The sequence below is a fragment of the Scyliorhinus canicula genome, chromosome 1, assembly GCF_902713615.1.
Source record: "Scyliorhinus canicula chromosome 1, sScyCan1.1, whole genome shotgun sequence".
NCBI classification, from domain to species: domain Eukaryota; kingdom Metazoa; phylum Chordata; class Chondrichthyes; order Carcharhiniformes; family Scyliorhinidae; genus Scyliorhinus; species Scyliorhinus canicula.
This window is the reverse complement of record NC_052146.1, coordinates 306,903,390-306,975,478: the sequence shown is the minus strand read 5'-3', so window position 1 is coordinate 306,975,478 and position 72,089 is coordinate 306,903,390. Positions and strand designations below refer to the sequence as shown.

Genomic DNA, 72,089 nt, shown 5'->3' with positions numbered 1-72,089 from the left:
ATTGATATGGCAAATGGTTTCTGGTCAGTATCACTAGCTCAGCAAGTGCAACCATGGTTTGCTTTTACAGTTAATCAACAACAGTACACATGGACTAGACTACTGCAAGGTTCTCACAATAGCCCAACTGTTTACCACATGGCTCTACAGAATCATCTCAGGCAACTGTCTGTTCTGCCTTCCACCATTATCCAGTATGTAGATGATGTTCTGAGAGCCTCCATCAATAAAGATGATCGTGAAAAGGATTTACGGGTTGTCTTGAACCACCTCAGTACTAATGGTCACAAAGCTAGCTTTACCAAAGCGCAAATTGCCCAGGAAGAAGTTGTTTACTTGGGTCAGAAAATGTCCAAAGGCAAAAGGGAACTTACTCAGGACAAAACGGGCAGACTCTGTAATTTTAACAGAAATTGGATTGATTCTTATACTCAGTTATGCCAGCCATTGAATGATTTTTTAAAGGAAACCGAAAATCAAGGGATTCAGTTAATCTCAATTTAGAACAGAAGCAATCATTTCTAAATTTGTAAATGACCTGTGTTCAGCACCGGCCTTAGGTATTCCAAACAACGGAAAACCTTTTACCATGTTTGTTCATGAAAAAGATGGTTACATGACTGCAGTATTAGCTCAGGATCATGGTGATCTGTTCAGACCGGTTGGATACTATTCCCTTAAACTTGACAATGTGGCACTAGCATTTGGCAGCTGTTTACGAGCCATGGAAGCCACATGTCGAGCTGTAATGGCAACATCACGACTTGCCCTCGACTATTAAATGTCCACATTCAGTCCATTATCTCCCATCCATGAACCCAACATCTTTGCTCCCGATTCCCGAGGAACAAAAGGGAGGGGAGGGAGAAGGGCATGACTGTGTGAAAATAATAGAGGAAATGGAAGAAGTACACTTGGTAGAAGAACATAAGAACATAAGAACATAAGAACTAGGAGCAGGAGTAGGCTATCTGGCCCATCGAGCCTGCTCCGCCATTCAATGAGATCATGGCTGATCTTTTGTGGACTCAGCTCCACTTTCCGGCCCGAACACCATAACCCTTAATCCCTTTATTCTTCAAAAAACTATCTATTTTTACCTTAAAAACATGTAATGAAGGAGCCTCAACTGCTTCACTGGGCAAGGAATTCCATAGATTCACAACCCTTTGGGTGAAGAAGTTCCTCCTAAACTCAGTCCTAAATCTACTTCCCCTTATTTTGAGGCTATGTCCCCTAGTTCTGCTTTCACCCGCCAGTGGAAACAACCTGCCCGCATCTATCCTATCTATTCCCTTCATAATTTTAAATGTTTCTATAAGATCCCCCCTCATCCTTCTAAATTCCAACGAGTACAGTCCCAGTATACTCAACCTCTCCTCATAATCCAACCCCTTCAGCTCTGGGATTAACCTAGTGAATCTCCTCTGCACACCCTCCAGCGCCAGTACGTCCTTTCTCAAGTAAGGAGACCAAAACTGAACACAATACTCCAGGTGTGGCCGCACTAACACCTTATACAATTGCAACATAACCTCCCTAGTCTTAAACTCCATCCCTCTAGCAATGAAGGACAAAATTCCATTTGCCTTCTTAATCACCTGTTGCACTTGTAAACCAACCTTCTGTGACTCATGCACTAGCACACCCAAGTCTCTCTGAACAGCGGCATGCTTTAATATTTTATCGTTTAAATAATAATCCCGTTTGCTGTTATTCCTACCAAAATGGATAACCTCACATTTGTCAACATTGTATTCCATCTGCCAGACCCTAGCCCATTCACTTAACCTATCCAAATCCCTCTGCAGACTTCCAGTATCCTCTGCACTTTTCGCTTTACCACTCATCTTAGTGTCATCTGCAAACTTGGACACATTGCCCTTGGTCCCCAACTCCAAATCATCTATGTAAATTGTGAACAATTGTGGGCCCAACACAGATCCCTGAGGGACACCACTAGCTACTGATTGCCAACCAGAGAAACACCCATTTATCCCAACTCTTTGCTTTCTATTAATTAACCAATCCTCTATCCATGCTACTACTTTACCCTTAATGCCATGCATCTTTATCATATGCAGCAACCTTTTGTGTGGCACCTTGTCAAAGGCTTTCTGGAAATCCAGATATACCACATCCATCGGCTCCCCGTTATCTACTGCACTGGTAATGTCCTCAAAAAATTCCACTAAATTAGTTAGGCATGACCTGCCCTTTGCGAACCCATGCTGCGTCTGCCCAATGGGACAATTTCTATCCAGATGCCTCGCAATTTCTTCCTTGATGATAGATTCCAGCATCTTCCCTACTACCGAAGTTAAGCTCACTGGCCTATAATTTCCTGCTTTCTGCCTACCTCCTTTTTTAAACAGTGGTGTCACGTTTGCTAATTTCCAATCCACCGGGACCACCCCAGAGTCTAGTGAATTTCGGTAAATTATCACTAGTGCATCTGCAATTTCCCTGGCCACCTCTTTTAGCACTCTGGGATGCATTCCATCAGGGCCAGGAGACTTTTCTACCTTTAGCCCCATTAGCTTGCCCATCTCTCCCTCCTTAGTGATAACAATCCTCTCAAGGTCCTCACCTGTCATAGCCTCATTTCTATCAGTCGCTGGCATGTTATTTGTGTCTTCCACTGTGAAGACCGACCCAAAAAACCTGTTCAGTTCCTCAGCCATTTCCTCATTTCCCATTATTAAAACTCCCTTCTCATCCTCTAAAGGACCAATATTTACCTTAGCCACTCTTTTTTGTCTTATATATTTGTAACAACGTTTACTGTCTGTTTTTATATTCTGAGCAAGTTTACTCTCATACTCTATCTTACTCTTCTTTATAGCTTTTTCAGTAGCTTTCTGTTGCCCCCTAAAGATTTCCCAGTCCTCTAATCTCCCAGCAATCTTTGCCACTTTATATGCTTTTTCCTTCAATTTGATACTCTCCCTTATTTCCTTAGATATCCACGGTCGATTTTCCCTCTTTCTTCCGTCCTTCCTTTTTGTTGGTATAAACTTTTGCTGAGCACTGTGAAAAATCGCTTGGAAAGTTCTCCACTGTTCCTCAACTGTTCCACCATAAAGTCTTAGCTCCCAGTCTACCTTAGCTAGTTCTTCTCTCATCCCATAATCTCCTTTGTTTAAACACAAAACACTAGTATTTGATTTTACTTTCTCACCCTCCATCTGTATTTTAAATTCCACCATATTGTGATCGCTCCTTCCAAGAGGATCCCTAACTATGAGATCATGAATTAATCCTGTCTCATTACACAGGACAAGATCTAGGGCCGCTTGTTCCCTCGTAGGTTCCATTACATACTGTTCTAGGAAACTATCGCGGATACATTCTATAAACTCCTCCTCGAGGTTGCCTTGACCGACCTGGTTAAACCAATCGACATGTAGATTAAAATCCCCCATGATAACTGCTGTACCATTTCTACATGCATCAGTTATTTCTTTGTTTATTGCCTGCCCCACCATATCGTTACTATTTGGTGGCCGATAGACTACTCCTATCAGTGACTTTTTCGCCTTACTATTCCTGATTTCCACCCAAATGGATTCAACCTTATCCTCCATAGCACCGATGTCATCCGTTACTATTGCCCGGATGTCATCCTTAAATAACAGAGCAACACCACCTCCCTTACCATCCACTCTGTCCTTCCGAATAGTTTGATACCCTCGGATATTTAACTCCCAGTCGTGACCATCCTTTAACCATGTTTCAGTAATGGCCACTAAATCATAGTCATTTCCGATGATATGTGCCATCAACTCATTTACTTTATTCCGAATACTACGAGCATTCAGGTAAAGTACACTTATGTTGGTTTTTTTTACCTCTGTTTTGAATCTTAACATCTCCAGTTTTATTCCTTTTGTTATTACTGGGCCTATTCACTGAGCTCCCCTCAGTCACTGTACCTTGTACTGTCGCCCTTTTAGATTTTTGACTATGTCTTCTCTGCCTTGCACTTTTCCCCTTACTTCCTTTTGCTTCTGTCCCTGTTTTACTACCTTCCAACTTCCTGCATCGGTTCCCATCCCCCTGCCACAGGCAGAAGAGCCACTAGAGAACCCAGAGTTAGTCCTATTCACTGATGGTTCCTCTTTTATTGACAAGGGTATCAGGAAAGCTGGGTGGGCAGTCACAAGCCCATACGAAGTATTAGCTGAAGGAAGTTTGCCCCCAGGTACATCAGCTCAGCAGGCCGAATTAAAGGCACTAACAGAATAGATAGATTATCATAGAATTTACAGTGCAGAAGGAGGCCATTCGGCCCATCGAGTCTGCACCGGCTCTTGGAAAGAGTACCCTACCCAAGGTCAACACCTCCACCCTATCCCCATAACCCAGTAACCCCACCCAACACTAAGGGAAATTTTGGACACGAAGGGTGATTTATCATGGCCAATCCACCTAACCTGCATCTTTGGACTGTGGGAGGAAACCGGAGCACCCAGAGGAAACCCACGCACACACGGGGAGGATGTGCAGACTCCGCACAGACAGTGACCCAAGCCAGAATCGAACCTGGGACCCTGGAGCTGTGAAGCAATTGTGCTATCCACAATGCTACCGTGCTGCATGGCATATGGCAAGAGATAAAACTGCTAACATTTATACTGACTCCAGATATGGTTTTGGAGTTGCACATGACTTTGGCCATCTGCGGAGAAAAAGAGGATTTTTCACAACAGCAGGTACACCAATCCGAAATGGAACGGAAGTGCGAGATCTTTCAGAAGCTATGGCCTGACCAAAAGAAGTATCAGTTCTAAAATGTAAAGCCCTTACTCATGAGGAACTATGGAAGCAAGAGGAAATGCTCTTGCGGACCAAGCAGCAAGGGAAGCTGCCTCCCTTTGTGCCTCTCAATGGCATCAGGAATCCAGTCACATTTACAAATGGGGAGTAACCACCTTATTACATGATTTACGTGAAATGCAGAATTATTGTACAATGGAAGAAAAATGGACATGGTTAGAATCAGGTATTCAACCGTATGATGATGAAATTTGGAGAGAAGTTCAAACTTGTAAACCAGTCGCATCACAATCACTAATGCCCTTCTGAGCTCAACAAATTCATTCATGGGGACACATATCACCTCAATAAATGATGGATCGATTCCATAATAGCTGGTGCGGTAAAGGATTCAAAAAACATGCACAATTGGTAGCAAACCGTTGTGTAACCTGCCTCAATTAAGAGCTCCTACTCCTGCAGGTCCATTCCAGGATGTACAGGTAGAATACATCACCCTTCCTAAATGTCAACAATACAATGACGTCCTTATAATACTGGATAAATTCTCCAGATGGGTGGAAGCTGCTCCAGCTAGAAGAGGGACAGCTGCCCATACAGCCAAAGTGCTATGCAAAGACTTTATTCCCAGATGGGGAGTACCAGCTAGCATTGACTCAGACAATGGAACCCACTTTACAGGAGCTGTTTGTAAGGAAGTCTGTAAACTACTAAACATTGACTGGAATTTACGCAGTCCTTATCATGCACAATCATCAGGACAAGTGGAATGTATGAATCGAACTTTGAAAGAAAGACTGTCTAAATACAGCCAGGAAGTCATGAATTGGGTCCAAGCTTTGCCAATAGTATTATGCAGTATAAGAGCTACACCAAACAGAACAACAGGACTGTGTCCTTTTGAAATCATCACAGGCAGACCAATGTCTCTGCCAGGAACTATTGATTTGCGGAATGCAGACTGTCATTTACTGAGTGATGCTTTGATAACTTATTGTCAAAATCTAACAAATGCTGTTAGCTCTGCTTCTCAACAGGTGTTAGCTGCATGGGGAGATCCTCCAGAGGGTGGGCACGATCTGGTGCCCGGTAAAGAACTGTACGTCAAAAAGCTGCAAAAGGAACCCTTTTAAATGAAGTTACTGTGAAAAAACCCTAGTCATCACATTCCAGCGCCTGTTCAGGGAGGCTGATACGGGAATTGAACCGAGCTGCTGGCCTGCCTTGGTCTGCTTTCAAAGCCAGCGATTTAGCCCAGTGTGCTAAACCAGCCCCAGAAATCTAAATAATAACATCTAAATAAATCACGTCCCCTAGTTCTCCTTTGTCTAACTTCCTTGTTATCTCCTCAAAGAACTCTAACAGATTTGTCAGGCATGGCCTCTCTTTGACAAAGCCGTGCTGACTCAGTCCTATTTTACCATGCACTTCCAAGTACTCCGCTATCTCATCTTTGATGATGGACTGTAAAATCTTCTCAATGACCGAAGTCAGGCTAACCGCCTATAATTTCCCATCTTCTGCCTCCCTCCCTTCTTAAACAGCGGTGTTACATTAGCCACTTTCCAGTCCTCTGGGGCCCTTCCTGCCTCCAGTGATTCCTGAAAGACCATCACCAATGCCTCCAGAATCTCCTCAGCTATATCTTTTAGGACCCTGGGGCGTAGTCCGTCCGGTACCGGTGACTTATCCACCTTCAGACCTTTCAGTTTCTCCAGAACCTCCTCCTTAGTGATGGCCACTGCACTTACCTCTGTTCCAATCAGGTGTTTTTCTGGGAAACTGAATATTCACCAAAAGAAATATTAAACCAGTGAGAAGGATACGTTGAGTTTGCTGTTGGCGTTACAATATTTTAACACTTATGTTAGTGACATTTTATCAGAGAAAGTTGTGTGTACAGACCATAATCCATTTTCACAGTAACTTCATTGCAGTCTTAATGTAAGCCTACTTGTGACAATAAAAAAAGATTATTATAAGATTATTATTAAAATTTGTGGACAAATTTTAAATTCAAATACAAGACTGTTTCGATAGAGTTTATTGTTACAACCATTTAATTTACGACTTTGACATGTGGCAGAAAGAGAAAATGTGATTGTTGATACTTTATCTCGACTGTGACATGGGAGAAGACGAAAGTGGACTATTCTCATGTTTATGTCTGTCTGTTTCAAAATGTAAAATTATATATCTCATCGAGTGTAAATTGGATGTAATCTAAAGAAATGTTCACATTTAAAATGTTATAGAAAAATGAAGCCATCTGTTTATATTGCAGGTTCATTTGTTAAGGGGGAGGTGTTACCGATGAAGGATTTTAGGAATATTGGATTCTAAATTTAATGATTAAAAGCTTGGGGTTACAGTGTGTTCGACTGCAGTGGTCATGGTTTTAAGGGTTTTGTTTGCAGGGTAGGGGGCTTTCAGGGGCCATAAGTTGAAATTGACCAGAGGAATGTGGTTTCTGCCTGGGCTTGACTAGGGAAAGTCCCTGGGGAGTTAATGTGCTTTTAGCCTGGAAAGTTAATTTGCGTTTCAGCTTGGGGAGATGATGTCATTGCTGGGTGGAGCTCAGACTCAGAGAGACATTTTGCAGAAGCTTTAGAGAGACATTTTTTTGAACACATTTTGGAGTGGAATTGAATTCTGAACTGGCAACCTTTGTTTTAACCACAAGTAAAGGCATTTTTCTCTCACAGCAGGATAGATATAAAGGAGTAATAATATTTAAAGCAGGACAGTCTTGGCTGAGGACAAGGAAGAAGCTGAAACACACCAGGTGAACCAACTTTTTGAAGACATTGAACCAGAGTCTGAAGGGTTTCGAACAGGATTTAAATTTGTTCTGTGGAGCAAATATGACTCTATGCCATGCTGATTTTAAGATGGATTTAGAGCTGTTTCTTTTCTTGCTGTTTAATAGGGAATTGAGTAGTAGTGTTTCAGAGATAATTGTGAGCTGTTATTTCCAGGTGTGAAGTAAAAAGTTTAATATTGTGTTCATAATAAAGTTTTGTTTTTTAAAATACCAAATCCCTATTTTTTCATGCAATCACTCCTGGAGTGAATCATTCTTTCCACACAGTCTTACAATAAACTAAAATATTGGGGTTTGTGTCCAGTATCCTCACCACTGTTAGGGTCTGGCCTTTTACAGCGACAGGATTCCAATTTACTTTTGGCTCCCGCTAAATTCTCTGCTTCCATGGCCACGGAACTCAATTTGGACAGGATGAAAAAATTCTCCCCTTTGTCTGTCTCTGCTGTTCTTCATATTTTGCCAAGTCTTCTGACCTATCACTCACGCACAATAATGTGGTTTTGCTTTAACTTTGATACTATCTTGAGCTTTTTACGTTAACCACGGATGGTTACTACATCCCTTGGCGTTTTTCTTTCTCTTTGTCATGGATATATTCCTTTACATGTCTGTGATTATGTCCCTGTTGACCTATCCCTGAACCTAAATTACTCTTTCACTTTCACTAGATCTGCTCATATGCTTTCATAATGACCCTTAATTCAGTTTAAAACAATGGCATGTGGCGCAGTGGTTAGCACTGCTGCGCTGAGGACCCGGGTTCGAATCCCGGCTTGGGTCACTGTCCATGTGGAGCTCGTACATTCTCCCCGTGTCTGCGTGGGTTTCACCCCCACAACCCAAAGATTTGCAGGTTAGTGGAATGGCCATGCTAAATTGCCCCTTAAATAGAATCATAGAATTTACAGTGCAGAAGGAGGCTATTCGGCCCATCGAGTCTGCACTGGCTCTTAGAAAGAGCACCCTACCCAAGCCCACACCTCCACCCTATCCCCGTAACCCCACCTAACCTTTTTTAGACACTAAGGGCAATGTAGAATGGCCAATCCACCGAACCCGCACATCTTTGAACTGTGAGAAGAAACCCACGCAGACACGGGGAGAGCGTGCAGACTCCACACAGACAGTGACCTGAGCCAGGAATCGAACCTGGGACCCTGGAGCTGTGAAGGAACTGTCCTAACCACTATGCTACCGTGCTGCCCTCATATTGGAGGTAGCATAGGTTGCACCTCAAATGGAGAAACTCTAATTGGGTACTCTAAATTTATAAAAAAGAATTTTTTTTTTTTTTTTAATTCAGTTTAAAACACTAATCTTGAACCCACTCTATTGTCCCTCAAACTGAATGGCAAATATTATGATTGTTGCTACCGAGGACACCTTCATTATGAGATCATTAATTAATCCTGTCTTGTTGCACAAGTCGACTGTAGCCCATTCTCTGGCTGGCTCCATGTAATGTTGTTCTAAGAAACTGTCCCTAACACACTCCATGAACAAAAACATAAAATACTGGCCGACCACAGCAAGTTTGTGGAGGGAGAAGGGAGCTGACGTTTCAAGTCTGGAAATAGAGGCCATAGGTTTAAGATGAAATCTTTGTCAAAGCTGGTGAGAGCTGGAAATGGGGTCAGATTTATACTGTTGTGGTGGGGGTGGAGCGGTGGGGCTGGATAGAGGGCCAGTGATAGGTGGAGATTGACAAGATTGACAAGATGTCATGGATAGAAAGACAAAAGGAATGTAAACGGGGGTGATTAAGGCTAAGAAGGGGGCTGATAGTGGCACATAAAGAGATTAGTATGTGTGAGTGGCAGAACAAAGGTCAGCAGTGTGTCAAAGGGCAACTAGGGTCAGATGGAGTGGAGTGGGGGGAGGGGGACAATAGTGAGGGGAAACGGATCAATGGAAGAAATTAAGATAAATTAATTGAAACAAAAAATGGGGTGAAGGTAGAGGAGAGAGTTTACAATCTGGAGTTGTTGAACTCAATATTAATCCTGGACGGCTGTAATGTGCCTAATCAGAAGATGAGGTGCTGTTCCTCCAGGTTGCGCTGGGCTTCACTACAACATTACAGGAAGCCAAGGATGAACATGTGGACTTGAAAGCAGGACGGTGAGTTGCAATGGCAGCGACAGGAAGGTCTGGGTCCTGCTTGCGGACCGACTGAGGGTGTTCTGCAAAGCGGTCACCCAGTCTGCATTAAGTCTCCCCAATGTAGAGTAGACAACACTGGAAACAGAAAATTCCACAGAGTGAAAGAGTCCATAGATGTTTACAGCAAGGAAACAGGCCGTTCAGCCCAGCTTGTCCATGCCGGCCAGTTTCTATCACTAAGCTACTTGCCTGAATTTGGCCCATATCCCTCTATACCCACCCTGCCCATGTAACTGTCCAACTGTATTTTAAAGGAAAATATTGTACCTGTCTCTACCATTGCCTCTGGCAGCTCATTCCAGATGCTCACCACCCTGTGTGTGAAGAAATTTCCCCTCTGGTCTCTTTTATATCTCTCTCCTCTCATCTTAAACCTATGCCCTCTATTTCTAGGCTCCTCTACCTTTGAGAAAAGATGTTGACTATCTACCTTATCTATGCCCCTCATTATTTTATAGACCTCTACAAGTTCACCCCTAAACCTCCTAAGCTCCAGGGAAAAAAGTCTCAGTCTATCCAGCCTCTCCTTATAGCTCAGACTATCAAGTCCCGGTAGCATCCTTGTAAATCTTTTCTGCACTCTTTCTAGTTTAACAATATCCTTCCTATAATAGGGTGACCAGAACTGAACTCAGAATTTCATGTGTGGTCTTACTAATGTCTTGTACAACTTCAACAAAACTTCCCAACTCCTATATCCAATATTCTGACCTTTAAAACCTAGCATGCTGAATGCCTTCTTCTAAGTAGGTACTGCCCTGATTCGATCGACCAAAATGCATCACCTCACATTTATCCAAATTAAATTCCATCTGCCATTCATCGGCCCACTGGCCCAATTGGTCAAGATCCTGTTGCAATCTTATATAACCTTCTTCACTGTCCACTATGCCACCAATCTTGGTGTCATCTGCAAACTTACCAACCATGCCTCCTACATTCTCATCCAAATCATTAATATAGTGTAGCCACCGAAGTTGGCCATTCCCTCAATACAAAATGGAGGAACGCAAAGCTTGCAGGTTAAAATGGACAATGTTTGCAGCACCAGCAGGCTGCACCAAGCCAATGTGTATTCTGTCTACTAAGAGAGCAGACAGCACCGAAATGAACATTCCGCATACTAATGAGGCAATCTCTGGGATAGTTAACATAGTAATGGAATGATCCCAGGGACAATGGACACAAATAGGGAAGTGATTGCAACAGTGTATGGGAAACCAGACACCCCGGCACCAGCGGGGTTTGGAAACAAAGCACCTGAAGGCCCGCCCAGTAGCCTAGGGACAGCCTCAGTATTGGGGGGATTCAAACAAATCGATTGGGAAGAGACCCAATCGATTCCGAGCAGGTAGAGGGTCCGCCCAAAAGGGGGTGAAGCCCTAGGACCTATAAAAGACAGGTCCCAAACTCAGTTTGTTCTTCTTAACCAGCCCTCCTCTCTGGACCAGCATCTCGACCAGCCTTTTACCGAAGAAGACCTTGACCGAGAGAGAGGAGAGGTTTGGGACAGCAGCCGCCAGCAAGTAAGTGTCTCACAATGATCACTACCAGAGATAGACACTCCTGACCCCTTTTTAACCCGTACCAACCTGAAGTCTGCGGACCAGTGCAGAGCAAGAGGCCTTGTCCCCTGATCCGGCAGTTCCCTTTAAGATAAGTATTGGTTTGTTTAGTGGTAGGAATAGTTTAATCATCTTAGCGTGTGCATGGGTAGTTTTATAATTGTATTATAATAAACTCATTTGTTTGAACTTACTAATTGGTGTATGGTTTTATTGCTTTGAACTTAACCTTGAAAATTGTGGCGGTATCTTAACGATACCTGGCGACTCCAGAGCTAAGTAACGAAACAGAGCCAAATCGAGTGTTAAGCACACTCACCCAGAACGAGCAACAATATATAACAAATAACAGTGGATCCAGCACCGATCCCTGAGGCACACCGCTCCAGTTTGGTCACAGGCCTCCAGTTTGAAAAACAACCCTCCACAACCACCCTTTGGCTTCGGTCGCCAAGCCAACTTTATATCCAATTGGCTTCCTCACCCTGGATCCCGGGAGATTTAACCTTTTGCAACAACCTATCATGCGGTACCTTGTCAAAGGCCTTGCTAAAGTCCATGCAGACAACGTCGACTGCACTGCCCTCATCTACCTTCTTGGTTACGCCTTCAAAAACCTCAATCAAATTGGTGAGACATGACTTTCCCCTTACAAAGCCAGGCTGACTTTCCCAATAGACTAGATTGAAGGAGGTGCACATGAAGCGCTACCTCACTTGAAAACAGTATTTAGCGCCTGGGATGGAGAGCGGAGAGGAGGTAAAAGGGCAGGTGTTACACCTTCTGCGATTGAATGGGAAGGTGCCATGGAAAGAGGATGAGGTGTTGGGGATGATAGAGGAGTCGACCAGGCTATCATGGAGGGAATGGTTCCTGCAAAATGCTGACAGGGGAGTGAGGGGAAGATGTGTTTGGTGGTGGCATCATGCTGGAGTTGGTGGAACTGGCGGATGGTGATTCTTTGAATGTGGAGGCTGGCGGGGTGAAAAATGAGAACAAGGGAGACACTATCCTGGTTCAGGGAGGGAGGGAAGGGGTGAGCACAGAGGTGCGGCAGATGGGTTAGAGATGGTTGAGAGTCCTATCGATCACAGTGGGTAAGAAACCACGATTGAGGAAGAATGAAGACATGTGAAATGAAATGAAATGAAATGAAAATGGCTTATTGTCACAAGTAGGCTTCAAATGAAGTTACTGTAAAAAGCCCCTAGTCGCCACATTCCGGCGCCTGTTCGGGGAGGCTGGTACGGGAATTGAACCGTGCTGCTGGCTTGCCTTGGTCTGCTTTCAAAGCCAGTGATTTAGCCCAGTGTGCTAAACCAGCCTAAATGTCAGCAGCATTTTGGAAAGTGGGATCATCAGAACAGAAGTGAAGGAGGCAAAGAACTGGGAGAATGGGATGGAGACCTTACAGGATATAGGGTGTGAAGAGCTGTAGTCAGTAGGTTTGTAATGGATAGAGTTGTGGGATGATTCCTGAGTAGGACTGGAACAGGGAATATTCTACATACCCCATTGAGAGACAGGCAAAACTGGGGCCCATGCGGGTACCCATAGCCACACCTTTGGTCAATATGGCCAACTCATGTTGTTCTAGACCAATCACAGAATTGATAGGATAGAATGGGGCATCACCTTTGTGAATCTAGGCCTGTCCATACACACCTGGACATAGTGAGCCCTGGGAAGGAATCCCAACATACAGGTCACAAGGCAGCTCATTACTCTGACAAACACTAACAAGCATTTTTGTAATGTGTTCCCGTGCAGGTATGTGAAGTCAATGTTGGTGCATGAATTATACTAACAACCAATTTAAGATTATTAGTCAGGTTCACATTTACATTTGCCAGATGCCACATAATTCATACATGGTGACCTATCCTCTACAAGAACAACAAACTTAGTCAGGCATAGCACCCTTTTTGTATTAAACTAAAGTATGGGGACAAGAGCATCCTGTCGCATTTCCACAATAGCATCTCAACTGGTCAGAGCTAACCTGCCAACTGAAAAACCATTTTCTCATGCAGCAGAAGTTGTTGCTTCCTTTGAAATTTGGCTTTCTTCGGTCTGTCCTCAGGAGTGTCAGATCAAAATCTTCAGCAGCAAGCCCATTTTTTCAGAAATGTACCCTGTCTCTGATCTTGTACTGTACCTGTCCTGGGAGTGTTTGATGGGGACAGTGTAGAGGGAGCTTTACTCTGTACCTAACACCGTGCTGTACCTGTCCTGGGAGTGTTTGATGGGGACAGTGTAGAGGGAGCTTTACTCTGTCTCTAACCCCGTGCTGTACCTGTTCTGGGAGTGTTTGATGGGGACAGTGTAGAGGGAGCTTTACTCTGTCTCTAACCCCGTGCTGTACCTGTCCTGGGAGTGTTTGATGGGGACAGTGTAGAGGGAGCATTACTCTGTCTCTAACCCCGTGCTGTACCTGTCCTGGGAGTGTTTGATGGGGACAGTGTAGAGGGAGCTTTACTCTGTCTCTAACCTTGTACTATACCTGTTCTGGGAGTGTTTGATGGGGACAATGTAGAGGGAGCATTACTCTGTATCTAACCCCGTGCTGTACCTGTCCTGGGAGTATTTGATGGGACAGTGTAGAGGGAGCTTTACTCTGTCTCTAACCCCGTGCTGTACCTGTCCTGGGAGTATTTGATGGGACAGTGTAGAGGGAGCTTTACTCTGTCTCTAACCTTGTACTATACCTGTTCTGGGAGTGTTTGATGGGGACAGTGTAGAGGGAGCTTTACTCTGTATCTAACCCCGTGCTGTACCTGTCCTGGGAGTGTTTGATGGGGACCGTGTAGAAGGAGCTTTACTCTGTATCTAACCCCGTGCTGTACCTGTCCTGGGAGTGTTTGATGGGGACAGTGTAGAGGGAGTTTTACTCTGTATCTAACACCGTGCTGTACCTGTCCTTGGAGTGTTTGATGGGGACCGTGTAGAAGGAGCTTTACTCTGTATCTAACCCCGTGCTGTACCTGTCCTGGGAGTGTTAGATGGGGACTGTATCAAGGGAGTTTTACTCTATATCTAACCCCGTGCTGCACCTGTCCTGGGAGTGTTTGATGGGGACAGTGTAGAGGGAGCTTTACTCTGTATCTACCCTGTGCTGTCCCTGGCCTGGGAGTGTTTGATGGGGACAGTGTAGAGGGAGCTTTACTCTGTATCTAACCTCGTGCTGTACCTGTCCTGGGAGTGTTTGATGGGGACAGTGTAGAGGGAGCTTTACTCTGTATCTAACCAATACTGTAAGATGTCTTACAACACGAGGTTAAAGTCCAACAGGTTTGTTTTGAATCACCACAAATGGTAACCCACCTCTTCATTCACCTGAGGAAGGAGCAGTGCTCCGAAAGCTAGTGATTCGAAACAAACTTGTTGCACTTTAACCTGGTGTTGGAAGGCTTCTTACTGTGCTCACCCCAGCCCAACGCCGGCATCTCCACATCATGGCTCCCATTGACTCCGCAAACTGCCGGCTCAAAATGGAGAGGACCTCCAAGAACATTGCGCATATCGACACTGATATTAAGTTTCTATAAAGATGCAAGAAAGCAGATAAGATCCCGAAAGGGCTATAGATCACAAACCCACTCAATTCGACCCACAACACAGACTACGCTGAGAGAGACTGCCGTCGCGCCTCTCTCACACTCCTCAACCACCTCATACACCAGCTCGCCAGCAGATACCGCGACCTGGAAACCAAGATAGAGGCCATATTCTCAACTTGCGCTCAGGACTCAGCAGACCAGCTGTGGAACACCGCCAAACAGATGAGACAACGATACTGCGCCACCTGCACCTCCTATATGCACACCAAGAACAGGAAGCTTGAGAAACTCGGCATCACCACCAGCAGCAACAAAGCTTCCCCCGGTACCACAGTAGAAAACAATACAGGGAAATCTATTGTCAACTTGTCGCACTACACCCTTCAACCAGACGAAATCAAAGTCCTCAGCAGAGGGCTCAATTTCTGCACCACCACCAAAATGGAACCCATCAGTCTTGCGGCAGACACGGAGGAATTCATCAGGTGAATGAGGCTCCGGGAGTTCTTCCACAGACCCCAAGAGGCCGACAGCGAACCCAATGAGTCAACCAATGAACCGGAACAGCAGACCGAGAGATCTGCGGTGCGGCAACCGAAGAGGAAAGAGTTGATTTGACCCCTCCGGAAGGTCATTGCCCGAGACTCGACATGTATGCTCAAACTGTCAGGAGCGGCGTCACTGCCAGATTCATCAGTCGCATTCACAAGACAGCCCCAAACGTCACCCAATCACTAGGCAACGCTATCCACGCTCTCAAGACCAACTGCAACATCGTCATCAAACCAGCAGACAAAGGAGGGGCCACCGTCATACTGAACAGAACGGACTACTGCAAAGAAGTGTACCGACAACTCAACAACCAGGAACACTACAGACAGTTACCCACAGATCCAACCAAGGAACACATCCGCCAACTCAACAGACTGATCAAGACCTTGGATCTAGACCTTCCCACTTACTCCCCGCATTGGAGATCTCTACTGCATCCCGAAAATACACAAGGCCAACACACCAGACCGTCCTATTGTATCAGGAAATGGGACCCTGTGTGAGAACTTCTCTGGCTACTTAGAGGTCATCTTGAAACCCATCATACAAGGAACGCCCAGCTTCTGGCGCGACACGACGGACTTCCTACAGAAACTCAGCACCCATGGACCAGTTGAAGCAGGAACATTCCTCGTCACAATGGATGTCTCGGCACTCTACCCCAGCATCCCCCATGATGACGGTATTGCTCCAACAGCCTCAATACTCAACATCAACAACTGCCAATCTCCAGACGCAATTCTGCAACTCATCCGCTTCATTCTGGATCACAACGTCTTCACCTTCAACAACAAGTTCTTCATCCAGACGCTCGGAACAGCCATGGGAACCAAATTCGCACCTCAATATGCCAACATCTTCATGCTCAAGTTTGAACAAGACCTCCTCACAGCAGAGGACCTTCAACCAACGTTACACACCAGATACATCAATGACATTTTTTTTTGGACCCACGGTGAAGAATCACTGATATAATTGCACGATGACATCAATAAGTTCCATCCCACCATCAGACTCACCATGGACTATTCTCCAAATTCTGTTGCATTCTTGGACACACTCATCTCCATCAAGGACGATCACCTCAGCACTTCGCTTTACCGCAAGTCCACGGATAACCTCACGATGCTCCATTTCTCCAGCTTCCACCCTAAAAAGAAGCCATCCCCTATGGACAAGCCCTCTGTATATACAGGATCTGTTCAGACAAGGAGGAGCGTAACCTACAGACGCTGAAAGATGTCCTCGTTTGAATGGGATATGGCGCTCGACTCATCAATCGACAGTTCCAACGCGCCACAGCAAAAAACCGCACCGACCTCCTCAGGAGACAAACACGGGACACAACTGACAGAGTACCCTTCGTCGTCCAGTACTTTCCCGGAGTGGAGAAACTGCGATATCTTCTTTGCAGCCTTCAACACGTCATCAATGAAGATGAACATCTTGCCAAGGTCATCCCCACACCCCCACTACTTGCCTTCAAACAACCGCGCAACCTCAAACAAACCATTGTTTGCAGCAAATTACCCAGCCTTCAGAACAGCGACCACGACACCACACAACCCTGCCAGGGCAATCTCTGCAAGATGTGCCAGATCATCGACATGGGTTCCACCATTACACGTGAGAACACCACCCACCAGGTACGCGGTACATACTTGTGCGACTCGGCCAACGCTGTCGACCTCATACGCTGCAGGAAAGGATGTCCCAGGGCGTGGTACATTGGCGAGACCATGCAGACTCTGCGACAATGAATGAACGGGCATCGTGCGACAATCACCAGGCAGGAATGTTCCCTTCCAGTCGGGGAACACTTCAGCAGTCAAGGGCATTCAGCCTCTGATCTCCGGGTAAGCGTTCTCCAAGGCGGCCTTCAGGACGCGCGACAACGCAGAATCGCTGAGCAGAAACTTCTAGCCAAGTTCCGCACACATGAGTGCGGCCTCAACCGGGACCTGGGATTCATGTCGCATTACATTCACCCCCCACCATCTGGCCTGGACTTGCAAAATCCTACCAACTGTCCTGGCTTGAGACAATTCACACCACCTTAACCTGTGATTATCCCTCTCTCCAGTTGCCCCGTCTAGACGTGTAGACTTAATTACCTGCAAAGACTCGCATTCAAAGTATCGTACTGCATCATTGACTTTATCTATATATATATGTTTCTGAAACCCACCTCTTCATTCACCTGAGGAAGGAGCAGTGGACCAGATTGCTTTTTACAACAATGGTTTCTCGTTCATCATTAGACTTTTAATTCTAGATTTGTATTGAATTCAAATTTCCGGGTCCCCAGAACATTGCCCTGGGTCTCGGGATTACTAATCCAGTGGCAATATCACTGCATCACTTCCTCCCCTAATTCTATATAGTGTAGTCCAGTTTACTAAAGCAATTTGCATAAAGATGTCAGCTAAAAGCACCATCTACAGCGGTAAGTATAAGGGTCAAGCATGTTCCAGTGACCTTAGCAGCTTGTTCCAAAACGCAATCGACAACAGTCAGCATAGAAAGTGGGCCTCAACGTGGTGAAGTGCGAGGTCATGCACTTCGGTAGGAGGAATCAGAAGGCAGATTATTATTGAAATCGAGAGAGACTGAAGGTGAGTGAAGTACAGAGGCATCTATCTCGGTGTTCTCGTGCCTCAATCACAAAATGCTAGCAGGCAGGTCCAACAAGTCGTTAAGAAGGCCTTTTGCCATTTATTGCAAAGGGGTTGGGAGGTTTTGTTGCAATTTAAAAATAGGGAGGTTTTGTTGCAATTGTACAGGGCATTGGTGAGGCCTCACTTGGAATACTGCATGCAGGTTTGGTTCTCTGACCTAAAACAGGATATAGTAACATTGGAGGCAGTCCCGAGGAGATTCACCAGGCTAATTCCTGAGATGAGAGCCTGTGCTATCACGAGAGACTAAATAATCTGGGCCTGTATTGATCATAGAATTTACAGTGCAGAAGGAGGCCATTCGGCCCATCAAGTCTGCACCGGCTCCTGAAAAGAGCACCCTACCCAAGGTTAACACCTCCACCCTATCCCCATAACCCAGTAACCCCACCCAACTCTAAGGGCAATTTTTATCAAGTCCAATCCACCTAACTTGCACATCTTTGGACTGTGGGAGGAAACCGGAGCACCCGGAGGAAACCCACACACACACGGGGAGGACGTGCAGACTCCACACAGACAGTGACCCAAGCCGGAATCGAACCTGGGACCCTGGAGCTGTGGAGCGATTGTGCTATCCACAATGCTACCGTATTGCTTGGAGTTTAGAAGAGTGAGGGGTGACCTTATTCAAACATATAAGATCCTGAGGGGGATTGACAGGGTAGATGATGAGATGTTTTCACGAGTGGGAAAGTCTCGAACAAGGGGACTTGGCTCCAAGATAAAAGGCCGGTCATTTAAAACTGAGGTGCGTAGAAATTTCTTCTGGCAGTGGGTGGTGAATCTCTGAAATTCCCTGCTTCGGAGTGTTTTGGAGGCTGGATCATTAGAGTATTTAATGTGGAGGTGGATAAATATTTGAGAGATTGAGGAATAGTTGGGAAATGGCACAGAAAAGGAATTGAGGCGGGCATGGATCAGCCCTGGCCGTATTGAATAGTGGGGCAGTATTGGTGGCCAATTTCAGCTTCTAATTATTGTGTGTATGTTCTTGTGAAGGGTCAGTTATAAGAGGACACAGGTTCAAGGTGAGGGGCAGAAGGTTTGGAGGGGATTTGGGGAAAAGATTTTTTACCCAGAGGGTGATGATGGTCTGGAACACACTGCCTGGGAGGGTGGTAGAGAGGGGGTTGCCTCACACCTTTAAAAAGTACCTGGATGAGCATTTAGCACATCTTAACATTCACGGCTGTGGGCGAAGTGCTGGCAAATGGGATTAGGCAGGTCGGTCAAGTATGTTTCATGTGTTGGTGCAAACTCGATGGGCTGAAGGGCCTCATTTCACTGTGCGAATCTGTGATTCTGTGAATTAGGAACATAGTAACAGGAGTAGGCCATTCAGCCCATCGAGCCTGTTCTGCCATTCAATACGATCATGGCTGGTTGGGCATTTCAATGCCTTTTCCCCAGAACCCACTATCCCCAGAACCCTTTACATTATTGTCAATCAGAAATCGATCATTCTCTACCTTAAACACACTCAGTGACTGAGCTTCCACAGCCCTCTGGGGTAGAGAATTAGAAACATTCACAACCCTCTGTGCAAAGAAATTTCTCCTCCTCTCCGTCCCAAGTGGCCGCGTATAAGGCCCCCCCCCCCCCAACCCACCCCAATCGGCCCGCCCCCAGCCAGGGCGCCCGCAGACTGCGTCCGCAGCTCCGTGTGAGTATCCCGCCCGGCTGGACCACATTAGTTCCACGCCGTCGGGACTGTGGATGGCCGGGGTGGAGAATGGCGTCACGAGCCTCTGGCCCCAGGTAGGGACTTGGCAGCGCGGCGTATTCGCTGTACGCTTTTCAGGGCTCGCAGAATCGGCTAATCAGCGCCGGTCCCAATTCCGTGCGGGGAAATGGATTCTCCGCCCCCGTGCCGGCTGCAACTTCGGCGTGGTGTTGGGGGGGAGACTCCAGCCCATTACATTTGGTTCCCACGTCCAAATCATTGATGTTTGGTGTGAACAGTTGGGGTCCAATTCCTTGCAGTACCCCAATAGCCACAGCCTACCAATAAAGAATGATCCATTTATTCCTGCTCTCTGCTTTCTGCCAGCTAATCAGTCTTCGATCAATGACAATATGCTTTTATTTTTCTAGTTATCAAAAGCTTTCTGAAAACCCAAACAATGACGTCCATCAGCTTTCAAATTGGGGGAAGAACAGTCTGCAGCACTGCCCTCTGGGGGTTGGTTTAGCTCACTCAGCTAAATCGCTGGCTTTTAAATCAGACCAAACAGGCCAGCAGCACGGTTCGATTCCCGTACCAACCTCTCCGGACAGCCTCCTCCTCTCCAATTTGGGCTGTCAGAAACCTGACAAAGAGAGGTCGTTGGAGACGAGAGCGAAAACAAGGCACTAATTGACGAGCCTCCAGGTATCAGCCTCCCCGGACAGGCGCTGGAATGTGGTGACTAGGGGTTTTTCACAGTAACGTCATTGAAGCCTACTCGTGACAATAAGCGATTTTCATTTCATTTTCATTTTCAAATCCTCTCATAGAATCCCTATAGAGCCGAAGAGGGCCATTTGGTCCATCAAGTCTACACCGACCACTGAAACATCGCGCTATCTCGGCCCACCCTCTAACCTTATCCTCAAACCCAACCCACGTCTTTGGACACTAATGGGCAATTTAACTCGGCCAATCCACCTCCACTGCGGCAGAAAACCGGAATCCCTGTCGGAAACACCTGCCGGCATGGGGAGAACGTGCAAACTCCGCACAGGGGGTAACCCAAGGCCGGAATTGAACCCGGATCCCTGACGCTGTGCAGCAGCAGTGCTAAGCGCTGTGGCATTGCGCTGCCCTCTCTGTCCACAGGTGAGGTGCCAGAGAACTGGAGGATATCTAATGTGTTACCTTTATTCAAGAAAGGAAGAATCAGGTAACTACAGGCCAGTGAGTCTAACGTCAGTGGGAGGGAAATTATTGGAAATAATTCTGAAGGACAGAATTAATCGCCATTTGGAGAGGCAGAGATTAATCGTACATAGTCGCACAGCTTTGTCAAGGGGAGAGCATGTCTAACAAAGTGATTGAATTTCTTTAGGAGTTAATAGGTGTCCAGGTGAGGTTTATACAAGGTCCCGACTGATCAAGAAGGTTAAAGCCCATGGGATACAGGACAATTTGGAAAATTGCATCCAAAATTGGCTTTGTGGCAGGAGGTAGAGGGGGATGGGTAGGACCGTCATTTGCGGTGTGAAGCCCATGAGGCTTCATTAAGTGGACCAGCTAACGTATGATACCAGTGACGGCCTTGCCGGGTAAAGCACCGGAAGCTAGCGGCAATCCCTGCTCGCTACCACACTTAGAAACCTTTCTGTTAAATCGCATCCTGTGACGATAGTGGTGAATTGGAGATGAGCATGCTGCTGCAGTGCCCTCTAGTGGCGAACTGTGGAAGCAGTTAGGGTAGACTCGGGCGGCACGGTAGCACGGTGATTAACACTGTTGCTTCACAGCGCCAAGGTCCCAGGTTCGATTCCCGGCTTGGGTCACTGTCTGTGCGAAGTCTGCACGTTCTCCCCGTGTCTGTGTGGGTTTCCTCCGGGTGCTCTTGTTTTCTCCTACAAGTCCCGAAAGACGTGCTGTTAGGCGAATTGGACATTCTGAATTCTCCCTCTGTGTACCCGAACAGGCGCCGGAATGTGGCGACTAGGGGATTTTCACAGTAACTTTATTGCAGTGTTATTATTGTTAAGAGCAGGATGTTGTACTGCCCTCTTGTGGTGAACGAGGGAAGAGCAGGATGCAGCACTGCCCTCTTGTGGTGAATTAGGGAAGAGCAGGATGCAGCCCTGCGCTTTTGTGGTGAGTTAGCGAAGAGTCTGGTGCAGCACTGCCCTCTGGTGGGAGATGGCTGGAAATGAAGGCTGCTGCAATTCAAATTAACATTTTTAAGGCATTTGCATTCCCTAAGTAACTCGAAAGCAGGGCATTAATTTGAACATGCATGTTTGGAACAGATTAATTTATTTAAGTTGCTAAAAACTATTTTTATTTTTCGATGCCAAAGAATATCTGAATATTTTATAAAAGATTATTGTGACTGTGGGAGGTCTGAATACTAAACCATGTGGGATTCAACAGCAGTGAATCAAAGATTTGCATTTAAGCTGGCTGCAATCCTCCAGCGCCCAAAGTCAATGAATATTTTGCTGGTCTGTCAATTTTTTCCTCCCACCCACAGTGACTCCCAACCTGGACAGGACAGGACAGGAGAGTCCCAGCCTCTCTCCACATGTCCCAGAGCATCTGACAGTCAATTGCTTTGATGTGTAGTCTCTGTAATTTAGATGTGATGTGGAGATGCCGACGTTGAACTGGGGTGAGCACAGTAAGAAGTCTTACAACACCAGGTTAAAGTCCAACATGAAATGAAAATCGCTTATTGTCACGAGTAGACTTCAATGAAGTTACTGTGAAAAGCCCCTAGTCGCCACATTCCGGCGCCTGTTCGGGAAGGCTGCTACGGGAATCGAACCGTGCTGCTGGCCTGCCTTGGTCTGCTTTCAAAGCCAGCGATTTAGCCCAGTGAGCTAAACAGCCCCAGGTTTGTTTCAAATCAGTACAATAGTATTGCATCTGTTTAGCACACTGGGCTAAATCGCTGGCTTTGAAAGCAGAGCAAGCAGGCCAGCAGCACAGTTCGATTCGCGTAACAGCCTCCCCGAACAGGCGTTGGAATGTGGCGACTAGGGGCTTTTCACAGTAACTTCATTGAAGTCTACTCGTGACAATAAGCGATTTTCATTTCATTTTCATTTCATCTCTGACTTTGTCTATATATATGTTTCTGGAACCCTCCTCTTCATTCACCTGAGGAAGGAGCAGTGCTCCGAAAGCTAGTGATTCAAAACAAACCTGTTGGACTTTAACCTGGTGTTGGAAGACTTCTTTCTGTAATTTAGGATTAGAACTGTTAGCCCAGCTCCTGCAATAGTTCAGATAGGTATGAGCAGTGAACATCGCCGAGGAGGCCATTCAGCCCCTTGAATTGCTCCTACTTTTCAATTACTAATGGCTGATCTGTAGCTCAACTCCTTCCACTGTCCCATGGAGAGTATCTGATCCCTGCAGACAGCGTGGTTTCAGACTCTAATCCCCCGTCACTCCACCAGGAGAGACTAATGGAATGAGTAACAAAGAAAGTCTGAATGGAATTGTTTAAGACCAAAGTAGTTTAAATAATTTGCCTGAGTGTTTGATGAGGGAAAAAAGAATGTTGATGAGGGTTATGCGATTGAAGTGGTGCACAGTGCGACAATTCACAGGCTTGACAGGGAAATCAAAGCCCGCAGAATAAATGGGATACAAAGTTGGCTGAGTGACAGGAAACAGTGGTGAACAATTGTTTTTCAATCTGGAGGATGGTATAGAGTGGGATGTGAGGAATGTAGGATTTTTAAAATATATATTGTATATATACATATGTATGTTGCAATGGTATTAAAAATCCGGTAAGGTATATAGATTTGTTGCAGTAATATTTTTTAAACTCCTGGTGTAACACACAGGCTGGCAATGTGTCTGCTAAGGCTGCAATTAAGGGGTCATAAAAGGTGATTATTGATTTCAACCATCTACTTCTTTACAAAGAGATGCTAAATGGAACATTGTTATGACTGCTGGAATTTTCCTGGAGAGTCAATAATTTGATGCATTGTGTTTAGATTTAGATAAGCTTGTCATAGGATCTGAGTGCATAGAGAGGATGAAAAAATGAAATGAAATGAAAATCGCTTATTGTCATGAGTAGGCTTCAATGAAGTTACTGTAAAAAGCCCCTAGTCATCACATTCCGGCGCCTGTTCAGGAAGGCTGTTACGGGATGTAATTAATGGGAGGAGCCAGGTATGTAACAGGCAGTTTTAGCTGTAGGATTACTTGGTCTGACAAAGACAGAAGAATCTGCAGACTGTCCCTGAAGGGGCTTCTCTCTCTTTCTCTTCAAGCAGTCCTTCCATGAAATCTCTCCCCTGTCTTTGCTAACTTTATTTACCAGTGGCTTTTGACCTGTAATATCTAAAGAATTGTGTAACTGTTAATTGTAAAACTGTTTACTGTGGTGTTATTGTGTGTAATCCTTTGTTAATAATAATGTTTCTTGTGATATAAAAGATCCCTGTCTGTCAGTGGAATTATTCCTGGGGCAAAGTAGCCTTTCCACACAGTTTTACAAATTGAAAATTGTTGGGATCTGACCTGTCTTCCTTATATATATTGGAATCTGATCCCAAACCCGTGGGTTCCCCAGAGATCGCATTGCAGCCATTGCTCTTCTTGATTATAACCAAGATTTAGGCTCACAAGACACAATTTCAAAAGATGCAGATCACAGAAAACATGCATGTATTGTGAACTGTGAGGAGGTAAGTGATAGACTTCAACAGGACATAGTGTAAAGAAACTCGATAATTCCTGATCTGACCCTTATTTTCCTTTTTAATTCCTGTCTTGCTGGCTGCTTTTAAATTCCAGATTTGTGTTTCAAACTGCAAACTTTGGTTTTAACCTGAAGCACCCCTTCTCACAGGTATCATTTTAACCGACTCAGACAGTCCCCTCAGGTCAGTGTTCTATGTGGCATAAACCCATGATGTCATTTTGATGGACTTGGCTAGCAGCCAATTGACTCTTCAGAAATTCCAGGACACCTGTCTTTAATTGTGATTGGTAGAGCACTTCGGAAGATGCTGGAACAGAAGGCAGCTTCCATTATGGCTGTCAGTTCTGTGAAAACCTAAGAAGCAGCAGGTGCTATCAGCTAAGGCTGGTGATTAAAACAATTTCCAGCCCTGCCTTTGAAAGTTGCACTTCTGATTAAAAGGCTGGGGAGCTGAATATGATTTCTCTCCACTGATGGCCTGTGGTTGAAGATCTTTCTACCTGCAGTCAGTTCAGTGTGTGGAAGGATGCAGTCCAGCACCACCTGCAGGGTGAGGGACTTGTTTCAAAACCTATTTAAAATCCTCAGGTGAAGAATTCCAATGTAATCTTAGTGAGGCTGAGAGCCAGTTTAGGTGGAGGTTGTTCAAATGAAAGTGACTCCCCAGAGAGAAGTCTACAGCCTGCATGTTCTAATTGAAGACAAACATTAGAAGATCCAAACCAAGCAACGATTTCAACACCCCATCCTTGGAAGATCACAGACTACAAAGACTACCACTTCCACAGCAAAGATTCAGCTCATGTCCTTTGATAAGTTATTGATTTGTTGACTCGTTGATCTATTGTAGTCTTTAGGTATTGATTAAGTGCATAGCTAGAGCATAGAATTGTTCAAAAGGCCATGACTGTGAAAATATAGTCATTGTTTCAGATAATTAATAAACTGATTGAACTTTAGAGTCATTTCATGTCTGCAGAAATTTAGATACTTGTTTTAATAAATGTTTGATACAATGAATTGACCATTATATTCCAGTGCATGTCGTAATAAGGATGAATTGATTAAATAGTTACAGCAAGGTTGATAGCTAGCCGGAGCGTGAGAATCCCAATCTCGCCGATGCTAAATTATTCCTGACAGATATCAGTCAATCTTAGGTAATGGCCAATGTTTAATTAATAAATTGCCCTCAAAGTGACAGAAAGCTATTTGAATGAACCGGGAGGTCTCAGCTGCGAATTAGAAACCAATAAGAGTAAATGAGGGACTAGACCATAGATAAGGATTTCCTTAAGAGTAGACCTCATGTTCAAGGTTAGGCCCTGAGTCCTTATCTCCCCGAGTTCTTGAATCATTCTATTCATTTACTTTAAGGTCATTTATTTATGTTTTTTGATTAATGAACTCTTTGCCATGCAGTTGAATATTTTGTTTCTAAGTTTTGATTTAGTTCTAATGTACTGTGTTGAAGTGAATCACTTGCAATAAAGTTGTATTTTGGACATCTCCAATCAACCGGACAATCACCTCTTATTATAAGATAGAATAAAAGATCCGACAGTCTTTCAATCCCTGTTATTTTCACTCATTTCCCTACCCCCACCATGTCTCTGTCTTGTGTGTCTGGGTGGAGGGTGGGATGGGGTTGGGGATAATTAGATTAGTAGACCATTGTTCTATTGTTACCATTACATATTTATCTCTTCTCTTGTTATAAAGCAACAGTTTTTTTAAATGTTTTTTGTACAAATCTAGTGCCTGTAACTCATTGGAGCAGTCAATGGTCTCAGGGAAATGTAGCAATTATTGGTTCATTCATTTATGTTGGGACTTTGGGGCCTGTGGGACTGGAATTGACCACACACTCACTCAGGGTGTTGTAACAATAAACAGGCTGGTGGAATGTACAGGCACGTGACAAGTGAAATTTGATGGGGAGCAGTGTAAAGTGTTATAGCTTGATACAATTCTAAAGCCAGTGCAGGAACAGAGTGCCTCAGGGGTATATGTGCGCAGGTCATTGAAGGTAACAGCTGAGCAAGTGGGGGGAAAGGCATATGGAATAGTGAACTTCATCAATAGAACCATGGAATACAAAAACGTCACTATGGTGAACCTGTAAACAATGTGCCTCAGTTTTTAAAATTCATTTCATGGCATTTATCCCTCCGGGAATTTACGAGTCACCCACATTGCTGTGGATCTGGGGTCACATGTCGGCCAAACAAGGATAATAGATTTCCTTCCCTAAAGGTCATTAGTTTTTAGGACAATCAACAATGGTTTTGTTTTGACTTTTAATTCCAGATGTTCACTGATTTCCCCGTCTGCCATGGTGGGATTCAAATCCAGGTCCCCAGAGCATGACTCTGGATTACTAGCCCAGCGATAATACCGCTGGGCCACTGCCCTCCCATTGGTTATTGTTTAATAACGAGCACAGTGTCGCGGTCAGATGTGATGCCCCATGTGGTTGGACAGCTTCCTGAGGTTCATTCTCTGCTACTAACAGCTGATAGAATGTTACAGTTTATTACAATGGGAATTGATTCCAGAAGTAGGTAAGTTATGCTTCGGTTATATAAGACACTGGTGAGACCACATCTGGAGTATTTTGTACAGGATTGGTCTCCTAATTTGGCAAGGATGTAAATGTGTTAGAAGGTTTACTGGACAAATGCCAGGATTGGGCAGGTTGTTTTATGAGGTTGGACAGTTTGGGTTTGTATCCAGTAGAGTTTGGAAGAGTAAGTGACGAACTGTATACAATCCTGAGAGGATATCGACAGGGTTGATGCGGAGACGATGTTTCCTTTGCTGTCAGCACATCCTGAACGAGGGGTTCACTGTTTAAAAATAAAGCATCGTCCATTTAGGGCAGTGATGAGGAGAATTTATTTTCTCTCAGAGGTTGGTGAGTCTCGGGAACTCTCTTCCTCAAAAGACAGTGGAAGCAGAATCTTTGATTGTTTTTAAGACAGAGCCAGGTAGATACGTGATTAACAAGAGGGTGAAAGGTTAATTGGGACAGGCAGGAATGTGGGGTTGAGGTTACAATCATTGAATGGTGGGGCAGACTCGAGGGACCGAGTGGCCTCCTCCCAATTGATATGTTTGCACGTTCATGGGTGAATTCTCGTTGGACAATCAGGTGACCAAACACAGCCAGTGATGGGTAATAGTTGGTGATTTTCCTGTGCCATTCAGCTCATGAGAGGAAACCCGAGAAAAATGAGAATGGATTCAGGAAACGAGAGCCATCCGAGGAGAAATATGAGGAACGGTGATTGGAGATGGGATTGCAATTAGTGAGGACAAAGGCAGGTAGTATTCCTTGTGGAAGGGCCGAATGGCAGGGGTTGTGAAACAGAGGGGGACAGTGGCTGAGGTGAGGGTGCAATGTCAGTTAATATGGGGAGGTTAGTGGGGGTAAATTAAAAGGAGCAGCTGGTCAGACTCATGGGGGTTCGTGAGAAGCTGAGGAGAGATACTGGGTAGAGATTTGATGTCTGCGGGATATCAGACGGAGACAGTCTTGTTGATTAAGTTATCATGGGTTCCTCATGGTGATCAGCAGCGAGAAAGCAGGGGCAGAATGAATCAAAGAGCTGGTTGTGGGAGAGGAAAGGAGACGAGGATATCTTTGCACTCCAATCAGGATTTTAGATTTTCTAATGGATACTGAACCTTGGTTGGGTTTGCTGGGACTAGGCTAACTCTGGTGATAAATGGCTTGTCTCACCTTGACTTAATTCAGATGGAGACTGTACGAGGGAGCATGTCTAGTGGGGCCTTAACATTCATGAAATCAGCAACTGAAAATGAACTCTGAAAACCGGCAGTTTAAGATCCTGATCTTTAACTCTCAGTTTCCACTGGGCAAAGAAAGTTACAATCTCCCCTGCAGTGACACACGGACATGGAGCAGTGACAGTGTGAATAGTGAAAGTTACAATCTCCCCTGCGTTACCCACAGACATGGAGCAGTGACAGTGTGAATAGTGAAAGTTACAATCTCCCCTGCGTTACCCACAGACATGGAGCAGTGACAGTGTGAATAGTGAAAGTTACAATCTCCCTGCAGTGACACACAGACATGGAGCAGTGACAGTGTGAATAGTGAAAGTTACAATCTCCCCTGCGTTACCCACAGACATGGAGCAGTGACAGTGTGAATAGTGAAAGTTACAATCTCCCCTGCGTTACCCACGGACATGGAGCAGTGACAGTGTGAATAGTGAAAGTTACAATCTCCCCTGCGTTACCCACAGACATGGAGCAGTGACAGTGTGAATAGTGAAAGTTACAATCTCCCCTGCGTTACCGATGGACATGGAGCAGTGACAGTGTGAATAGTGAAAGTTACAGTCTCCCTGCAGTGACACACGGACATGGAGCAGTGACAGTGTGAATAGTGAAAGTTACAATCTCCCCTGCAGTGACACACGGACATGGAACAGTGACAGTGTGAATAGTGAAAGTTACAATCTCCCCTGCAGTGACACACGGACATGGAGCAGTGACAGTGTGAATAGTGAAAGTTACAATCTCCCCTGCAGTGACACACGGACATGGAACAGTGACAGTGTGAATAGTGAAAGCTAAACTCTCCCCTGCAGTGACACACAGACATGGAGCAGTGACAGTGTGAATAGTGAAAGCTAAACTCTCCCCTGCAGTGACACACAGACATGGAGCAGTGACAGTGTGAATAGTGAAAGTTACAGTCTCCCCTGCAGTGACACACAGACATGGAGCAGTGACAGTGTGAATAGTGAAAGTTACAATCTCCCAGCAGTGACACACAGACATGGAGCAGTGACAGTGTGAATAGTGAAAGTTACAATCTCCCCTGCAGTGACACACAGACATGGAGCAGTGACAGTGTGAATAGTGAAAGTTACAGTCTCCCCTGCAGTGACACACGGACATGGAGCAGTGATGTTGCGACTGGGCGAAGCAGAAATTGTCTAAACTGGGAAGCCAATCAAAGCAATGTAGAAATCAAATGCAAAATTATAACAGTTGTTCTGAATCCTGAGCCTGAGTAATACTTCCATTACAGATACAGGATGTCTGAGCCTCAGTAACACGGCCATTACAGATACAGGACGTCTGAGCCTCAGTAACACGGACGTTACAGATACAGGATGTCTGAGCCTCAGTAACACGGCCATTACAGATACAGGATGTCTGAGCCTCAGTAACACGGCCGTTACAGATACAGGATGTCTGAGCCTCAGTAACACGGCCGTTACAGATACAGGATGTCTGAGCCTCAGTAACACGGCCATTACAGATACAGGATGTCTGAGCCTCAGTAACACGGCCGTTACAGATACAGGATGTCTGAGCCTCAGTAACACGGCCGTTACAGATACAGGATGTCTGAGCCTCAGTAACACGGCCATTACAGATACCGGATGTCTGAGCCTCAGTAACGTTGACGTTACAGATACAGGATGTCTGAGCCTCAGTAACGTTGACGTTACAGATACAGGATGTCTGAGCCTCAGTAACGTTGACGTTACAGATACAGGATGTCTGAGCCTCAGTAACGTTGACGTTACAGATACAGGATGTCTGAGCCTCAGTAACACGGCCGTTACAGATACAGGATGTCTGAGCCTCAGTAACACGGCCGTTACAGATACAGGATGTCTGAGCCTCAGTAACACGGCCGTTACAGATACAGGATGTCTGAGCCTCAGTAACACGGCCGTTACAGATACAGGATGTCTGAGCCTCAGTAACACGGCCGTTACAGATACAGGATGTCTGAGCCTCAGTAACACGGCCGTTACAGATACAGGATGTCTGAGCCTCAGTAACACGGCCGTTACAGATACAGGATGTCTGAGCCTCAGTAACACGGCCGTTACAGATACAGGATGTCTGAGCCTCAGTAACACGGCCGTTACAGATACAGGATGTCTGAGCCTCAGTAACACGGCCGTTACAGATACAGGATGTCTGAGCCTCAGTAACACGGCCATTACAGATACAGGATGTCTGAGCCTCAGTAACACGGCCGTTACAGATACAGGATGTCTGAGCCTCAGTAACACGGCCGTTACAGATACAGGATGTCTGAGCCTCAGTAACGTTGACGTTACAGATACAGGATGTCTGAGCCTCAGTAACACGGCCGTTACAGATACAGGATGTCTCAGCCTCAGTAACGTTGACGTTACAGATACAGGATGTCTGAGCCTCAGTAACACGGCCGTTACAGATACAGGATGTCTGAGCCTCAGTAACACGGCCGTTACAGATACAGGATGTCTGAGCCTCAGTAACACGGCCGTTACAGATACAGGATGTCTGAGTCTCAGTAACGTTGACGTTACAGATACAGGATGTCTGAGCCTCAGTAACACGGCCGTTACAGATACAGGATGTCTGAGCCTCAGTAACACGGCCGTTACAGATACAGGATGTCTGAGCCTCAGTAACACGGCCATTACAGATACAGGATGTCTGAGCCTCAGTAACACGGCCGTTACAGATACAGGATGTCTGAGCCTCAGTAACACGGCCGTTACAGATACAGGATGTCTGAGCCTCAGTAACACGGCCATTACAGATACAGGATGTCTCAGCCTGTACGAATGATATTGATGAGTCAGACTTGTGAAGTCAAATGAAAAAATCTAAAAGCAATTTTGGATTCAATCCAGGCCCATGATAGAATCAGAATTCAATGTTAAATATATTCAATAATATATATAACAATATATAATTTGGGCATATATATGTTGAAAGGCCATTTGTCCCTTCACCAATTACAAGCTGGTTTTAGACCTTCTGCTATTTGTTGTACCTCCTCACAGAAAGCTCTGCATGAGGAGTTTTTAATCCCCAAATACGATGCAACGATAGAGCTATTTTAATTCATAATGTATCATCACATCTCCAACATTCAGTTCTGGCCATCTGCTCTCCCCAGGATTCTGTACTGTACCTCTCTTCCCAGCCGTTATCATCATCACGACACAAACGTTTCTCTATCTGCAGCAAAGCGGCGTCACTGACAAGGTTGCCTCTGACTGCAGCACTCATTCAGTACTGACCCTCTGACAGTGCAGCACTCCCTCAGTACTGACCCTCTGACAGTGCAGCACTCCCTCAGTACTGCCCCTCTGGCAGCGCAGCACTCCCTCAGTACTGACCCTCTGACAGTGCAGCACTCCCTCAGTACTGACCCTCTGACAGTGCGGCACTCCCTCAGTACTGACCCTCTGACAGTGCTGCACTCCCTCAGTACTGCCCCTCTGGCAGCGCAGCACTCCCTCAGTACTGACCCTCTGACAGTGCAGCACTCCCTCAGTACTGACCCTCTGACAGTGCGGCACTCCCTCAGTACTGACCCTCTGACAGTGCAGCACTCCCTCAGTACTGACCCTCTGACAGTGTGGCACTCCCTCAGTACTGACCCTCTGACAGTGCGGCGCTCCCTCAGTACTGACCCTCTGACAGTGCAGCACTCCCTCAGTACTGACACTCTGACAGTGCAGCACTCCCTCAGCACTGACCCTCTGACAGTGCAGCACTCCCTCAGTACTGACCCTCTGACAGTGCGGCACTCCCTCAGTACTGACACTCTGACAGTGCAGCAATCCCTCAGTACTGACCCCCTGACAGCGCAGCACTCCCTCGGTACTGCCCCTCTACAGTGCAGCACTTCCTCAGTACTGACCCTCTGACAGTGCAGCACTCCCTCAGTACTGACCCTCTGACAGTGCAGCACTCCTTCAGTACTGACTCTCTGACAGCGCGGCACTCCCTCAGTACTGACTCTCTGGCAGTGCAGCACTCCCTCAGTACTGACCCTCTCACAGTGCAGCACTCCCTCAGTACTGACCCTCTGACAGTGCAGCACTCCCTCAGTACTGACCCTCTGACAGTGCGGCACTCCCTCAGTACTGACCCTCTGACTGTGCGGCACTCCCTCAGTACTGACCCTCTGGCAGTGCAGCACTCACTCAGTACTGACCCTCTGACAGTGCAGCACTCCCTCAGTACTGACCCTCTGACAGTGCAGCACTCCCTCAGTACTGACCCTCTGACAGTGCGGCACTCCCTCAGTACTGACCCTCTGACAGTGCAGCACTCCCTCAGTACTGACGCTCTGACAGTGCAGCACTCCCTCAGTACTGACACTCTGACAGTGCAGCACTCCCTCAGTACTGACCCTCTGACAGTGCAGCACTCCCTCAGTACTAACCCTCTGACAGTGAGGCACTCCCTCAGTACTGACCCTCTGACAGTGAGGCACTCCCTCAGTACTGACCCTCTGACAGTGAGGCAGTCCCTCAGTACTGACCCTCTGACAGTGCGGCACTCCCTCAGTACTGACCCTCTGACAGTGCAGTGCTCCCTCAGTACTGACCCTCTGACAGTGCAGCACTCCCTCAGTACTGACACTCTGACAGTGCAGCACTCCCTCAGTACTGACCCTCTGACAGTGCAGCACTCCCTCAGTACTGACCCTCTGAGAGTGCAGCACTCCCTCCGTACTGACCCTCTGACAGTGCGGCACTCCCTCAGTACTGACCCTCTAACAGTGCAGCAGTCCCTCAGTACTGACCCTCTGACAGTGCGGCACTCCCTCAGTACTGACCCTCTGACAGTGCAGTGCTCCCTCAGTACTGACCCTCTGACAGTGCAGCACTTCCTCAGTACTGACTCTGACAGTGCGGCACTCCTTCAGTACTGACTCTCTGACAGCGCGGCACTCCCTCAGTACTGACTCTCTGGCAGTGCAGCACTCCCTCAGTACTGACCCTCTCACAGTGCAGCACTCCCTCAGTACTGACCCTCTGACAGTGCAGCACTCCCTCAGTACTGACCCTCTGACAGTGCAGCACTCTCTCAGTACTGACCCTCTGACAGTGCAGCACTCCCTCAGTACTGACCCTCTGACAGTGCAGCACTCCATCAGTACTGACCCTCTGACAGTGCAGCACCCCATCAGTACTGACCCTCTGACAGTGCGGCACTCCCTCAGTACTGACCCTCAGACAGTGCAGCACTCCCTCAGTTTAATATGAACAGTGGCCACAGTTGCCTGAGCAGCGCTGTCGGCGAGTGCAGAGCCCTTCCTCAGGAGGAGCTCTGACTGCAGCAGTGACCCTCTGTCACCTTCAGCTTGAGGAACAGGGGGTGGAATTATAGGAGACCTCACTGACTCCATCATCCCACCAGCCATGGGGCTGCCTCCAACTTACTGGGCTTTGAACTCAATTGGGGACTTGTCCAGTAGGATCCAAACTGTTCCCAACCTGTCCCCAAGGGGGCACCCAATCACTGCCAATTAACTAGCCCCAGGCCCTGGACAGGATCACATGTCTGGCTCACACCAGCGACATCGCAAAGAGGCAGAACAGCATCAAATATTCCCTTTCTCTTCTGAAGTTACTGATCCACTTCTGAAGGTAGTTCTTGATGATGGCAGCTTCGACCAGCTCTCTCAGCCGATCATGCTTCATGCCTTGGCCAAGACAGTGGGTGTTGATGTGCTGTTTAAATGCTGGAGTCATTGTAGCTGAAGCAGATTCTGTCCTCAGCTCTGAGTTAGCAGCTGTGACAGGGGTCACTTGGTACTGACCAGGAGGCCTGGCTGTATTCTTCCCTAGCCTGACCTCACTGCCTAGTAACTGAAGCGGCCCTTGCATCCCAGACCAACTCTTTCTCTGACCAGATCTACGACTCTCCATGTGTGTGTCTCAGTTCGCCAATGGCTGGATGAGGGTGAAGGACTGGGTACCTTTCTTTTCTTTTTTAAGTGAATTTGGAGTACCCAATTTTGTTTTCCAATTAAGGAGCAATTTAACGTGGCCAATCCACCTAGCCTGCACATCTTTGGGTTGTGGGGGGTGAGACCCATGCAGACACGGGGAGAATGTGCAAACTCCATACGCACAGTGACCCGGGGCGGGGATCGAACCCAGGTCCTCGGCATCGTGAGGCAGCAGTGCTAACCACTGTGCCACCCCGATGGACCTTTCTTTTCAAAGGAGTTTTCTTAACTTTTGTCTGTCCCTGCTTATTGTTAGTAGAGAATGACGTCCCCTAAAGTTAAGTTGGAATTGAGGTTGTAATTGTTTAATAGATTGCACTTATTATTTAATAGACTGCACCAGTATATAAAGGGGATACAGGTGGCACTGTTTTGTGTTGGGGAAGGGATTCCCAGTTCTTATTACAGAGTTAACATCGGAGCTTAACATTTATTTGCTGCTGAAATCCAGACTCATTCCTTTGTTACCTCTGGCCTTGACTGTTCCAATGCTCTCCTAGCAGCTCTCACATATCCTTCCCTCTGTAAACAGGTCATCCTAAACTCTGCTGCCCAGGTTTTAACTTGCATCAAGTCCTGTTCACCCATTACCCCGGTGCTCGCTGCCCTATGCTCTCTGCTGGTCAGGCAATGCCTTGTTTTCAAACCCCTCCATGGCCTCGCCCCCTCCCTCGGTCTGTAATCTCCAACCCCACAACCCTGCAAGCGATCTGCTCTCCTCTAATCCTGGCTTCTTCTGCTTGGCTTTTCATTGTGCTAACATTGGTGGCCAGTCTTCAGCTGCTTGGGCCCTCAGCTCTGGGTCACCCTCCCTACCCCTCTCCGCCTCCCTGCCTCCTTGCAGACTCGCCCGACAGCCTCTCTCGCCCGACAGCCTCTCTCACCCAGCTTCAGCTCAACTGAGCAAATGTCTCTTTTTGTGGTTCGATGTCAGACTGTGCTTAATAATGTGTCTGTGATTACGTTAATAGCCTTCCTTACGTTGAAAGACACTATATAACTATAAGTTGTTGGGAGCAACACTAGGATTCTGTGTAAATGCTGGCCGTTATCAAGCACAGGAGCACAGACATTCATTCAGATGCCGAGACAAATCCAGGCCCATAAATCATGGGGGTATGAGGCAGAATGTACATGTAAACAACTAATCATTATGTCTGCGATTCACCCGGTTTAAATAACACAGACTCTTAAATAATAACACAAACATTGCTAGTAAATAAACGACCAGCCACTTATTTACTTGACATTTATTCTCATTTTGATTACTCAAATTGAGAGTTGGTGAAAATTTGTACAAACCCCCCCCGCAGTAACATCGCCCGACTCTATCCCTGCCTCACCTCATCAACTGCTGAAACCCACAGTCAAGCCTTTGTCACCTCTGGCGTTGATTAATCCAACACTCCCCTGGTTGGCCACCCACCTACCACCCTCCATAAACCAGAGCACATTCAGAACTCTGCTGCCTGGATCCTGGCCTGCACCAAATCCACTTCACCCTACACCACTTGGCTGACTGGCCGACACCGGCTCCCGGTCCAGTAATACCGCAGTTTTAAAATTCTCCACTTCCTTTTCAAATCTCTCCGTGGCCCCACCCCTCTCCATCTCTGGAATCTTCTCCACCCTCCGAGTTATCCGTGTTCCCCTCATCCTGTTTCCTGGGCAGCCTGATTTCCATCACTTTTGGCAGCCTTTCCTTCAGTTTTCTGACTCTCAAAGCACGTCCACCTCTCACCTCTTGTTAGATCCTAGCATCGCCTTATATTCTTGATTTCATATTTTGGTTGATTTTGCTCCCGTGAAACACATTGGGACATTTTACGAAGTTAAAGTTGCTGTAAAAAGGTTCATGATATTGTTGTTGAATCAGTGTTCATGGGGGTAAAAATGAGCCTTGTGTGTTTTGGCTCCGATTGCCTGATGTATACAGTGCTCCTTCTGTAATGTATGTTCTATACCTACCTGCCTGACAATGGAACAGAATATTGGACGATGGAGAGGTCGATGTGCTTCTACTTGTTTTGAACTATTATCTGAAAGTACTGCCCCTCTGACCTTTGCACTCACCCACCAGGTCAACGCAATTCGCCTTCCACTTGCTCTGTGTTTGGATCAAACCCAAGGTTCAAAATGCATGAAGTGGCGAGTGAAACATTCAAAATGCTGAAAGGTCTGCCCACCACCAAAGCTAAAATACTTAGAAAGTGGGAAATATTTATACTGTGGGATGAGAGAATGAAAGATGAGTCATAGTCACAGAAACCTGGGGAACAGAGTGCTGATAGCCACAGAAACCAAGGGAACAGAGTGCTGAGAGCCACAGAAACCAAGGGAACAGAGTGCTAATAGCCACAGAAACCAAGGGAACAGAGTGCTAATAGCCACAGAAACCAGGGGAACAGAGTGCTGAAAGCCACAGAAACCAAGGGAACAGAGTGCTGAGAGCCACAGAAACCAAGGGAACAGAGTGCTAATAACCACAGAAACCAAGGGAACAGAGTGCTAATAGCCACAGAAACCAGGGGAACAGAGTGCTGATAGCCACAGAAACCAAGGGAACAGAGTGCTGAGAGCCACAGAAACCAAGGGAACAGAGTGCTAATAGCCACAGAAACCAAGGGAACAGAGTGCTAATAGCCACAGAAACCAAGGGAACAGAGTGCTGAGAGCCACAGAAACCAAGGGAACAGAGTGCTAATAGCCACAGAAACCAAGGGAACAGAGTGCTAATAGCCACAGAAACCAGGGGAACAGAGTGCTGAAAGCCACAGAAACCAAGGGAACAGAGTGCTGAGAGCCACAGAAACCAAGGGAACAGAGTGCTAATAGCCACAGAAACCAAGGGAACAGAGTGCTAATAGCCACAGAAACCAAGGGAACAGAGTGCTGAGAGCCACAGAAACCAAGGGAACAGAGTGCTGAGAGCCACAGAAACCAAGGGAACAGAGTGCTGAGAGCCACAGAAACCAAGGGAACAGAGTGCTAATAGCCACAGAAACCAAGGGAACAGAGTGCTGAGAGCCACAGAAACCAAGGGGGGAAAAGTGCTAATGGCAGTCCCCAGAGAGAAAAAAAGGTGTGAAAGGTCAAACAGCAGAGAAACTAACACAGACGCTAGCATAGAAACTAACAGAGAAACTTAGTTTTGACAAAGGGTCATCTGGACTCGAAATGTCAGCTCTTTTCTCTCCCTATAGATGCTGCCAGACCTGCTGAGATTTTCCAGTATTTTCTCTTTGGTTTCAGATTCCAGCGTCCGCAGTAATTTGCCTTTATTAAGAGTGCGATGCCTCTCTACCCGCACTGCCACAGGGAGGGAGAGGGATGTATGCAGCGCTTTGAGTGACCGAAGGCGTCAATTTCCATCCACTGTAGCCTACAAGGCCCTGGCAACAAACTTGAGAGAGAGGGAGAGAGAGAGGGAGAGAGAGAGGGGGAGAGAGGGAGAGAGAGAGGGAGAGAGGGAGAGAGAGAGAGCAAGAGAGAGAGAGAGCGAGAGAGGGAGAGCGAGAGGGAGAGAGATAGCCATCAGCAGTCACAACAAGATCAAATAACCTGTGCACCAACAAGAAGCCATGACATGGAGACCTGGTTTTGCAAGACGTCTACCTGTACCAACAAGTAGGAGAAGGGTATAGACTTGTGTGTAGAAATTCCAGACTCGTGCATTGGCAGAAACCCATATTTTCAAATGAATGGATTTGAAAACTTGCACTTTTGTATCTAAAAAAGCAGCCCCCAAAATTCAAAAATGAGCTCCAAAAATCAAAAAGGAGCCCTTGACAAAATTAACTTCGGAAGTTTTGCTTCCCAAAAAGAGCCCTCCTCCCTGGTCAGACCCACACTGACTTTGGAATCTAAGACGAGACACAGTTAACAATGTAGCCACCATACAGTGCCCGACAACAGTTTGCCACATTTTCACAGTAACTTCATTGCAGTGTTCATGTAAGCTTACTTGTGACACTACTGAAAATGATGATTATTAACTTGACGATGAACCAATTGCATCCAGATCTATCAAGGTGAGTGTGAGATTTTATATCCTTGCGGATAGGAATAAGGAAGGAGAGATTAAAAAGGTTAATTGTGCATCCTCTTCACTGCACCAACAAAATAATTATCAACATCTGCTACAACTACAATTTTTTTCAGTAACTGAAATTTCTAAGGTCCAAAGTAAAAGGTTAAACAAAGCAAGTGAAAAAGAAAAGCAATGAAGATTGTCCAATTGCAGAGACATCAGCCATTTAGTGCAATAGTCCTTGCAGATTGTCATTCGATACTGCTCGATCTCATCAAAATGTGTTACTGAGTTTCAGCGTCCAAGCCCACTGACAGGGTAGTTGTCTGATGTTGACTCTGGGCAGCATTACCAGCAGTCCCTGGTGTCCAAACATCTCCCATTGCAGAGGCTCAGGGTATCCAACAAGGTTGACCTTATTAATAAAAATGATACACCATTATAAACACAATGATATGGAACTTGGACTGAGCTGTGGTTAATCAGGTATCACTTGCTGATGTATTGTTAAATAATTCAAACCTTTGTTTTCCCTGCTGTAACATTGGGAGCACCAAGGGCCAGAAATCCCAGTTCTGGCCAGGCGAGGAATATTGCATAAACCACTCCCTCCTCAGCCGCAGACGTGTACCTGGCAAAAGACATAATCCATGTTCAGGAACTGTTTTAACAGCAACTGATCTCACACAGTAAGAATGGGAAAGGATGCTGAGGAGCCATCGGCAAGACCACGGTAGCACAGTGGTTAGCACTGTTGCTTCATAGCGCCAGGGTACCAGGTTCGATTCCCGGCTTGGGTCACTGTCTGTGCGGAGTCTGCACGTTCTCCCCGTGTCTGCGTGGGTTTCCTTTGGGTGCTCCACAAACCCCAAAAGACGTGCTGTTAGGTGAATTGGACATTCTGAATTCTCCCTCAGTGTACCCGAACAGGCGCTGGAATGTGGCGACTAGGGTCGTTTCACAGTAACTTCACTGCAGTGTAAATGTAAGCCTACTTGTGACAATAAAGATTCTTATTCTTATTCAGGTAGACGGGAAAAGGCGGGTATGTGTTTAAGGAATTTAAGGGGCTAAATTCCCTCCTTTTCATGTGAAAAATAAGCAGATCAAAATGCTGGGAGAGAGAATTGGCTGAAAGGAATATTTAACATGTCATTCAAGGACACTTTTATGTTGTTGCTGCTGGCTTTAGAATTGAGCCTTACGGAGTGGGCCCAGTGCTGGGGGGGGGGGGGGGGGGGGGGGGGGGGGGGGGGGGGAATGGCTCTGGTGGAAGCTTCCGGTGAGGGGAATGTGGTGAGCAGATGCAGGGAAGGCAGCTCTCCACCGGGAACTCAGAAAATCGCCATATCTAGCACAAAAATAGCCCACCAAACCTGTTAAATACTGACCCCCCCTCAACACTACCGCAACTACCAAGAAATGCCCGGCAATAATTCCCGGACCCCACAAAGGATGGCAGAGCCGGCAAAAGCCTGAAGGAGGAGGAATGGGATGACGGCGAACACGAGGAGTGAGTCAGGGCCGGCCACACCCGTGCGGGCTGGGCGACCGGGACCCACGCCAGACTGTCCACCGATAATCGAATGGATGGACCTCCCGATTCCGAGATGCCACCAAGCCGGAAATGATGGCAACGGTGAAGGTGGCAGTCACGGACGCCCCGGCCCCCCTTCAAGGTGGCATTGGATAAAACAGAGAGAGACTGGAAGCACAGGGGGCAACAATCAGGGACCCAGAAAAGCGGCAACCAACCAGAGTGACCGAATCGTCTCCCTGAAAACAGAAGTAGCGAGGTTGGCGGCAACGCAAGGGGCACTGAAGGGGGAGGTGGAGGACCTGGACCAGGAGACCCAGACATGCCACCAGAACCTCTGAATTATGGGCCTGCCGGAGGACATTGAGGGCAGGAACCACAAGGACTATGTGGCCCAGGTGTTGGGTAACCTGGTGGGGTGGGACAGCTTTCCCAAACTCCCCGGGTGTAGACAGAGCCCATAGCTCACTCCAGCCCAAACCTAAAGCAGGGAATGGCCAAAGGACGTAATAGCAAAGTTGCACCGATACCAGGGTCAGAAGGAGATCCTGAACTGGGCAGGGCACACTCGGCCTTGCCAGTGGGAAGACCATTCAATCCGAGTCGAGACAATGGGACAGACCTGGCCAAGCGCCGCGTCAAATCTACCGCAACCAAGGTGACCCTGCACAAGAGTGGGGTGTGGTTTGGAAATGCTATACCCGGACAAACTGTGCATAACCTTCCAGGGGCAGGAATTCTATTTCTCTGTGCTGGCCAAGGAGGGCAGGGCTGTGCGTGGACACGGGCAGGGAAGGCCGCAGCAACAGCGCCAACACTGAAGGCAAACTCGCTTTAAAGACAAAGGTATTTGCACAGGACAGAACTGCCTCGCTTTCGGCCTAGCTTAGAGTCCGGGTACTGGAAGGAAGGGATGAGAGCGGAGAGGTTCATGGAACAGGTGAGGGCTGAGAAAGAACAAAGAACAAAGAAAATTACAGCACAGGAACAGGCCCTTCGGCCCTTCCAACCTGCGCCGATCCAGATCCTTTATCTAAACCTGTCTCCTATTTTCCAAGGTCTACTTCCCTCTGTTGCCGCCCGTTCATATATCTGTCTAGATGCCTCTTAAATGATGCTATCGTGCCCGTCTCTACCACCTCTGCTGGTAAAGCGTTCCAGGCACACACCACCCTCTGCGTAAAAACCTTTCCACGCACATCTCCCTTAAACTTTCCCCCTCTCACCTTGAAATCGTTACTCCTTGTAACTGACACCCCCACTCTTGGAAAAAGCTTGTTGTTATCCACCCTGTCCATACCTCTCATAATTTTGTATACCTCAATCAGGTCCCCCCTCAACCTCCGCCTTGCCAACGAAAACAATTCTAATTTACTCAACCTTTCTTCATAGCTAGTACCCCCCATACCAGGCAACATCCTGGTGAACCTCCTCTGCACCCTCTCTAAAGCATCCACATCCTTCTGGTAATGTGGCGACCAGAACTGCACGCAGTATTCCAAATGTGGCCTAACGAAAGTCCTATACAACTGTAACATGACCTGCCAACTCTTGTACTCAATACCCCGTCCGATGAAGGCAAGCATGCTGTATGCCTTCTTGACCACTCTATCAACCTGCGTTGCCACCTTCAGGGTACAATGGACCTGAACTCCCAGGTCTCTCTGTACATCAATTTTCCCCAGGACCTTCCATTGACCATATAGTCCGCTCTTGAATTTGATCTTCCAAAATGCATCACCTCGCATTTGCCTGGATTGAACTCCATCTGCCATTTCTCTGCCCAACACTCCAATCTATCTATATTTTGTTGTATTCTCTGACAGTCCTCCTCGCTATCTGCAACTCCACCAATCTTAGTATCATCTGCAAACTTGCTAATCAGACCACCTATACCTTCCTCCAGGTCATTTGTGTAGATCACAAACAACAGTGGTCCGAGCACGGATCCCTGTGGAACACCACTAGTCACCCTTCTCCATTTTGAGACACTCCCTTCCACCACTACTCTCTGTCTCCTGTTGCCCAGCCAGTTCTTTGTCCATCTAGCTAGTACACCCTGAACCCCATACGACTTCAATTTTGCCATCAACCTGCCATGGGAAACCTTATCAAAGAAGGGGAGGGACCACATCAGCGGGGAGGAACACAACTGATGGGGGAGACAGGAATCGCTCCCGGGGGGGGGGGGGGGGGGGGGATCTCCACACCAGTGGGAGAGCGGTACGGGGGGGGGGGGGGGGTGGTACGGGTGCAGGGGAGACCGCGGCACAGCTCCCGGGAGGGACGGAGTGTCTGGCAGAAAGCGGGAAGAGGAAAACATTAGAAAATAGGGGTAAGAGTGGAAATAGAGTGTGGGTAAGGGGAGGCCCACAGGGGCACGTGGGGGGGGGGGGGGGGGGGACACAAACGAGGACAGACCCCAGAAGGGGAATGAGGGGGTGGGTGGGGGACGGGTTGAGTGCCGGCTGTGACAGGTTGCACATGGTGGCAGCAAAAACAGCGGCACCAAGAAGGCATTCTGGGATGGCCCCTGCTCACTCCCTCAGTACTGACCCTCTGACTGTGTAGCACTCCCTCAGTACTGACCCTCTGACTGTGCAGCACTCCCTCAGTACTGACGCTCTGACAGTGCAGCACTCCCTCAGTACTGACCCTCTGACAATGTAGCACTCCCTCAGTACTGACCCTCTGACAGTGCAGCACTCCCTCAGTACTGACCCTCTGACAGTGTAGCACTCCCTCAGTACTGACCCTCTGACAGTGTAGCACTCCCTCAGTACTGACCCACTGACAGTGCAGCACTCCCTCAATACTAACCCTCTGACAGTACAGCACTCCCTCAGTACTGGCCCTCTGACAGTGCAGCACTCCCTCAGTACTGACCCTCTGACAGTGCAGCACTCCCTCAGTACTGACCCTCTGACAGTGCAGCACTCCCTCAGTACTGACCCTCTGACAGTGAGGCACTCCCTCAGTACTGACCCTCTGACAGTGCAGCACTCACTCAGTACTGACCCTCTGACAGTGCAGCACTCCCTCAGTACTGACCCTCTGACAGTGAGGCACTCCATCAGTACTGACCCTCTGACAGTGCGGCACTCCCTCAGTACTGACCCTCTGACATTGCAGCACTCCCTCAGTACTGACCCTCTGACAGTGCAGCACTCCCTCAGTACTGACCCTCTGACAGAGCAGCACTCCCTCAGTACTGACCCTCTGACAGTGCAGCACTCCCTCAGTACTGACCCTCTGACAGTGCAGCACTCCCTCAGTACTGACCCTCTGACAGTGAGGCACTCCCTCAGTACTGACCCTCTGACAGTGAGGCACTCCCTCAGTACTGACCCTCTGACAGTGCGGCACTCCCTCAGTACTGACCCTCTGACAGTGCAGCACTCCCTCAGTACTGACCCTCTGACAGTGAGGCACTCCCTCAGTACTGACCCTCTGACAGTGCGGCACTCCCTCAGTACTGACCCTCTGACAGTGCGGCACTCCCTCAGTACTGACCCTCTGACAGTGCAGCACTCCCTCAGTACTGACCCTCTGACAGTGCAGCGCTCCCTCAGTACTGACCCTCTGACAGTGCAGCACTCCCTCAGTACTGACCCTCTGACAGTGCGGCACTCCCTCAGTACTGACCCTCTGACAGTGCAGCACTCCCTCAGTACTGACCCTCTGACAGTGCAGCGCTCCCTCAATGCTGCACTGGAGTGTCTGCCTGGATTTTGTGCTCTTGTCTCTGTCCTGGAATTTGAAAGGACAACCATCTGATTGAAAAGTGAGAATGTTACCCAATCAGCCATGACTGAAACCAAGGTGTGACACATCTTGTCCGTGACATTTTGTGTAAATCCCCTCCCATGCTGCTTTCTTTATAAACCTACCACACAGCGGGAGTGACGGTGTCGTTCTGCCTCCTCCAGGTTTTTGTATTGTATATCGCTTCTCCATTTACCTCGAGCCACTGCCCCATCTGTTTCAGCCTCTCCGCAAAGATGGGGAGTATCCGTCCATCGTGTGTGGGTCCGATGTTCATCAGGAGATTCCCTCCACAGGAGACGGTTTCAACCAGGGTCTGAAAGGAGGACACAATGCAAGTCGCTTCACAATGAGAATACTGTTTACAGACAACCCTTCTGTACCTCCGTGTGCTCTGGTTTCCTCCCACAGGTCCCGAAAGACGTGCCTGTTCGGTAAATTGGACATTCTGAATTCTCCCTCAGTGTATCCAAACAGGCAACAAAATGGCGACTCGGGGCTTTTCACAGTAACTTAATTGTAATGTTTTTCATTCCATAACTTTAGAATACCCAATTCTTTTTTTTTCCAATTAAGGGGCAATTTAGCGTGGCCAAACTACGTACGCTGCACATCTTTGGGTTGTGGAGTTGAGAGCCACGCAGACACGGAATGTGCAAACTCCAGACAGACATTGTCCCGGTACCGAGATCGAAGCCGTCATGAGGCAGCAGTGCTAACCACTGCTCCACCACGCCACCCTATTGCAGTGTTAATATAAGCCTAATTGTGACACTAATAAAGATTATTATTGTTGTCCTGTCCAGTTTTTCTTCTCCTGGCAGAGTTGAGAGATGATTACTCCCCAATGTTCTATCTGCAACTGCAAAATGCTAATATCTAAATTCAAAGGCCTTTCTCCCTTAAAAGGTTGCAAAGTCGCGAAGCAACCACTGCTACTTCTGCCAGTCTCTATTTATTCTTCACACCATAACCTTCTCTAAGCACAATGGAAGCACAGTTTGAATTGAACCACCCGCCACACATATAAGCACCTTTGTTGAGCATTAATTTAACCATAGGTTTACTCTTCCTTGTATAATAAGTTTTTTTAGAATAATCATCATTATTGTCACTGCATTACATTAACAATGCAATGAAGTTACTGTGAAAAGCCCCCAGTCGCCACATTCCGGCGCCTGTTCGGGTCCACAGAGGGAGAATTCAGAATGTCCAATTCACCTAACAGCCCATCTTTCAGGACTTGTGGGAGGAAACCGGAGCACCCGGAGGAAACCCACGCACATACAGGAGAATATGCAGACTCCGCACAGTGACCCAAGCCGGGAATCGAACCTGGTACCCTGGCACTGTGAAGCAACAGTGCTAGCCACTGTGCTACCGTGCCACCCCTTCCACACAAACATTAAATGAAACCTACTTAAAACTATACCTTATTTCTCATGTTTACAAATACAAATATAAATCCCTTAAAACTATGTGTGTGAGTAATTTATATTTGCATTGTGTGTGTTTGAAATAAGATATACATTTAGTTTAAGCTTAATTTGTGTTTCTGTACCTGTGAGCTCAGGAAGAAATAAGATTTCAGTTTGTTTTCACGTTAGACGAGGTGTCTATCAGTCTACGGTTTAGTTTTACTTTAAATGTTTTGCATTGTAATTAAGGGTTTACGACGTAAAAGCAATTACAGGTTTAAAAAACAATTAAGCTGTTGCTTAACAACCAGAGGCCAATACTGATGAGGAGTTAAGTGTTTAGTTTGAACCAGGTAACCCCGAAGGAAGCAGCTCACACAGAAACTACAAATACCGGCCGAACAGTACAGATAGACAGAAAGTAAGTCACAGAAGCTAAAGAGTCAGAAATCAGGAAATGACAGTTCCAGGAGTTAAGAACACAAATTTGCAAAGAGGGTTCTGTTCAGTCAAGTCAGGAGCAGAGAGAGAGAGACTCCCAGCTTAAGTCAGATCTGAAAAGTGCAGACAAAGCAATATAGAAAATAGGAGGCGGCAATTCGGCCCTTCAGGCCTGTTCTGTCATTCATTAGGATAATGGCTGATCATCTAACTCAGTAACCTCTTCCCACTTCCCCCCATATCCTTTGATTCCTTCAGCCCCAAGTGCTCCATCTAACTGCTTCTTGAAAACCTACCATGTTTTGGCCTCAATTGCTTTCTGCGGCAGACAATTCCACAGCTCTCCATTCTCTGGGTAAAGAAATTTCTCCTCATCTCAGTCCTAAATTGAAATTGAAATTGAAAATCGCTGAGTCGGCTTCAATGAAGTTACTGTGAAAAGCCCCTAGTCGCCACATTCTGGCGCCTGTCCGGGGAGGCTGGTACGGGAATCGAACCGTGCTGCTGGCCTGCTTTAAAAGCCAGCGATTTAACTCAGTGAGCTAAACCAGCCCCCTGTTTACCCGGTATCCTCAGACAGTGACCCCTCATTCTGGACTCCCCCCCCCACCATCAGGAGAACGTCCTTCCTGCATCTACCCTGAATAGTCCTGTTGGTATTTTATAAGTTTCTAGGAGATCCTCCTTCATTCTTCTGAACTCCAGCGAGAGCCAGACATCCGAGGTGAATTTGAGGAGTGACGGACAGACAGAGAGGCAGAGGGGTAGGTTTTACCTTCACCAGTTGCTCTATTGGAAGATAATCACTCAGCTTTGCCTCTCTCCTGTATCCCCAGGATTTGCTGTCCAGGGTCATGCAATTCTCCCACTTGTGGGCCAGGAGGTGGCCTGGATTATACCGATCGGCACATGTGTAGAAGCCGCCATGTTTACAGATTGTGCCATATCCCCAGCGGTCATTGGTTACAACCGTGTCCCGAACCGGGCTGGAATAACAGTAACGGAGCAGGGATTAACATCAAAGGGCTCAGACGTTTTATATACAACACTCCTCACCCTAAAAAACTAAATGAATGAACTAATTCAGATTTTACAGTCATCCAACAGATTCATTTACTGACGCCAGATTCTTATCATAAATTTGGATAACGATTTGTGGCAGGACAAGTAGTAGGGGGGGGGGGGGGGGGGGAGAGGGGGGGGGGGGGGTGAGTGGACTATCTGGATTGGCCTTCAAATAGCCGGAACAGACTGACTTGATGGGCCGAGTGTCTTCATTCTGTGCTGTACTGTCCAGTTTTAGCTTTTAATAAACTGAGCTCCCCTTTCTCTGGATCATTGGCCGAGGCCTTGGGTTGCTCAGTGCAGTAATAGGTGGGTAGTGAAGCTCAGGGGAGGAGGGTGGGGTGAGGGGAGCGGGGGAGAGACTGCTTCACAGAATTTGTGGAATCCCTACAGTGCAGGAGGAGGCCATTCGGCCCATCGAGGCTGCACCAGCCCTTGGAAAGAGCACTCCACCCAGGTCCAGCCCCCACCAAAATGCAATCACCCTGTAACCTATTCATCCCTGTCACCTAACCTGCACATCCCTGGACACTAGGGGTCAATTTAGCATGGCCAATCCACCTAACCTGCACATCTTTGGACTGTAGGCGGAAACCGGAGCACCCGGAGGAAACCCACGCAGTCACGGGGAGAACGTGCAAACTCCGCACAGACAGTCACCCAAGGCCGGAATTGAACCTGGGTCCTTGACGCTGTGAGGCAGCAGTGCTAACCACTGCGCCATCGTGCTGCACCGTGATTCGAGTGTCAGCTGCAGAGTCCTGTTACAAACTTAAGAGCAAAAGTGTGATAAATATCAGAATCTGGGTTCCAGTAAACAGATAGCCCAAAAACAACAACAATGATGATGTGACATTACTTTGGAGAAATAAAGTCCTTTGAGCCAATAGTGATTCTCCTGCTGTTTCAGCCCTTTCTCCTGTCAAAAGCCTTCATTCATTTTACCCAAAGGTGAATGTTGACCCATTTCTGGCTGCCAGGAATTATCATGTGATGCAATGTGTGATGAACGTTGGGATTTTGGATGGCTTATATTATAGTATTTGGTAACCTGACTGTCGCAGTAATGTTTTAAAATAATCTTGGTTTGAATGATTGGGAGCCAAGGGGTGCATATTAACCATTGTTAAAAAGCTTGGGGTAATGGAATGTTGTTTTGATTAAGGGAACTCCCTGTGGAGTTAATTATTCAGCTTGGTGAGATGATGTCATTGCTGGGCGGAGCTAAGGCATCAGGTATTTTTCAGAAAGCAGTTCAGTTGTGATCAAAGTGAAGCTGTGACCAGAAGTCGAGCAGTTTGCTCTCACCACAGTTCAGGTAAAAGATCTGTCTGCAGACAGAAGAGCATGTGGTTGGAAAGGTGGACAAACCAGCTGAGGAGCATCTACTGGAGATAAACAGCCAGAGTTTCTGCATTGTTCTGAGAGGAGTCAGATCTTGTCTTTAAAACAGTGTCAAAGGATTGATAGAACATAGAACATAGAACAGTACAGCACAGATCTTCCTCATTGAACTATAAAGCAAGAATTCCTGAGTGCCAATGATTTGAGAGTGGATTGACAACTGAGATGCTTTTTTATCTTTGTTGTTGGAGTGGGAATAAAGATAGCAGTTAAGGGTATTGTATTCACTGTATTAATTAGCATTCTTTAAGGAGCAATTGTAACCAGTTTCTTGCATGACGTTCCAGATATTTTAATGCCGTGTTAGTAATAAAGTTTGATTTAATTTACCATATCCCTATTTGTGTGTGGAATCACTCCTGCAGCGGGATATCCCTTCCTCACAACCTTACAAAATTAAAATAAAATATGGGGGTTTCTGTCCCGTATCCCAGCCACTGTTGGGTCTGGCCTAGGGTCATAATAAATTCTCGGTAACGCTAGTTTATTGTGGTGCCTCATACTTAGCAGCATGAACATAGAAACTGGAGGTAAACCAGCAGAGTGCAAGTCCGGGACGACAGGTAGATCCCTCGTTTCCATCAGTTGTCTTGACTGTGCTGTGGATGTGATGGGGGAGGAGTGAAGGCCATGGCAGGGAAGGGATGTGATGGGGACGAGTGAAGGCCATGGCAGGGAAGGGATGTGATGGGGAGGAGTGAAGGCCATGGCAGGGAAGGGATGTGATGGGGAGGAGTGAAGGCCATGGCAGGGAAGGGATGTGATGGGGAGGAGTGAAGGCCATGGCAGGGAAGGGATGTGATGGGGAGGAGTGAAGGCCATGGCAGGGAAGGGATGTGATGGGGAGGAGTGAAGGCCATGGCAGGGAAGGGATGTGATGGGGAGGAGTGAAGGCCATGGCAGGGAAGGGATGTGATGGGGAGGAGTGAAGGCCATGGCAGGGAAGGGATGTGATGGGGAGGAGTGAAGGCCATGGCAGGGAAGGGATGTGATGGGGAGGAGTGAAGGCCATGGCAGGGAAGGGATGTGATGGGGAGGAGTGAAGGCCATGGCAGGGAAGGGATGTGATGGGGAGGAGTGAAGGCCATGGCAGGGAAGGGATGTGATGGGGAGGAGTGAAGGCCATGGCAGGGAAGGGATGTGATGGGGAGGAGTGAAGGCCATGGCAGGGAAGGGATGTGATGGGGAGGAGTGAAGGCCATGGCAGGGAAGGGATGTGATGGGGAGGAGTGAAGGCCATGGCAGGGAAGGGATGTGATGGGGAGGAGTGAAGGCCATGGCAGGGAAGGGATGTGATGGGGAGGAGTGAAGGCCATGGCAGGGAAGGGATGTGATGGGGAGGAGTGAAGGCCATGGCAGGGAAGGGATGTGATGGGGAGGAGTGAAGGCCATGGCAGGGAAGGGATGTGATGGGGAGGAGTGAAGGCCATGGCAGGGAAGGCTCTATCAGGACTCCACTGCCTTCTTTCTGCTATTCCGCTGGTTAAAAGAGCAGATTTAGCATCAAGACCTGACAGGAAGTAATGGGTTTGAAGGGGGAAGGCCACACGATCAGAGGCAAGGCCAGAGGACCATAAGACCCAGGAGTAGAAGAGGGCCACTCTGCCCCTCCAAGTCATTCAATGAGGTCATAACTGATCTGATATAATCCTCAATTTAGGGGGCAGCACGGTAGCATGGTTGTTAGCATATATGCTTCACAGCTCCAGGGTCCCAGGTTCGATTCCCGGCTGGGTCACTGTCTGTGCGGAGTCTGCACGTCCTCCCCGTGTGTGCGTGGGTTTCCTCCGGGTGCTCCGGTTTCCTCCCACAGTCCAAAGATGTGCGGTTTAGGTGGATTGGCCATGCTAAATTGCCCGTAGTGTCCTAAAAAGTAAGGTTAAGGGGGGGGGGGGGGTTGTTGGGTTACGGGTATAGGGTGGATTTGTGGGTTTGAGTAGGGTGATCATTGCTCGGCACAACATTGAGGGCCGAAGGGCCTGTTCTGTGCTGTACTGTTCTATGTTCTATGTTCTAACTCCACTTTCCCGCCTTCTCCACATACCCTGGATTCCCTCACTGATTACCTATTAATCAGAGTGGGGAGTGAAATCAGAGAGGGAAAGGCCATGGGATCAGAATTGGGAAAGGGATTAGGGCAGGGGTAGTCAGTACCCTTACTTTAACTTCCCGTCCAGGCCTAGTTCCTGCCAGGTGAGAGGGGTTCACATTGGTACAAGCCATTGTTCACCTGTGTACACAGGCCCGTCAGTACCTGTGGTTATAGAGCCAATCCAGGAAGCCGGTGCTGTTCCAGTAGGTGTCAGGAGCATTTCCATCTCCATCAGACCACAGGATTTCCGGGCGGTATTTGTTCACGATTTCATACAGCTCAGGCAAACTCTTAGTTGTGGGGAACTTGTTGGTTTTAAACACATTGGCAGCATCTTGCAGGAAGGCCGGGTTGAACCATTCAAAGAGGGAATGGTAAAGGCCAAATCTTAGCTGGGTCCGGTTTCGAACAGCATCAGCCAGCTCTCCGACAAGGTCACGGTGAGGACCAGAGTCAATGGCATTCCAGTTCCAGGAATACTTTGATCCCCACAGTGTAAAGCCTAAATAAATCAAGCAAAGGAGATCATCAAGCTGATGCACTATCTCTGTTTATCTTCACTGTTGCTGCCAGACCAATTGGATATTTCCATCATTTTGCTTTGATCACACAAGCACTCATCACTGGGTTTTCTTTGTAAATAGCAAACCTGAGAAAGTGGTTGTCAAGGCAACTGATGGAGCTAGTCTGGGATGGAGCTAAATAGGGATGGAGCTAGTCTGGGATGGAGCTAGTCTGGGATGGAGCTAGTCTGGGATGGAGCGAGTCTGGGATGGACCCAGACAGGGATGGAGCTAGTCTGGGATGGAGCTAGTCTGGGATGGAGCTAGTCTGGGATGGAGCTAGTCTGGGATGGAGCGAGTCTGGGATGGACCCAGACAGGGATGGAGCTAGTCTGGGATGGAGCTAAATAGGGATGGAGCTAGTCTGGGATGGAGCAAAATAGGGATGGAGCTAGTCTGGGATGGACCCAGACAGGGATGGAGCTAGTCTGGGATGGAGCTAAATAGGGATGGAGCTAGTCTGGGATGGACCCAGACAGGGATGGACCCAGACAGGGATGGACCCAGACAGGGATAGACCCAGACAGGGATTGACAGAGACAGGGATGGACCCAGACAGAGATGGACCCAGACAGGGATGGACCCAGACAGGGATGGACCCAGACAGGGATGGACCCAGACAGGGATGGACCCAGACAGGGATGGACCCAGACTGGGATGGACCCAGACAGGGATGGACCCAGACAGGGATAGACCCAGACAGGGATTGACAGAGACAGGGATGGACCCAGACAGAGATGGACCCAGACAGGGATGGACCCAGACTGGGATGGACAGAGACAGGGATAGACCCAGACAGGGATGGACCCAGACAGAGATGGACCCAGACAGGGATGGACCCAGACAGGGATGGACCCAGACTGGGATGGACAGAGACAGGGATAGACCCAGACAGGGATGGACAGAGACAGGGATGGACCCAGACAGCATGGACCCAGACAGGGATGGGCCCAGACAGGGATGGACAGAGACAGGGATGGACCCAGACAGGGATGGGCCCAGACAGAGATGGACCCAGACAGGGATGGACCCAGACAGGGATGGACCCAGATTGGGATGGACAGAGACAGGGATAGACCCAGACAGGGATGGACCCAGACAGGGATGGACCCAGACAGGGATGGACCCAGACAGGGATGGACCCAGACAGGGATGGACCCAGACAGGGATGGACCCAGACAGGGATAGACCCAGACAGGGATGGACCCAGACAGGGATGTACCCAGACAGGGATGGACACAGACAGGGATGGGCCCAGACAGGGATGGACCCAGACAGGGATGGGCCCAGACAGGGATGGACCCAGACAGGGATGGGCCCAGACAGGGATGGACACAGACAGGGATGGACTCAGACAGCATGGACCCAGACAGGGATGGACCCAGACAGGGATGGGCCCAGACAGGGATGGACCCAGATAGGGATGGACAGAGACAGGGATGGACCCAGACAGGGATGGACCCAGACAGGGATGGGCCCAGACAGGGATGGGCCCAGACAGGGATGGACCCAGACAGGGATGGACAGAGACAGGGATGGACCCAGACAGGGATGTACCCAGACAGGGATGGGCCCAGACAGGGATGGACCCAGACAGGGATGGACACAGACAGGGATGGGCCCAGACAGGGGTGGACACAGACAGGGATGGGCCCAGACAGGGATGGACACAGACAGGGATGGGCCCAGACAAAGATGGACCCAGACAGGGATGGACCCAGACAGGGATGGACCCAGACAGAGGTGCCTTTATACCACAAATGAATAAATAACAATCAGAAGCTGACTGGAGGACTCGCTACTCCTGCACTTGGTTTAAAATTAGATTATCTTCCCGAAAAACAAAACATAACTTCCACCTGATGATGCAGAACTGGGAAATAACAATCAAACCCTGCTTCAAATTAAAGTGAATGACCAGTTGCCCATTTGAGCTTTGCAGCTTCTAAGCCAATCTCGAACCAATGTGCTCCATTTTTGGTGGTTTGGTACATTTCGGTAATGGGTCTAAAGCCGGTGTATTGAATGGTCCGTTACCTTCATGGTGTTTGGAGGTCAAGACGACATACTTAGCCCCTGAAGCACTCAGGACATCAGCCCATTCTGCTGCATCGAAGAAGGAGGCAGAGAACATGGGGGCAAAGTCTGCGTAGGTAAATCCTGGAGGATAGTTTCTTTCCATAAACTCCACATAGGGTTTCAACTTTTCTTTCTGCCAGTAGTACCTGAAATAAAAACACAAATAACACAAGTGCCATTAATTCTGCCAGAGTGTGGTGGATAGTGTGGCCATTTCCACCGATAGACATGTGAATGGAAAATGACCACAAGCCCCAACCTCTCCACAGCCAGTGACCATCAACCCCAATCTCTCCACAGCCAGTGACCATCAACCACAGCGAGTGACCATCAACCACAACGAGTGACCATCAATCCCAAACTCACCACAGTGAGTGACCATCAACCGCAACCTCTCCACAGCCAGTGACCATCAACCCCAATCTCTCCACAGCCAGTGACCATCAACCACAGCGAGTGACCATCAACCACAACGAGTGACCATCAATCCCAAACTCACCACAGTGAGTGACCATCAACCGCAACCTCTCCACAGCCAGTGACCATCAACCCCCACCTCTCCACAGCGAGTGACCATCAACCCCAACCTCTCCACAGCCAGTGACCATAAACCCCAACCTCTCCACAGCCAGTGACCATCAACCCCAACCTCTACACAGCCAGTGACCATCAACCACAGTGAGTGACCATCAACCCCAAACTCATCACAGCGAGTGACCATCAACCCCAACCTCACCACAGTGAGTGACCATCAACCACAGTGAGTGATCATCAATCACAGCGAGTGACCATCAACCAAAATATCACCACAGTGAGTGACCATCAACCACAACCTCACCACAGTGAGTAACCATCAACCACAGCGAGTGACCATCAACCACAACCTCACCACAGCGAGTGCCCATCAACCACAACCTCACCACAGTGAGTGACCATCAACCACAGTGAGTGACCATCAACCCCAACCTCTTCACAGTGAGTGACCATCAACCCCAACCTCTCCACAGTGAGTGACCATCAACCCCAACCTCTTCACAGTGAGTGACGGTCAACCCCAACCTCTCCACAGTGAGTGACCATCAATCCCAACCTCTACACAGTGAGTGACCATCAACCACAACCTTACCACAGTGAGTGACCATCAACCACAATGAGTGACCATCAACCACAGTGAGTGGCCATCAACCATAACCTTACCACAGCGAGTGACCATCAACCACAGCGTGTGCCCATCAACCACAACCTCACCACAGCGAGTGACCATCAACCACAACCTCACCACAGTGAGTGACCATCTGCCACAGCGAGTGACCATCAACCACAGCGTGTGCCCATCAACCACAACCTCACCACAGCGAGTGACCATCAACCACAACCTCACCACAGCGAGTGACCATCAACCACAGCGTGTGCCCATCAACCACAACCTCACCACAGCGAGTGACCATCAACCACAACCTCACCACAGCGAGTGACCATCAACCACAGTGAGTGACCATCAACCACAACCTCACCACAGCGAGTGACCATCAACCACAACCTCACCACAGTGAGTGACCATCAACCACAACCTCACCACAGTGAGTAACCATCAACCACAGCGAGTGACCATCAACCACAACCTCAACACAGCGAGTGACCATCAACCACAGTGAGTGACCATCAACCACAACCTCACCACAGCGAGTGACCATCAACCACAACCTCACCACAGTGAGTGACCATCAACCACAGTGAGTGACCATCAACCACAACCTCACCACAGCGAGTGACCATCAACCACAACCTCACCACAGTGAGTGACCATCAACCACAGTGAGTGACCATCAATCATAGCGAGTGACCATCAACCAAAATATCACCACAGTGAATGACCATCAACCACAGCGAGTGCCCATCAACCACAACCTCACCACAGCGAGTGATCATCAACCAAAACCTACCCACAGTGAGTGACCATCAACCACAACCTCACCACAGTGAGTTCCATCAACCACAGTGAGTGACCATCAGCCACAACCTCACCACAGTGAGTGACCATCAAACACGAGTGATCATCAACCAAAACCTACCAACAGTGAGTGACTATCAACCACAACGAGTGACCATCAACCACACCACAGTGAGTAACCATCAACCAAAACCTCACCACAGTGAGTGACCATCAAACACAATGAGTGATCATCAACCAAAACCTACCCGCAGTGAGTGACCATCAACCACAGCGAGTGACCATCAACCCCAACTTCACCTCAGTGAGTGATCATCAACCACAACCTCTCCACAGTGAGTGACCATCGACCACAGCGAATGACCATCATTCACAACCTCACCTCAGTGAATGACCATCAGCCACAACCACTCCACAGTGAGTGACCATCAACCGCAACCACTCCACAGCGAGTCACCATCAACCACAGCGAGTGACCATCAACCAAAACCACACCACAGCGAGTGACCATCAACCACAACCTCACCTCAGCGAGTAACCATCAACCACAGTGAGTGACCATCAACCCCAACCTCTCCACAGCGAGTGACCATCAACCCCAAACTCACCACAGTGAGTGACCATCAACCGCAGCGAGTGACCCAAAACACAAATCTCACCACAGTGAGTGACCATCAACCCCAATCTCATCACAGTGAGTGACCAGCAACCAAAACTTCAACACAGTGAGTGACCATCAACCCCAACCTCACCACAGTGAGTGACCATCAATCCCAACCTCACCACAGTGAGTGACCATCAACCACAGTGAGTGACCATCAATCCCAACCTCACCACAGTGAGTGACCATGAACTCCAACCTCACCAGTGAGTGATCATCAACCCCAACCTCACCACAGTGAGTGACCATCAACCCCAACCTCACCACAGAGTGACCATCAACCAAAACCTACCCACAGTGAGTGACCATCATCCCCAACCTCACCACAGTGAGTGACCATCAATCCCAACCTCTCCACAGCGAGTGACCATCAACCAAAACCTCACCACAGTGAGTGACCATCAACCCCAACCTCACCACAGTGAGTGACCATCAATCCGAACCTCACCACAGTGAATGACCATCAACCCCAACCTCACCACGTGAGTGATCATCAACCCCAACCTCACCACAGTGAGTGACCATCAACCCCAACCTCACCACAGAGTGACCATCAACCAAAACCTACACACAGTGAGTGACCATCAACCCCAACCTCACACAGTGAGTGACCATTAACCACAGTGAATGACCATCAACCCCAACCTCACCACAGTGAGTGACCATCAACCAAAACCTCATCACAGTGGGTGACCATCAACCAAAACCTCATCACAGTGGGTGACCATCAACCACAGCGAGTGACCATCAACCCCAACCTCATCAGTGAGTGACCATCAATCCCAACCTCACCACAGTGAGTGACCATCAACCAAAACCTCATCAGAGTGGGTGACCATCAACCACAGCGAGTGACCAATCAACCCCAACCTCATCAGTGAGTGACCATCAATCCCAACCTCACCACAGCGAGTGACCATCAACCAAAACCCCACCACAGCGAATGACCATCAACCACAACTTCACCACAGTGAGTGACCATCAACCCCAACCTCGCGACAGCGAGTGACCATCAACCAGTGAGTGACCATCAACCCCAACCTCACCACAGTGAGTGACCATCAATCCCAACCTCACCACAGTGAGTGACCATCAACCAAAACCCCACCACAGTGAGTGACCATCAACCAAAACCCCACCACAGTGAGTGACCATCAACCAAAACCTCTCCACAGCGAGTGACCATCAACCACAGCGAGTGACCATCAACCACAGTGAGTGACCATCAACCACAACCTCACCACAGCGAGTGACCATCAACCACAGTGAGTGACCATCAACCACAACCTCACCACAGCGAGTGACCATCAACCACAGCGAGTGACAATCAACCACAGTGAGTGACCATCAACCACAACCTCACCACAGTGAGTGACCACCCACCACAACTGGACAATGACCAGTAACCTTTGCCCTTTGGGCTGTTGCATTTGGCAGCACAGGAATTCCCCGGGATAATCCTGGTGTGAAATACAAACCCAAACACGCGGAAGTAACATAACAGCTGTGATGGAGGCGGAAGTAAAGCAGGGACAGGGGGAGGTTTACAGGGAGAGGAGGAGGTAGTGTTATTGCTGATCATTGTTGCTGCTAATCGCTGCCCACTCAGTCCCTGAGACCCTCACTCACTCCCTCTCTCCATCACTCCCTCCCCCACTCCCTCACTCCCTCTCTCCATCACACCCTCCCTCTCTCCCTCCCCCACTCCCTCCCTCCTCCACTCCTTCCCTCCCTCCCCCACTCCCTCACTCACCAGAACCACTCGCTACCGAAGCTGGGCACGGAGAAGACCCCCCAGTGAATGAAGATGCCGAACTTGGCCTGGTCATACCAGGGGGGCAGGGGGCGGGAGTCGATGGATTGCCAGCTGGGGGGTGACTCTGACTGACAGCTGGGGGGGCAGAGCAGAGCCAGCAGCCCACAGCACACAATGCAGCTGGTCAGAGAGAGCAGCATGGCTGCTCACACAGTGCTCTGCCTGCTGCCAGAGCCAACCCTGCCAGTGCCTGCTGCCAGTGCCAACACTGCCAGTGCCTGCTGCCAGTGCCAACACTGCCAGTGCCTGCTGACAGAGCCAACACTGCCAGTGCCTGCTGACAGAGCCTGCTGCCAGCGCCAACACTGCCACCCACTGCAACCAGGAAGTAGCCAGGAGGTGGGCTCTCTTTGCAACTTCCGCTGATTCCTCCCTGCACTGCTCCCAACTAACCAGCAGTTTCCCAATAACAATTAGACAGTGCATTGTTTCTGGCGATCTGTGAAACTGCCGCCCCTCTCACATTTCACTCTTGGTCGGTGTAACATCTGTGTGTCTATTTCAGCTGTCCATTGCCTGGAATAACCAGGTTATGGGGAAATTCAAATCCCTGTGTGGCCAGCAGCAGGTCACAGCCCCGCTAACTCGCTCTAACATTCACTCAGATCCCGGCTGTGCTGTCCCTTCATAGGGCAGCGAGATTATATCTCTGGACACAGCCCGGACACATATCTACTCAGCTCAGTTCTGACCGTTTAAATTGACCTTCCGGCTTCGACAATTTGTTTGGGAGATCTGACGATGTCAGACAGCTACTTAGATTTGAGATAGGAAACTGGAGAATGGTGGTCACAGAGTCAAAGATTTACAGAGTTGCTACAGCGCAGAAGGCGACCATTCGGCCCATCATGCCCGCACTAGCTCTCAATGAGCAATCTATCAGTGCCATTCTCCTGCCAGCCCCCCCCCCCCCCCCCCCCCCCCCCCAATATGGCTGCATGGTCTCCCTTTTCAGATCACAATCCAATTTCACTTTAAATGCCTCAGTTCAATCGGCCTCTAGCACATTGTCAGCCAGGGCATCCCAGACCTCCCAGTGCATCCCAGACCTCCCAGTGCATCCCAGACCTCCCAGTGCATCCCAGACCAGCCAGTGCATCCCAGACCTCCCAGTGCATCCCAGACCTCCCAGTGCATCCCAGACCTCCCAGTGCATCCCAGACCAGCCAGTGCATCCCAGACCTCCCAGTGCATCCCAGACCTCCCAGTGCATCCCAGACCTCCCAGTGCATCCCAGACCTCCCAGTGCATTCCAGACCTCCCAGTGCATTCCAGACCAGTCAGTGCATCCCAGACCAGCCAGTGCATCCCAGACCAGCCAGTGCATCCCAGACCTCCCAGTGCATTCCAGACCTCCCAGTGCATCCCAGACCTCCCAGTGCATTCCAGACCAGCCAGTGCATCCCAGACCAGCCAGTGCATCCCAGACCTCCCAGTGCATCCCAGACCTCCCAGTGCATTCCAGACCAGCCAGTGCATCCCAGACCAGCCAGTGCATCCCAGACCTCCCAGTGCATCCCAGACCTCCCAGTGCATTCCAGACCTCCCAGTGCATTCCAGGCCAGCCAGTGCATCCCAGACCAGCCAGTGCATCCCAGACCTCCCAGTGCATTCCAGACCAGCCAGTATATTCCAAACATTTTGGACTGGCCAGTGCATCCCAGGGCTCCCAGTGCATTCGAGAATGGTAAGTGGTTCCCAGACCAGCCCGTGGTTCCCAGACCAGCCAGTACATTCCAGACCAGGCACTGCATTTGAGACTTGCAAGTACATTCGAAACCTGTCAGGAAATTCTAGATTGGCCAGTGCATTCCAGGCCCATCATTTCTTTCTGAGACTGCCAGTGGGGTTCAAGATTGACCAGTGCATTCCATATTGCCAGTGCATTCCAGACCAGGCACTGCATTTGAGACTTGCAAGTACATTCGAAACCTGTCAGGACCTGCCAGTGCATCCCAGACCAGCCAGTGCATTCCAGACCTACCGGTGCATTCCAGACCTGCCAGTGCATTCCAGACCTGCCAGTGCATTCCAGACCAGCCAGTGCATTCCAGACCTACCGGTGCATTCCAGACCTGCCAGTGCATTCCAGACCTGCCAGTGCATTCCATATTGCCAGTGCATTCCAGACCTGCCAGTGCATCCCAGACCAGCCAGTGCATTCCAGACCTACCGGTGCATTCCAGACCTGCCAGTGCATTCCAGACCTGCCAGTGCATCCCAGACCTGCCAGTGCATTCCAGACCAGCCAGTGCATTCCAGACCTCCCAGTGCATTCCAGACCAGCCAGTGCATTCCAGACCTGCCAGTGCATTCCAGAACTCCCAGTGCATTCCAGACCTGCCAGTGCATTCCAGACCTGCCAGTGCATTCCAGACCTGCCAGTGCATTCCAGGCCAGCCAGTGCATCCCAGACCTGCCAGTGCATCCCAGACCTGCCAGTGCATTCCAGGCCAGCCAGTGCATCCCAGACCTGCCAGTGCATTCCAGGCCAGCCAGTGCATCCCAGACCTGCCAGTGCATTCCAGACCTGCCAGTGCATTCCAGACCTGCCAGTGCATTCCAGACCAGCCAGTGCATCCCAGACCTGCCAGTGCATTCCAGACCAGCCAGTGCATCCCAGACCTGCCAGTGCATTCCAGACCTGCCAGTGCATTCCAGGCCAGCCAGTGCATCCCAGACCTGCCAGTGCATTCCAGACCTGCCAGTGCATTCCAGACCTGCCAGTGCATTCCAGACCAGCCAGTGCATCCCAGACCTGCCAGTGCATCCCAGACCAGCGAGTGCATTCCAGATCAGCCAGTGCATTTCAGAGAGTTTAGAAGAGGCACACTGATCAAATCCTCACTTCAAACAGATTATGTGCAGGGTCGGTATCCGAATGGCCAGCAGCTAACACTCAATGTTTGGAAATCCCTGAGTCTATGATAATGACTGAGCTGAATTCAGTCTCAACAGCAGTTGACTGAATAGCATCTGGGGAAGCTGAAGAAGAAGCAACGTTATTCGATGATCTGCCTGAACCAAGTAGTGGAAGGGGATAGAGACTGGGTATAAGGCTTCCATGTATATGGATGATGTGCTGTTATAGATTTTGGAGCTGGGCTCCTTGGTGGGAGCACCAAGAATGTGGAAGCAAACACTCCTGAACACCGGACTCTGCTGAGGTTGAACCGACCTCCATCAAAAGGACACTCGTACTGATGTGTGTGGGTGTATCTATATATATAACTATAATGATTCTTGGTAAAATAAATGTTGTCTATAGTGAGTAAGAGTAAAAGTTTTTTAAAGTATTTTTATTACTATTTACAACATTTTACATTTTACAACAAAATAAACACACCCAACACCTTAAATCCCCCACCCCACCCAATAAGAAGTCCCCTCCTCCCTCTCCCCCCACCTCAACAGTAACCAACTCTCCAAAATGTATAATGAATAAACACCAACTCTCATGGAACCCGTCACTCGCTCCCCACTTACAGCATATTTTACCTTCTCCAGGGCTAACAACTCCAGCAGGTCCCCCTGCCACGCCGGGGCCACAGGAGGGATAAGCTCAGCTCCACCCCAACAGGACAACCCGTGAGCAATCAGCGAGGTGAAGGTTAAAGCATCTGACCCCGCTCCAATCTGCAACTCCGATATCCCGAATACGGCCTCAGGGGACCAGGCTCCACATCCACGTGCAAAACCCCGAGATCATAGAATTTACAGTGCAGAAGGAGGCCATTTGGCCCATCGAGTCTGCACCACCCCTTGGCAACTTCCAAAGACTTGCCCAGTCCCAAGTCACCTGCACCCCCAGAAACCTAAAATGATCCGCTGCCATACAGAATGGCAACCCCCCTTACCCCAACCCTGGAGAGGAAACCACAAAATACTCGCTTTGCCCCAAATTTAGCTTATACCCTAAAAATGTCACAAATCTTTGAAGCAAACACATTATGTCCCCCACCAAGGAGCCCAGCTCCAAACTGTATAACAGCACATCCCCCATATACATGGAAGCCTTATACCCAGTCTCTATCCCCTTCCACTACTCTGAGCTCCTCAGCGTAATGCCCAAAGGCTCTGTCGCTAACACAAACAGAAGGGGGGACATGGGCCATCCCTGCCTCATTCCCTGGAGCAATGAAAAATACCCTGAACTCATCCCATTCATTCGCACACCTGCCATCAGCTCCTTGCACAGCAACTTCATCGGGTCCACAAACTTAAGCCCCATCCCAAACCTTTCCAACAGCCCAATCAGATAACTCCACTCCACCTGATCAAACACCTTCTCTCCATCTAATGTCACCACCACCACCTCCAACACCCTCCCCTCTGTTGTAGGGAAAAATCCCTTGTGCCAGTGCATTCAAGAGGTCGAGTCTCAAGGCAAGGTTCAAAGCGTTTTTACTGTATTGTACAAGTTCTGAAGTCCTTCAGGAAGACCCACGCAGCCAGCTCCTAACAATGGCTTGACCACGGTGATCTCCCCGATATGCAGACGGGGTTCAATATTTATAGAGACTACAAACATTTGCAAGGTTTTGGCAGGCTTTTGCCGTTTTACATTTGAATAGTACAGATAAATAGTACAGATACATGATTTCCTGGGCTTCCTGACTCTGACGTCAATGTCTTGTTATCTGCTTGGTTTTAATAGGTGTTCCCTTGACTTACAATGGGGTCCCATTATCTCTATGCTGTACCTTGATTAGGTGTTGAGTGTGGTTCCTGGGTTAACCTGGGAATCTATTGTGTCAGCCTCCTGTTTGATAGGATTTGTGTCTGTGTGTAAAACTAGTCTAATCAATATATTTAATCCTTAGGTTTCTTTTGCCTGCCTGGGTCATTTTGGTTTTACAACATTTCATTTTATAACATTTCATTTTATAAGTCTTAGTTTTAATCAAAATATATATATATATTTGCCCCACTGTCAGGGTCTTGAATCTCAGATATCCCGATCTTCTGGCCATGGTGCCGTTTTAAGATGCAGCTTCGTGCTGTTGCTAGGCAGATTATAGATTCTCCATTTTGTTCGAAAAAGGTTTCTCAGCTGTGCAAAAATGGGATCCAAATGAATGCCCATCCCTTTACATCATAAATGGTGCCAAACAGTCCAATAAATGAAGAATGCTTTGATGATGTAAATATTAATACGAATCCAATATAGCCTTAAAAAATGTCCTACTTCACCTCTACCAGAGAAAGCATTACATTCAGCAGCCACCTCACACTCAATGACACTGTCTGCCCTTAAGGAACTGCGTCTGATCCTCCCTAATCACCCTCGGACCTCCAACTTTAACGCCAGCACCTTTGCCAATATCTTGGTGTCCACATTCAGCAGAGATCTGGGCCGATATGACCCACACTCCGCTGCAACCTTAACCTTCTTTAGCAGCAATGGGATGGAGGCCTGCCCCATCGTTTTCAGCAAACCCCCCCTAACCATCACATCCTCAAACATTTCCATCAGTAACGGTGCCAGTTTGTCCTGAAATTTCTTGTAAAATTTCACCGTGAACCCATCCAGCCCTGCCGCCTCCTCCCCTGCATCTTTCCGATTGCTGCCATCTCCTCCTCTACCCCCACAAGCTCCTCCAGCTCCACCTTCTTCACTCTAACCTCCCCAAAAACTCCCTCATCTCCCGCTCATCCTCTGGTGGCTCCGACTTATACGGGTCCCTATAAAACTCCTGAAACACCTTATTAATCCATTCTGGGCCACCCGTCCTATCCCAAACGCGAACTATCTCCCTCTCCGCAGCTTGCTTACAGAGCTGGCCTGCCAACATACAAAGCCTTCCCGCCGTCCTCATTGGCAGCCCCTCTTGCTCTTCTCAGCTGACCCACCGCTTTCCCCATGGACTGCAGATCAAACCATGCCTGCAACCTCTCTTCGCCAGGAGCCCAGGTCCTGGTCGCCTGTGTATAGAATCATAGAATCATAGAATCATAGAATCATAGAATTATAGAATCATAGAATCATAGAATCATAGAATTTACAGAGCAGAAGGAGGCCATTCGGCCCATCGAGGCTGCACCGGCCTTTGGGAAGAGCACCCTGTTGAAGCCCACACCTCCACCCTATCCCCATGATCCAGTAAACCCACCTAACCTTTTTGGACACTAAGGGCAATTTAGCATGGTCAATGCACCTAACCTGCACATCTTTGGACTGTGGGAGGAAACCGGAGCACCCGGAGCAAAACCACGCGGACACGGGGAGAACGTGCTAACTCCACACAGGCAGCGATCCAAGCCGGGAATCGAACCTGGGACCCTGGCGCTGTGAAGGAACTGTGCTAATCACTCTGCTACCGTGCCACCCGTGTACCTCCCGCCTGTGGTATTATCATAACTGTAAGACCTTTAAGGGTTAATGAAATGTCTAGAGTAGCCACTGGAGGGAGTAACAGCTACAAGTAGCATGGATGCTAAGCCGTGTAGGGGAGAAGAAGTGAGGAGCTGGCCAGAGAAAGTCAGAAGTATTATTAGTGTGAGTAAAGAGCAGATCATAGTTTATACCAGAATGAAGATTAGTTGCAGATGAGTGCTGTTTATATGTTAACAATCAACTGTATATTATTTTAGGAGTATGCGTCAAATCCAAATTAGTAGTGTTAATAAAATCATAGCTTTGTTGAAGTTAAAGCTATTCTTTGTGAACATTTATGAACACTACGCTAAACACCCTGAAATAAGCAACACAATGAATATCACACCGTCTACCTCCAAAATCTCTTTGTTAGTGAACCTCCCTCTCCTCCTTATCCACCTTAGCCTTAAACAAAATCACCTCCCCCCTCACCACTGCCTCCAGAGCCTCCCAAAGCACTAATGGCGAAAGCCTCTCCCGTACAGTTAAACCCCGCTTACTCCTCAATCACCTTCCCCATCCTATCACACAATCTCTGTCCGCCAACAACCTCACTTCAAGCCTCCACCCCGGCTTCTAAGCCAACCCCTTCTCCAGGACCATGTCCATCCCGTATGGAGCGTGATCCAGTACCACAATTACTGAATACTCTGCCCTCGTAACTCCAACCAACAACCTTCCCCACCACAAAAAAACATTCCTTGAGAACTCTTTGTGCACCGGGGGAGAAAAAACGAGCACTCCCGATCCCACGGGTGAAAATCTTTATGGGTCAACTCCTCTGATCTCCCTCGCAAGCCCAGCCAACACCTGGTAACTATGGAAGCAGACTACGATCATCCTCGGTGGCTCATTTGTCTGGGCTTCGGCCAGAGTGATTGATGGGCCTGTTCAGCTCGTAGATGGGGTGCTCTTCCCCCTCCCCCATCAACTTGCCGAACATGTCCACAAAGTACTCGGTCGGCCTCCGGCCTCCCGCTGCCTCAGGCAAGCCCACCATCCTCAAATTCTGTCTCCTTGTCCTGTTCTCCACGTTCTCCACTTTGGCTCTTAACCCTTTATTGACCTCCGCCACCCACCACAGCTCCTCACCCATTGAGGCGAACTGGTGACTATGCTTCCTCCACCCCCTTCATCATCTCTCCTTGTTTGCCATCTTCATCAAAGCAACCTTTATCAGGGCAAAGGCCTCCTCCAACCACTGTTTGAGTGAGGCCATCATCTCCCTCCGATGCACCTCTAAATGTTTGGCCAACAGCCTTCCAAACTCCACCGATACCACCTCGGTCAGAGTCTCAACCGTGATGGGAGCGGCCCCACCTGACGCGCCTGCACCTGCCATCTTTCCCCCTGTTGGTCTCACAACAGCGCTGAACAGCAGACTTTCTCTCACCCCTTCCTTCCCTGGCCTTTCTTCTGGAACTTAAACATTCCACCGACTCCTTAGGACTCTTCTAGCACGAGAGGTCACGGATATAGGTCAAGAGGTGGTAGATTTAAAACTGAGATGAGGAGGAACTACATCTCGCTGAGGATGGTGAATTTGTGGAACTGGCTGCTCCACAGTACGGTGCAATCCTGAAACATTAAATGGTTTTGAGGAGAGAGATACATTTCTGATTTAAAAAATGGGTTAAAGGGCTATGGGGAACAGGTGGGAGGTGGATTTGAGACCAGGAAAAGATCATTGATCTGATTGAATGTCGGAGCAGGCTCAAAGGGCTGAATTGCCGACTACTGTTCCTAATTCCTGTGTTCCTATGTAACTTCCCACACCAACTCATCCAAAACATACCCCTGAGACCGGGCATAAAGACCCAAAAAACAAAGGGCAGGATTCTCTAATCCCGGGGCAAAGTGTCCACGCCGTCGGTCGTAAACGCCGTCACGTTTTACGACGGCATTAACGGGCTGCAGCCAGGACTCATTCTGGTCCCTACAGGGGGCCAGCATGGTGCTGGATCGGTTCGTGCCACTCCAGCTGCCGATCCCGGTGCGAACTGGGCGCCGCGGGATCCGCGCATGCGCAGTGGTGCCGGCGCCAACACGCACATGCGCAGCGGTCTCCTTCAACGCGCCAGCCCCAATGCAACATGGCGCAGAGCTACAAGGGCCAGCGCGTAGGAAAGGAGGCCCCCAGCTAGAGAGGCCGGCCCGATGATCAGTGGGTCCCGATCGCGGGCCAGGCCACATTGGAGGCTCCCCCCCACCCTCCCCACACCCCGGGGTTGGACACCCTCCCCCCCACAGGCCGCCACCCGACCCTTCAACGCCGAGGTCCCGCCGGCTCGTAGCAGGTTAGAACGGCGCCGGCGGGACACGGTTTTTTTTCACTGCCGTTTGTCCCATCCGGGCCGGAGAACCGGCGGGCCGGCCGCTTAGAGTAGCCCGTGACCGGTGCCGTGCCAACCACGCCGGCGCTGTGCTGGCGTCGGGGTGGCATGGCCCAGACACGGTGATTCTCCGGCCCGGCCCAGGGCTGAGAGAATCCTGCCCAATGACTCGAGCAGGAGCCACCCAATGTGTGACCTCCACCTACATGTCGCCACCGGAAGCCGTGAGAGTAAAAGGTAATGTTAGTTGTTGTACTAGTGAAGTGAAGAGGAAGGGATGTTATGTATTGTGACCAATGTCGCTCAGTGTAGTGTGTCACATGATTATGTGCTGACATCATCAGAGGCACTTGGGCCTGGATTCTCCGGCCATTCGCAATGCATCCCCGTTCGTGGGATTCCCGGCTGTACGGGATGGCTCAATGCATCCCCGCTTGCGGGATTCCCGGCTGTACGGGATGGCTCAATGCATCCCCGCTCACGGGATTCCCGGCTGTGCGGGATGGCTCCAATGCATCCCCGCTCGCGGGATTCCCGGCTGTGCGGGATGGCTCCAATGCATCCCCTCTCGCGGGATTCCCGGCTGTGCGGGATGGCTCCAATGCATCCCCACTCGCGGGATTCCCGGCTGTGCGGGGTGGCTCTAATGCATCCCCGCTCGCGGGATTCCCGGCTGTGCGGGATGGCTCCAATGCATCCCTGCTCGCGGGATTCCCGGCTGTGCCGGATGGCTCAATGCATCCCCGCTCGCGGGATTCCCGGCTGTACGGGATGGCTCAATGCATCCCCGCTCGCGGGATTCCCGGCTGTGCGGGATGGCTCCAATGCATCCCCGCTTGCGGGATTCCCGGCTGTGCGGGATGGCTCCAATGCATCCCCGCTCGCGGGATTCCCGGCTGTGCGGGATGGCTCCAATGCATCCCCTCTCGCGGGATTCCCGGCTGTGCGGGATGGCTCCAATGCATCCCCACTCGCGGGATTCCCGGCTGTGCGGGATGGCTCCAATGCATCACCCCTCACGGGATTCCCGGCTGTGCGGGATGGCTCCAATGCATCACCCCTCATGGGATTCTCGGCTGTGCGGGATGGCTCCAATGCACCCCCGCCACGGGATTCCCGGCTGTGCGGGATGGCTCCAATGCACCCCTGCCACGGGATTCCCGGCTGTGCGGGATGGCTCCAATGCACCCCCACCACGGGATTCCCGGCTATGCCGGATGGCTCCAATGCATCCACACTCGCGGGATTCCCGGCTGTGCGGGATGGCTCCAATGCACCCCTACTCACGGGATTCCGGGCTGTGCGGGATGGCTCCAATGCACCCCCGCCACGGGATTCCCGGCTGTGCGGGATGGCTCCAATGCACCCCCGCCACGGGATTCCCGGCTGTGCGGGATGGCTCCAATGCATCCCCGCTCACGGGATTCCCGGCTGTGCGGGATGGCTCCAATGCATCCCCACTCGCGGGATTCCCGGCTGTGCGGGATGGCTCCAATGCATCACCCCTCACGGGATTCCCGGCTGTGCGGGATTGCTCCAATGCATCACCCCTCATGGGATTCTCGGCTGTGCGGGATGGCTCCAATGCACCCCCGCCACGGGATTCCCGGCTGTGCGGGATGGCTCCAATGCACCCCTGCCACGGGATTCCCGGCTGTGCGGGATGGCTCCAATGCACCCCCACCACGGGATTCCCGGCTATGCCGGATGGCTCCAATGCATCCACACTCGCGGGATTCCCGGCTGTGCGGGATGGCTCCAATGCACCCCTACTCACGGGATTCCGGGCTGTGCGGGATGGCTCCAATGCACCCCCGCCACGGGATTCCCGGCTGTGCGGGATGGCTCCAATGCACCCCCGCCACGGGATTCCCGGCTGTGCGGGATGGCTCCAATGCATCCCCGCTCACGGGATTCCCGGCTGTGCGGGATGGCTCCAATGCATCCCCGCTCGCGGGATTCCCGGCTGTGTGGGATGGCTCCAATGCATCCCCACTCGCGGGATTCCCGGCTGTGCGGGATGGCTCCAATGCATCACCCCTCACGGGATTCCCGGCTGTGCGGGATGGCTCCAATGCATCACCCCTCACGGGATTCTCGGCTGTGCGGGATGGCTCCAATGCACCCCCGCCACGGGATTCCCGGCTATGCGGGATGGCTCCAATGCACCCCCGCCATGGGATTCCCGGCTGTGCGGGATGGCTGCAATGCACCCCCGCCACGGGATTCCCGGCTGTGCGGGATGGCTCCAATGCATCCCCACTCGCGGGATTCCCGGCTGTGCGGGATGGCTCCAATGCATCCCCACTCGCGGGTTTCCCGGCTGTGCGGGATGGCTCCAATGCATCCCCACTCGCGGGATTCCCGGCTGTGCGGGATGGCTCCAATGCATCCCCACTCGCAGGATTCCCAGCTGTGAGGGATGGCTCCAATGGGAAATCTGACTGAGGGCAGTGGGAGCAGAGAATCCCGCTGCTAGTGAATGACTCTCCTCCTCCTGCTGCCGGGAAAGACACGGCGCGGAGGCCAGTGAATCCTGCCCCTGGGAGAATCCTGCCCCTGGGAGAATCCTGCCCCTGGGAGAATTTCCCTCTCTTTCACCTTAGACTGTAAGCAGCTCTCTAATCACGTCTGACCATCTAGTTCACTAACCTACGGTGTTACAAACCTTTTCATCCTTTGTTTCTACTGTGAAGAAGTACAGATCTCCCAAAAATACGAGAGATTCAAATTCTCTTCCAACTTAACCGTCTGTGTGTGGAAGGTCCTGCTGATACCGTTGGTGGAGAATTTAAGGTTAAAAGCTTCCAGTCAGTCCCACCTACAGCTGCATCTGAAATGGAATGAGTTTGGAATAATCATAGAATGCCCACTGTGCAGAACGAGGCCATTCGGCCCATCGAGTCTGCACCGACACTTCGAAAGACCACCCTACCTAGACCAAACCCCCAGCTCTGTAACCCCACCCTAAGGGGCAATTTAGCATGGCCAATCCACCGAGCCTGCACATCTTTGGACTGTGGGAGGAAACCGGAGCACCCGGAGGAAACCCACGCACACATGGGGAGAACGTGCAGACTCCGCACAGACCCGAGGCCGGAATTGAAGCTGGGTCCCTGGCGCTATGAGGCAGCAGTGCTAACCACTGTGCTACCATAACACCCCCAGTGTCATCTCTCATGGGATACAGCACATCACAAAACTTCCAACAGTGAGATACCAGACAAGTGATTCAAACGACAGCACCGTTTATCTTGACCTTATTGTGAAGTGCTGCAGTTTCAGCTTCTCAATCTGGAGTCTGTGAATGCGATGTCAATTCTTCTTCAGTTCCTCGTGGAAAGGCATGAAATAAAGAGTACTTGCAGCAACAAAAACACTCTGTTTAGTTTAAGGAGTGGGCGGTCCTTTGAGATGACTGTGTGGAGCGGAGTGGTACTTTGCTTGACTGTTGCTCTGGTTAGTGTTTGCCTGCACTCTGTGACTGAAATGTCCGGAATAAGTTTCACCCCTCGGGAGCCACGGCTGTCCCCCCCGGCTCCCAGCACATGGCTAAGGAGCCGATCCAAGAGTGAGAGTTCAGCATCAAGCCAGGAGAGAGCGAGCAATCACCTGGGCTCAGGTAACCGGCATTGAGGGAGAGTGAGATAGAGGCAATGTATAAGCAAAAATGTTCTGATCTCAACTTTGCGTCAATAATGTGTTTATCTCAATGAATGACGACCAGGCTTAATGTATCTGACTGTAACGTACACAGCTTTTTTCTGAGCAACATTCAAACTCAAGGACTGGATACATCGATTTTTCCTTTTATATGTGTACAATCACACACTTTAGTATTTTTGAACTGTTAGTGTTGTCGAATGAAAATGCAAGCTCATTCCAAAAGTGCACTAAAACCTACTTGAACTATTTTTAACCAACCACAATGTAGAATTTCTGTTTCTAGCTAAAAAAAACTGGGGCTCTGGCTCCCTGACTCTCCCGACTTCTGCATCTTGTCTTTTTAATCAGTTTGTTCAGACGCTTCTGTTCCCGGTGCTGTGTGGGTTCTGTGAAGTTTGTGTTTTATAGCTGTCAGCCCTTTCATACAGGAACTCTCTGAAAAACTTTTGAAATGTTCTGTGCGATCTGATCAAACTCTGTCTCGATTTGAACCTTGCATTTTTAATAAAACTAGGTTTGAGCAGATGCAATTTCTTTTAATTTATTTTTTTTACCACCTACATGGAAGATACCCCCTCCCCACCAGATCTCCATGGTAGGAATTAAACTCTAAACCTCTGGCAGGCTAGTTCAATGCCAATTCCATACACAATTGTAGAGGCAAACATACTTTCAGCCTCTGAAACGAAAGGTTGGGGGCGTGGAGATTCCTGCACCCCAAATATGAATCTGTCTGCTCTCAGCTATGGTGTGGTCAGCTTTCTGTGGTTACTGTTAGAGAAGTTCACTGACGTACTTTGGAGGGTTGTTTTTAGATGTATTGCAAGTTCCTGGATGTATCCGAGAAGCAGCCAAACTCCATGGCTTTAGCGCCCTGTTTAGACATCCTTTTGACCTTTACAATGGCGACACACGATGCTCAAAGATAGTTTATTCTTCAGTCTGAAAGGTCATGGTCAGAGATGCAGACAGGAGGCCAAGGTGGCAATCCTCTGTTCTTTACTCAGCTCCTTCACACTGACCAGTCTGCAGCTGTTACAGTTCATCTTTCTCTCCTCCCAGGGGCTGGTTTAGCACTGGGCTAAATCACTGGCTTTGAAAGCAGGCCAGCAGCACGGTTCGATTCCCCTACCAGCCTCCCCGAACAGGTGCCGGAATGTGGCCAGCCTCCCCGAACAGGTGCCGGAATGTGGCGACTAGGGGCTTTTCGCAGTAACTTCATTTGAAGCCTACTCGTGACAATAAGCGATTTTCATTTCATGTTATTGATTGTGTTTTTTATGAATTGGGAATAAAGGAATAATAATTGTAGCTGACGTCTCCATCGGAGATATGAAGTCAGGGGGTGCTGCCTTGTTGGGTTGACATTGCCCTTTAGTATTCCAGTTTTGGACACTTCCCTGCGTTTCCACCTCCCCCCACCCTGCCCCCCCCCCCCCCCCCCCCCCCCCCCCCACCTCAAGATGTATTGTAGTGGGAGCACAAATGAGTGCATTAGCAGCAGCTTGAAACCATTTCAGACGAGAATGTGACAAGAGCAGCAATTCCACTGTTTCCAAAGCAACAGTTCAATGGGGAAGAAAAGTGGCATTTGAACTATAAAACAACCCATCTTAACACAGGAGGTTATTTAGACACCTGACAGTGTCGGATGAAATAACAACTGGAAGAAATTTGGTTTCAAAAAATCCTCTGTACCATCGGCGTATGGTGCGAGTCACGAACCTCAGCTCCTGTGTGAATCAGAGTGTGTCACAACAATAAACGACATTTACACACTGCATTTGACTTATAAAACGTTCCAGGGCACTTTGGTGGAACATTATCAAACATTGATACTGAGCCACAGAAGAAGATGTTGGATTGAAGGAGGAGAGAGAGAGGTAGAAACCAGAGAATCTCCAGAGTGCAAAAGGAGGCCATTCTTCCCCTCCATCCCCACCGCATCCCTGTAACCCCACCAAAGGTGGAGTGGGATTGAGACAGCTGAAGATATGGCCACCAATGACAATCTGAGATGCTCATAGAAGCCAGAATTAGAGGAACGGAAAGATCCCAGAGAGTTGTTAGGTGAGAGGAGACTAGGGAGCTGGTAAAGGATGAGGGCATGTGTTCGATGGATCAAAGTCCATTTCTGTGTCTCGCTGCAGTAACAAATGGCGGATCCCTCAGGAACTGCAAATTTGTAACATTTATCTGTTTGGGTCAGGTGAATAGTTAAGTATCTGAGATCTCTGCATTCCTTAGGGGCTGGTTTAGCACAGTGAGCAGAACAAGGCCAGCAGCACGGGTTCAATTCCTGTACCAGCCTCCCCGAACAGGCGCCGGAATGTGGTGACTAGGGGCTTTTCACAGTAACTTCAATGAAGGCTACTTGTGACGATAAGCGATTATTATCAGGGGCTGGTTTAGCACAGTGGGCTAAACAGCTGGCGTGTTATGTAGAACGAGGCCAGCTGCACAGGTTCAATTCATGTACTGGCCTCCCCGAACAGGCACCGGAATGTGGTGACTAGGTGCTTTTCACAGTAACTTCATTGAAGCCTACTTGTGACGACAAGCGATTAT

The 72,089-nt window shown here is 48.9% G+C and overlaps 1 protein-coding gene across 1 annotated transcript; it reads right to left on the bottom strand.

Annotated features, from left to right (window-relative positions):
* Positions 1-38,337: 38,337 nt before the first annotated feature.
* fuca2 (alpha-L-fucosidase 2) lies at positions 38,338-57,462 on the bottom strand. Its single transcript, XM_038817172.1, has 7 exons — positions 57,081-57,462; positions 52,674-52,861; positions 50,236-50,575; positions 46,288-46,498; positions 43,779-43,969; positions 38,874-38,982; positions 38,338-38,766 (listed from the first exon to the last, which is right to left on the bottom strand). The coding sequence occupies exons 1-7, from the start codon at positions 57,281-57,283 to the stop codon at positions 38,626-38,628; spliced, it is 1,383 nt and encodes a 460-aa protein (XP_038673100.1). The 5' UTR covers positions 57,284-57,462; the 3' UTR covers positions 38,338-38,625.
* Positions 57,463-72,089: the final 14,627 nt, after the last annotated feature.

What these genes read in the sequence shown, in the direction of transcription:
- fuca2 (XM_038817172.1), bottom strand. Translation starts at nt 57,283, where the DNA reads ATGCTGCTCTCTCTGACCAGCTGCATTGTGTGCTGTGGGCTGCTGGCT. An exon ending in TTCGGTAGCGAGTGGTTCTG is followed by an intron (nt 52,862 to 57,080) that starts GTGAGTGAGGGA and finishes TTTTTATTTCAG; the next exon opens with GTACTACTGGCAGAAAGAAA. An exon ending in TTACAGCAGGGAAAACAAAG is followed by an intron (nt 38,767 to 38,873) that starts GTTTGAATTATT and finishes TTTATTAATAAG; the next exon opens with GTCAACCTTGTTGGATACCC.